The sequence below is a fragment of the Erinaceus europaeus genome, chromosome 5 (genome assembly GCF_950295315.1).
Source record: "Erinaceus europaeus chromosome 5, mEriEur2.1, whole genome shotgun sequence".
In the NCBI taxonomy this organism is placed as follows: domain Eukaryota; kingdom Metazoa; phylum Chordata; class Mammalia; order Eulipotyphla; family Erinaceidae; genus Erinaceus; species Erinaceus europaeus.
In genome coordinates this window covers 16,166,379-16,236,033 of record NC_080166.1, presented here as the reverse complement: position 1 = coordinate 16,236,033, position 69,655 = coordinate 16,166,379, and the positions used below count along the sequence as shown (strand labels likewise).

Below are 69,655 nucleotides of genomic sequence, written 5' to 3'. Positions count from 1 at the left end.
GTCTCTCCATCTGCCGGGCAGCTGCAGGAGCTCTGGAAACTTCTCTGCGGCCCCCTCTGCCCCCGGCCTCCTGTCCACCCCCCAGACCCCCCACTTTCCAGGGGGGCCAGGCAGGCAGTCCGGTCAGGGACTCTGCGTTATTCTCCTCCAGGACTGCACCCTCTCTCTCTCTCTCTCTCTCTCTTTCTGTCTCGGCGTGAGGGGGGCCTTGTCCTCTGTGCTCTCTGAGGCCTTAAGTGACCCTGCCTGCAACGTTTCTTGATTTTATTTTTTTTTTAAACTCCCCTGCTGGAAAAATACAAAAAGACAAACAGAAGATTCCACATGAGGAAACTTCCACCGGGCAACTCAGAGCAAAGCCAAACTGACCGGCTGTGGGGTGTGGGGTGTGGGGCCGCGGGAATGTTTCTCCCCAGTGGAAATATCCACTCCTCTGTCCCCACCCCCAAGCTTCACTCTGGAAGAGACTGCTTCCCGGCCATTTTGGGGGGTTCTGGGGCATCTCGCTTTCCTGTCCTCTTCCCAATGTGGAGTGGGGGGCCCTCCCACCCCTCTGTGCCCCCCCACCCTGTCCCCCAGTGTCCCCCAAAGGCATGCGAGAAAGAGCAGGGCTGCCGCCCACCCGGTGTACGTGCGAGCGGTCACTTTATAAATTTTTCACTACGTTTCCCTACAAGGGTCTGTGTCTCTCTTTATAAAAGATAATAATAATAACAACAACAATGATAATCCTCTAATCTGGCTTTTGCATGTCTCTCTGTCTCTCCTCTGGAATCCTGGGCAGCTCTGATCCGACCCCCGCCTCTCATCTCCCTGCTCTGTATTCTGTCGCCCTGAATGTTGCCCATTGTTGGGGGGGGGCTGTGGGGGAGGGGGGCTGAAGAAGTGGGCGCACGTGCTGACCAAGTCCTGTTCTTAGCACCTGGCAGAGGAGGGGACGTGGCTGTCCTCTGCAGTGGCCTCACCCAGGGCTGAGGTGTTGTTGGGGTTCAGGTGAGCGCCAGCCAGAGAACAGGGTTTGGGGGACAGGTGGCACTCAGAGGTATCCTCAGGACTCCACCGAGGCCTTGGGCCCAGGTTCCAGAATGGATCCAGCTGCCACCGCCACCAGACCCACCCGGGTCCCTGGAATCTCCTGGTGGCAGAGGGCGCCTCTTGTGTCTGCCTCTCGCCCTGGCCCTGGCATGGTGGGTGCCCCAGGAAGGGAGACTTCCCGTGTGTCAGTGAGATCAGCGCCCCGGCCAGACCCCAGAAGCTTCCTCCCGAACGGGGGCCGACCGCGTTCTTCCGTCCAAGGAGCCGTCCTGCCCCCGAGGCCCCATCCCCACAGGGTCAGCGGAGCCTGCTCCCCTCCGGCCATGTCCTCAGACCATCGGCCATGCCCAGCCTGTAGCCACGGTCCCCTCACCGCCTTCACTGTGCACCTTCTAGAACGGCCGTGGATCTGTCTCCCCAGCCGGTGGACAGCTGCCCATTCGGGCAGCAGTGACAGTGCCACCCGGCCACAGACCTTGACTGCCCGCTCCCGCCAGGGGAGGTGACACCACCCCTCACCAACACACCCTGGTCACAGAGCTGTGGACGGGGCCAACGCGGCTTAGACAAGAGGACACCCACCAGGCACTGTGACCCGCAGCAGGATGTGTCCTTCACCCCTGTCTCCCAGTGGTGTTACCTCAAAACTCTGGACAGGTGCTAACTCCTGATCCCAAAGTGCTTGTGCAAAGAGTGAGCATGAGCTCCAGCCAAGCTCCTGTGGACACTGGGCCCTGGGCCATCCACCCCCCCCCCTCCACGTGGGCCCCATGACACCAGCTCAGCAGGCAGGACCTACAGGAGGGGGCAAGACGGAGTGGCAGTCCCTTCTGCGTTGACCTGGGGCCTGGCCTGACGGACGGAGCCCGGCAGAGCACAGCAAGCAAGTGGACACCATGAAGGTGGGGCAGTAGCCTCAGTTTCTCCTCCACCCCTGGAGCAGCTGGCTCCCTGGCCAAAGGACAGCTGGAGACCCACCCTCCACGTGTACTGCTCCTCCTTTGTGGGGGCCCTCGGGGTGAGCCAGGGACAGCCTAGTGCTGACCAAAATCCTGGACACCACGGCCTGGCTGCTGCCAGCCGCAGGGGACACAGGACACCGTCCCCCCCTTTGGAACACGATCGCTGGACCAACACTTTCTGGGCAGAGTTGTGTCGGGTTGCGGGGGGGTGGTGGCGGCACACAGGACAGATCAGAGGCCAAAGCACCCCACTCTGCCACCTGAAGACGCTTACGGGCAAGCACGACGCCCCAGAGCTTCCGTCTGTCCCACTGCTGTAACATCATGGAGTCCCTCTGTCACATGTCTGAGATGGTCCCTAGCCTTCACCCCCCCAAAAAAAAATGGGGGACCCTGCTCTTCCTTGACGGACAGAGAGAGGCAGGAGGGACGCTGAATGGACTTGGGGAGGAAGAGGGCACAGGGCAGGGAGCCCTGTGTGTCCCAAGGGGCCACTCAGGAGGCCCCCTCTGCTCCCCACAGCACACACACCCCGCCCCACCCGGAGCCCAGGCTCACCCCCCGCCTCTCCGTGTCCCCGCAGAGTGAAGGCAGCAGCAGCAGCAGCATGTCCACCATGCTGGTGACACACGATTACACCGCAGTGAAGGAGGATGAGATAAACGTCTATCAGGGAGAGGTCGTGCAGATCCTGGCCAGCAATCAGCAGAACATGTTCCTGGTGTTCCGAGCCGCCACCGACCAGTGCCCCGCCGCCGAGGGCTGGATCCCCGGCTTCGTCCTGGGCCACACCAGCGCGGTCGTCCTGGACACCCCCGACGGCTCCCTCAAGTGAGTGTCCGGCGGATCCCGGCTCGGGCCGAGCCCCAGCCCCCCACTGCATGCCTGAGTGGCTGCACACTGAGTAGCCTGGAGACTCAGCCTTTCACTGAAACGGCCGGCTGGGACGCACGCTCGTCCCAGGACACGGGTTAAAGGCCCTGCTGGTCCCCACCTGCAGGGAGAAAACGTCACAAGCAGTGAAGCAGGTCTGCAGGTGTCTCTCTGTCTCCCCATCCTCTCTCAGTTTCTCTCCATTCTACCTAAAGCAAAAAAAGAAGAAGAAATTAAGAAAAGGCTGCTGGGAGTGGCGGATTCTCAAGTGGGCACTGACATGTAGTGATAGCCCCTGGTTGTGAGAAAGAAAATGGGGTGGAGGCAAGTGGTGACACACATGGTTGGGCACACATGTTACAGTGCAATAGAATCAGGGTTCAAGCCCCGGATCCCCACCTTCGGGAGAAGGGGGGAAGCTTCACAAGTGGTGAAACAGGTCTGCAGGTGTCTCTCTGTCTCTGTCTCTCTCTCTCTCTCTCTAACTCCTCCTTCCCTCTCAATTTCTCTGTCTTCTCAAATAAAAATAAGAAGAGAAGAAGGATGGAGGAGAGTCGGGCGGTGGCGCAGCGGGTTAAGCGCAGGTGGCGCAAAGCGCAAGGACCGGCATAAGGATCCCGGTTCGAACCCCGGCTCCCAACCTGCAGGGGAGTCGCTTCACAGGTGGTAAAACAGGTCTGCAGGTGTCTGTCTTTCTCTACCCCTCTCTGTCCTCCCCTCCTCTCTCCATCTCTCTCTGTCCTATCTTAAGATAATTAGTGTTTTCTTCCAGAGTCTCATTTGTTGTTTCCGCATTTCTGGTGACAGTTCTTTCAAACTCTTCACTCACTCCTGTGATTATTTCCTTAGCTAGTGTTTGGATGTTGACCTCATCATTTTGTGCTTCAACCTTTGGGGGGCTTTTAGCTGGACTCTTGTCCTGGTTCATTTCTCCAATATTTCTTCTTACTGTTTTAAGCATTCTATGTAGTATGTTATGAGTTCCCTCTCTCAGTACTTTTCAAATTACTGGTCATGCTTGCCTGGATTGACCTGTGTCTAAGTAAGGTACTTAAAGGGTTCACAGTTGTGGAAACTGACAGTTGTTTCAGTATTATTTTAATCCCTGAGTTGGAGCATAGTGGCTTAAAAACCTCTTTTGTTCTTTTTCTTCCCTGTAGGCTTCTTAGCTTAATCACTGACTCCTGACCAAGAGATAAAGCAGGGTGGGGCAGAGATAATCCAGTGGTTATGCAAACAGACTCTCACAGCCCAAGGATCCAAAACTCCAGGCTCAATTCAGCTTCTCTGCCAAGCCGGGCAGCACTGCTGGGCCCTGTGAGTTTCTTGACAAGTCCCGTTTATAGTCTGCAGGTTCTGAGGCAACTATTCACCATGTTCTCATCAGGAGAACAATATGGAAAGGCTCCCACTATACAGCCTCACCGATAGGCCACCGAGGTGTAGATCTTCTCCTGAGTTTCCTGGTTAGTTCTGTCCCCTGGTGTCAGCACAGGGCCTCCCCCCTGCTGCTCCAGATTCTGAGGGCAGGAGCAATGGAGACTCACAGTTGCATTTGGTGAATCTTAGGGGAGTCCTCTCCTCCCTTCAACCGTCTTTTTGTTGGTAAAACAGACTGGAGGTGGTGTCTCAACTGGTAAACTGCCGGATTGTTACCAGCCACTTACTCTCTCCCTAGGCTCCTCTCCACACGTGTTTGCGCTCACCGGTGATTTGGTAGGTTCCTGAAGTTGCTCTAGTCCTGTCTTGTGGTCCCAGGTGGCCTGTCTTAGTATTCCTAGTTGACCCGGGAGGGGAGAGGAGAGAAACACAGCTGCTGCTGCTCCGTAGCCCCGCCTCCCTCTCTCTGTCCTATCTAACAACAACGAGGACATCAATAACAATACCAACTACAACAATAAGACAACAAGGGCAACAAAAGAGAATAAATATTTTAAAAGTCTTTAAAAAAAAAAAAGAAAAAAAAGGGGGGTGGGGGGGAATGGCCACCAGGAGCAGTGTGGCTTTGTATTTCCTACATCAGTCCCCAGAGACTGGTGGCAATTGAAAAAAGGAAAGAGGAGGAGGAAAGAAAAAAAGAGAAAAGGGGGTTGGGAGTTGACGCACCTGGTTGAGCGCACATGTTACAGTGCCCAAGAACCAGGTTTGAGCCCCTGGTCCCCAACTGCAGGGGGGAAGCTTTACAAGTGGTGAAGCAGGTCTGCAGGTGTCTCTGTCTTTTCTCCTCCCCACTCAAGTTCCTTCTGTCCTATCAAATAAAATAAAATTAGAGAGAAAAGAGAAAGAATAGAGAAAAAGGAGAGGGACTAATGACCAACCTCCCACCACCCATGGAGCTGTCCTGGGTGCTGCCCTGTGGAGCTGGGGGCTGGACACAGCTTGGAACATGCAAGGTCCAGTCTACATATTCATTTCATATTGCATGTTGTTGTAAATGTTCTGTTTCCTTAGTGACACTTCACATTCTCTTGTCATTGTTGCTACAATACAGGCTGACTGTTTCAGACAGAGACAGCAGAGGCCTGGGGAGACAGCGTGATGGTTCTGCGAAAGACTTTCCTGCCTGAGGCTTTGAAGTCCCAGGTTCAATCCCCGGCACCACCTCATCCAGAGCTGAGCAGGGCTCTGGTCTGTCTGTCTGTCTCTCTCTCCCTCATTAATAATAAAATAATAAAATATTTTAAGTGAGCAAAATCACTGACATGAAAAACTGAGGTAAAAAGTGAGTGAATGAATGAATGGATGAACGAATGAACAAACAGGATCACTGAGACAGCATAACGGTTCTGCAAGTGGCTTTCCTGCCTGAGGCTACGAGGTCCCAGGTTCAGTCCTCGGCACCACCATCAGCCAGAGCTGAGCAGGGTTCTGGCTGTCTCCTTTTCTCTCTCCCTCTTTCTCTCATTAACACAAAACATTTAAGAATATAGAGTGAGGGGGTCGGGCGGTGGCGCAGTGGGTTAAACGCACGTGGCGCAAAGCGCAGGGACCTGCGTAAGGATCCTGGTTCGAGCCCCCGGCTCCCCACCTGCAGGGGAGTCGCTTCACGGGCGGTGAAGCAGGTCTGCAGGTGTCTATCTTTCTCTCCCCCTCTCTCTGTCTTCCCCTCCTCTCTCCATTTCTCTCTGTCCTGTCCAACAACAAAACAACGTCAACAATGGCAATAATAACCGCAACGAGGCTGCAACAACTAGGGCAACAAAAAGGGGGAAAAATGGCCTCCAGGAGCGGTGGATTCATGGTACAGGCACCAAGCCCAGCAATAACCCTGGAGGAAGAAAAAAAAATATAGAGTGAGCAGGAGAGGCACTAGAACGCCACATTTCCCCTCCCAGGAGCCCTGAGGGGGCAGCGCAGGCTTGAACCTGGGTCTCCCGGAGCCTGGCTGGTGCCTTCAATCTGCCTGTGGGCAGTGTGTGAGCAGGAAGCCAGGGGGTCCTGTGTTGGGTCCCAGCCCTGCCCACCCCCGGGGTCCTGACTGTGTCCCCCACCCCCAGGAAATCATCATCTTGGCACACAGCACTCCGGTTAAGGAAGAAGTCTGAGAAGAAGGAGAAGGACAGCAGACGGGAAGGCAAGCTGGAGAACGGGTGCCGGGAAGGGTTCAGCAACAAGGTGTCCGTGAAGGTGAGCCCCCGACCCCCGAGCCCATCCACCGGGGACCCACGGGCACAGGAGGACCCCACCAGGGCCCCCGGGCAGCCGCAGCCCCGACTCCTGCCTCCCACCCCGGCTTCCTGCTTCCAGAACACCTCCTGGGCTGTGGTGTCCATCACTGGGTCACCTGAAGTCTGGGGGGCTGGGGGAGCACCAGCCTCTCAGCTCGCTTGGCCCAGAGGCTGGGGTACGACCGTTCTCTCTGGGTTGATGTGGCGGTCTCGTTCGTGGGTAGGAAGAAGATCCCAGCTGGGAATGGTGCAGCTTTTGTGGCATTTTATTTTATTTGTTTTGTTTTGTTTTCCACTACTCCTGGGTTATATTTTCCTTCAGAGAGAGAGAGGGAGAGATGCCCCAGCACCAGAGCTTCCCCCCAGGAGCTGTGGCACACCCATGTGGTGCTGGGTCTCAGAACAGGCTTTGTGCATAACAAGACAGGCACCGTACCCAGTGAGTTATGACCTCGGCCCCTTGGGGTGTGTTTAAAGGCAGTGTGTGTGTGTGTGTGTGTGTGGGGGGTCTGTTTGACTTGATACCCACTTGTGCCTAGTCTCATTTCTGATCTTCCTTCCTTCCAGTAAATTCTCTCTGTGTCTGTCTGTCTACCTGCGTTGTTGCTAGGACTCAGTGTCTGTGCCTCAAATCCACTGCTCCTAGTGGCCTTTTTACTCATTTATTTACTTAAATTTTTCTTTCTTTAGTTGAAAGAAGGGAATTGAGAGGGGAGGGAGAGATAGGGAGAAAGACAGAGACAGCCGCAGTCCTGCTTCACCCCTTGTGGAGCTCTCCCCCTGCATGTGGGGCCCAGGGGTTTGAACCCTGATCTTCACACATGGTAACATGTACGCCAGCACCTGGGCTCTCAAGATAGGGCTTTAATTTTTTTTAATATTTGTTTATTCCCTTTTTGTTTCTTATTGTTGTAGTTATTGATGTCGTCGTTGAATAGGACAGAGAGAAATGGAGAGAGGAGGGGAAGGGGGGGGAGAGAAAGATAGACACCTGCAGACCTGCTTCACCGCCTGTGAAGCAACTCCCCTGCAGGTAGGGAGCCGGGGGCTCGAACCGGGATCCCTAAGTCGGTCCTTGCGCTTCGCGCCACCTGCATTTAACCCGCTGCATTACTGCCCGACTCCCAATTTTTTTATTTTTTATTTTACTTAATGTATCTTGGCTAAAGCTAAAAACTGAGAGGGGTGAGGAAGATAGACAGAGACAGAGAGGCACCTGCAGCCCTGTTTCACCGCTTGTGAAGCTCCCCACCGATGGGGGCCTAGGGGCTTGAACCCGGGTTCTTGCACGCTGGCCGCCATAGCAAAGGCAGAGGCCCAAGCCCTCTCCGTCTCCTCATCTGACCCCCCTCTTTCCTTTCTTTCAGCTTCTCAACCCCAATTACATATACGACGGTGAGTTCCAGAGCCTTCCTCTGGGAAGATGGGGTGGGGGAGGGACTGTCACGCGTCCCCCAGGGCAGACTGGTCTGGGCCTGGGACACCCTCACTCAGCCGTCGCTCCCCCTCCCCCCATCAGTCCCCCCAGAGTTCGTCATTCCCTTGAGCGAGGTCACGTGTGAGCCCGGGGAGACGGTTGTTCTGCGATGTCGCGTGTGTGGCCGCCCCAAGGCCTCCATCACCTGGAAAGGCCCTGAGCACAACACCCTGGACAACGACGGCCACTACAGCATCTCCTACAGGTGAGGTCACACAGCCCCAACCTGCTGAGCCCCAGCACCACATGGGAGGGTTCGTGGCACCAGGGGGAGCTTTGGGGGGGATATGAATTCTCTGTCTCAGGCAGAATGAAAAAGTGACCCAGCCCGGGCCCAACTCCACCTGAAAATAATGACAATGATAATAATGATAATAAATTTCCCCTGCCAAGCCTCTTCAGTGCTGGGTTTCTAGGGAGAGAGGTATGGGATGAGGGAGCCCCCTGCTAATGCCCTGTGTGTGTCCCCACCATCCACCCCGGCAGCGACTTGGGAGAGGCTGTTCTGAGGATTGTGGGTGTGACCACCAAGGACGATGGCGTCTACACGTGCACCGCGGTCAACGACATGGGCTCCGCCTCGTCCTCTGCCAGCCTGAGGGTTCTAGGTGAGCGAGAAGGTGGGCACACAGACAGACAGACAGGGACACAGACACAGATAGACAGAGACATAGATAGACAGGGACACAGGCAGAGAGACAGACAGAGACACAGATAGATAGACAGACATAGATAGAGACACAGACAGACAGGGACACAGACACAGACAGACATGCACACACCCATATAGAGAGACACACAGACAGACACGGAGACCCATAGACAGACACACACTTACACAAAGGCTCATACACACATGTCCCCCGGGAGTGACGGGGTCAGGCGGGCTCAGATCCCAGCAGTGAACTTGGAGGCAAATAATTAGCACTTGTGAAGCTTGTCCCCTGCAGGTGGGGACCAGGGGCTTGAACCCGGGTCCTTGTGCACTGTAACGTCAGGAGCACCACTGCCTGGTCCGTTTGTTGTTGTTTTTAGAAGATGCACTTTATTTATTACATCTGAGAGAGAGAAGCCAGGGTATCCCTGTGCTACGTGCAGAGCTGAGACTTGAACTGGAAACCTCGGGCTCACAGGTCCTGTGCTCAAGCTGTTGAGCTGTCTCTCCAGCCACAGTGCTCTAAGCTTTAGAAAACAGCGCACATGCTGCCATGTGCCAGGACCTGGGTTAAGTCCCCGGTCCCCACCTCCAGGGGAGAAGTTTCCTGAGGGCCGAGGACACAGACCAGAGGTTGATAGCCAGGGTCACCCTCACCAGGGACACGGAGCTCCCCAGACCCTACCCCACCCCAAGCCCCAGGCTCAGGGCAGATGCCATGTCTCTGCAGGTCCAGGGACGGACGGGCTTGTGGTGACCTGGAAGGACAACTTTGACTCCCTGTACAGCGAAGTGGCTGAGCTCGGCAGGTAGACGGGGCCCTCAGGCCACCAGACTACAGGGCAGGGGCACCCCGAGCGGCCTGCCCCCCTGTGAGGAGTCCCTTTCAGCCCAACTCACTGAGGATGGGGATGTGGGGACAGTGGTCCCCAGGCCCTCTGTCACCAAGCTTTCTTACAGCCTTGGGCTCACACCTGGGGATGTGTCTCCCTGCACCCCAGACAGGCCTGACAGCTAAGCCACTATCAGCGGATGACACGGGCCCTTTCCCACCCTCCCCCAACACAAGGGTTAGGAGGGTCGGCCAGCCTCTGCTGTCCAGGGGATGCCTCCCAGCCCATCAGACTGGTCCCCTTTGGGCAACCCTGAGGGGACAGTCAGTGCCAGCAGTGGATGGAACCCAGGGCCTCCCACACTGGTTCTGAGGCCAACAATAAGAGTCTGAGCCAGGGCCCCTTGGGGACCAGACGCAGAAGCAGCTCAGGACGTCCCTCCCCCGTGATCTGTTAAACCAGAGAGAGCAAGGATGCTGGTGTTGGATCTTGGCACAAGGCTGGCAGACAGAAAGGGAAAGGAAAAAAGAGGGGGGAAAAAAACGAAACAACAAAACAGCACCTGAACAGAGAGTGCAGAATGGCTGGGTAGGTTAAGAATCACAAGTGTCGGGGCCAGATAGTGGTGCACCTGCTTAAATGCACACACATTCCAGTGTCCACAAGGACCTGGGTTCAAGGCCCTGGTCCACACCTGCAGGGGGAAAGCTTTATGAGCAGTGAAGCAGGGCTGCAGGAGTCTCTCTCTCTCGCTCTATCTCTGCCTCTCACCCTCGATGAAGCCATTCCCTCTGGCAATAATGAAGCCATGCAGTGGCTGCGGTGACAAAAATCAGAGGTCGGTGCAGCTAAGGCTCCTGGGTACTGTCTGCCCACGGGATGCAGCTCCCAGGGCCATGGGCCTGGGTCACTGACTCCCCCACACCAGCCCTGTGGGGATAAGACAGAGCCAAGTGACAGCTAGACACGTCTACTAAAGGAGGAGCCAGAGAGCGGGGTGACCAGGGCCCCAGGAAGTAGCCCCTCCTAGCAGCTCTGTGTGCCTGAGGCAGGCATGGACACCACCCAGGAAGTCTGTGAGTGTCCCTTCTGTCAAGGTCGGATCCTCTGAGCCCCCCAGGAAGTCTGGGGGTGTCACGGCCAGGCCCCCTGAGCCTACCACCCTCCCCCACCCCCACTTCCCAGGGGCCGATTCTCTGTGGTGAAGCAGTGTGACCAGAAGGGCACCCAGCGAGCTGTGGCCACCAAGTTCGTGAGCAAGAAGCTGATGAGGCGAGAGCAGGTGACCCGCGAGCTGGGCATCCTGCGTTCCCTGCGGCACCCGCTGCTGGTTGGCCTCCTGGACACCTTCGAGACGCCCACCAGCTACGTCCTGGTGCTGGAGATGTACGTGCTTGGAGGGTTGGGGGGGGGTGGCAGAGGGATGAGCTTGGGGGAGGGGCTGCTGCAGGAACATGGGGGGTGGTCAGGGCCCGTCGGTCTGAGCCCACAGGAAGGGTGTTGGAAGCCGGACCGGACGGCCTGGGGTCCCAGGTGGAGGGCTGGCCAGACATCCCCCAGGGCCCCAGGGCTCACTTAGACTGGTAGTGGTCAGCCAGGACCAGCCCCGCCTGCACCTCACCCCCAGAACACCTCCGGCCAGCACAGCCTGGCTTCTCACTGGCCTCGGGTGTGAGGAAGGGGCCGGGGACACCTCACTTGGCTGTGCCTGAGGCCCAGGGGTTCAGCACCAGGGACAGGGCCAGGAGAGCTCCTGAGAGGTGGAGCTGGCTCTGGGGTCTCTCCTGCTCGGCCATTATTGTCTTCTCTCTTTCCCTTTCCCTCTCCCTCTCCCAAAATTCGACACAATGGGGCAGGAGCTGCTTGGAGTGCCTGTGGGGCACCCAGCGCACCCCCTGCCATCTCGTGTCTTAGCGTGTGCACCTCAGAGCAGGCGGCTCTTGTTGGGGGTTCCACCTGGGACCCCCAGGAAACACTTGGTAGAGTCAGAGCTCTGCAGGTGTCAGGACGCAGGCGGCAGGTGCTTCTGCGTGCCAGGCCAGGGATGCCACTCAGCCGCCAGTAGGTCAGGGGACAACCCAAAATGGATGCCTGGCTGGTCCAAAGTGCCATCAGGGCTTGTTGGGACTGGGGTGCTCCCCTGTGGCGTGGGGGATCGAACCCAGGTCCTGGTGCATGCAGTTCACCTGCTGAGCCATCGCCAGGTGGGGAGAGTATCTTGAGGAGCTCTCACTTACAGCTCCTTCCTGAGAGAGGAGAGATTCCACAGCCCAGCCCCACCCTCCATGGGGCTCCCTGGGTGCTGTGCAGGGTGCTGAGAGAGGAGAGACCCCCACAGCCCTGCCCACCCTCCACGGGCTCCCTGGGTGCTGTGCATGGTGCTGAGAGAGGAGAGACCCCACAGCCCTGCCCACCCTCCACGGGCTCCCTGGGTGCTGTGCAGGGTGCTGAGAGAGGAGAGATTCCCCCCTCGTCCCCCACGGTCCTGCTTCACCATCCTTGCTGTTCATGGCACTGCTAGACTCAGATCAGACCTTGCTGCTGGAACGTGCCCTCTGTCCTCCTCAGCCTGTCCTGTTTCTAGTGGACCTGTAGCCCCTAAAGTCCTCTTGAGTGACCTGACGTCCTATCCTTTCTCCCCACCCCCAGGGCCGACCAGGGCCGCCTCTTGGACTGTGTGGTGCGTTGGGGCAACCTCACGGAAGGGAAGATAAGGGCATACCTGGGGGAGGTTCTGGAAGCCGTCCGCTATCTTCACAACTGCAGGATCGCTCACCTGGACCTTAAGGTTGGTGGGGCCCCAGGGGCAGGGTGGTGGTGGTTGGGGGGAGGGTATCTGACTATGGCTGGGACACAGGGGAGCAGATGTGAGGGGTGGGAGAGGGGGGCCCCTGGTTTCTGTCCTCTCATCCCAAGAATTTGCCATCAGTGGTAAAGATGATCAGTAAGAGCAGCTCAGGAGGTGGTGCAGTGACTAAAGCATTGACTTCTCAAACATGAGGTCCCGAGTTCGATTCCCAGAATCTCATGGGCCAGAGGGGTGCTCTGCTTCTCTCCCTCTTTTCTTGTGGATGAATCTTTTTTCTTTCTTTTTTCTTTTTTCTTTTTTTATTGGGGAATTAATGTTTTACATTCAACAGTAAGTACAATAGTTTGTACATGCATAACATTCCCCAATTTCCCATATAATAATACAACCCCCACTAGGTCCTCTGAATCCTTCTTGGACCTGTATTCTCCCCACCCACCCACCCCAGAGTCTTTTACTTTGGTGCAATACGCCAATTCCATTTCAGGTTCTACTTGTGTTTTCTTTTCTGATCTTGTTTTACAACTTCTGCCTGAGAGTGAGATCATCCCATAGTCATCCTTCTGTTTCTGACTTATTTCACTCAACATGATTTTTTCAAGGTCCATGCAAGATCGGCTGAAAACGGTGAAGTCACCATTTTTTACAGCTGAGTAGTATTCCATTGTGTATATATATTGTGGATAAATCTTATAGAAAACTAGTAAGAGACCAGTTAAGCATCTGAGAAGCCAGAGAGATAGCTTGCCAGATAGGGAGTGGGCCTTGCCACACATGCAGCCTGGTTTGAGCCCTGGTACCCCGTGATGCTGTGGCGCCAGGGGAAGCTCCAGCCCTGAAAAGTAGCCCAGAGCAGTGCATGCATGTGCGAGGCCCCAGCTCCACTGAAGAGAGGAGTCCAGACTAGCCAGAAAAGACAGAGCAATGTAGAAGTTGGAGGGGGGGGGCATTAAGAAGCCGATTGAACACTGGAGTCCAGGAGTAGGCTCTGTTCAGAGACCCCCAACAGCCTGCGCCCCCCCCCCCCCGACACACACACTCTCACTCACAAGAGGCCCCAAGGCAGAGAGTTTGCACACTGTGAGTGGTGGTGGTGGACTCTCCAGGGAATGGGGTGTTCTTCCGCTCAGAAGTGGCCAGAAAGAAGGGCTCGGGAAGTCCTGTGGTCCTGTGTGGAGGTGGGGGAGCTGGCCCTCTAAGGATATCAGGAACCCTAGCTTCCAGCCCCCGAAACCCACTGCCTACTGCCTGCTACCTGGCTGCCCCCCCGCCCCCACAACCTGATGCCTGCTCCCAGGGTCCCCCACACCTAATGCTGTCCCCTCCAGTTCCCAGAGAGGCCTGGCAGCCAGCTCCCTAAACCCCAGAGCTCCCCAACCTTCCTGTTGCCCCCCCACCTTGAGTTCCCCAGAGAGGCCTGGCAGCCAGCACCCCACCCCTGCCCCAGACCTGACACCCCCTCCCGCGCAGCCCGAGAACATCCTGGTGGACCAGGGCGCCACCAAGCCCACCGTGAAGCTGACAGACTTCGGGGACGCCGTCCAGCTGGGCGCCACCCAGCACGTGCACCCGCTGCTGGGGAGCCCGGAGTTCGCCGCCCCGGAGATCATCCTGGGGGACCCGGTGGCGCTGACTTCGGACACGTGGAGCGTGGGGGTGCTGGCCTACGTGCTGCTCAGCGGGGTGTCCCCGTTCCTGGACGACAGCGCCGAGGAGACGTGCCTCAACATCTGCCGCCTGGACTTCAGCTTCCCCGAGCGCTACTTCTCGGCCGTGAGCCGCCCCGCCCGCGCCTTCGTCAGCCGCCTGCTGCAACGGGAGCCTGGCCGCCGGCCCTCGGCCGCCCTAGCGCTGCGGGAGCGCTGGCTGCAGCCGCCCTCCGCTCCCGGGCCCCCCGGACCCCCGCTCGACACCTCCCGCCTGGCCGCCTTCATCGAGCGGCGCAGACACCAGAACGATGTTCGGCCGATTCGGAGCCTCAAACACTCTCTGCACAGCAGGCTGCTGGTGCCCAGGGCGTGAGTGACCGCGACCCTGACCGCGACCCAACCCGTCCTGAAGCTCCTTCTCTCATTCTCTTTCACCTGCCAGGCCGGCCTGGGAAACACTGACAGACAAGACAGACAGACCCATCTGGATGGACAGCTGCCGGCCTGTGTCCATCACCACTCCTCCCGCCCCCCCCATGGGGTGGGTGGCCTAATCGTGTGACTGCACCGCTGGGGTCTTCTCCTTCCTCTCCTCCTCCTCCTCCTCCTCCTCCTCCTCCTCCTCCTCCTCCTCCTCCTCCTCTTCCTCCTCCTCCTCCTCCGACAGGTGGAACCAGCCTGGCTGGGTCCCAAGTCTTTTTAATTCAGGTTTCTGCAAAATAAATAAATAAAAATTAGGAAAAAAAAGAATTGATCAATTTTGGGAAAAAGCAAAAAAAGAACATGAAGATTAAAAAAAAAAAAGAAAGTTTTTTTTTTTTTTTCCAACAGATGGGAATAGGATTTTGCAAGAATCAAATGTTGGTGTTTTGTTTTGTATTTTTCGCTTTGTTTCTTTTCTTTCAAGATGTCTCAGAGGAAGCAGCAAGGCCTCCTCCGTTCAACCACTGGTGTTAGGGGACAAGGGGACCTTGTTGGAGAGCCACCACACCCCCAGGACTGGCCAGCCCTCTCCCGCCACCTGCTGGCTCAGTTCCCAGTGTCTCTGTAAGCCTTTCCCAGTTGCCTGGGCCAGGGACTCCTGGCTGATACAGGCCCCGGCAACTGGGTGTTCAACTTCAGACTTTTACAGAAGAATAGAAGGAATCAATTTCTTCCTTTTTTCTTGTTTTTTGCTTTGTTTGTGGGGTAACACTCGCGCTCTCTCTTTTTTTGCTCTGATGAAATGTAGGCCTTACTTGTATATAAGATTGGTCCTGCTCTGGTTCTTGCTTCTTCTTGATCCCCATGTCCCTGCACCTGCCTGGAGCTCCTTTCTGGGGGGGTTGGGGGCGGTGATGTACACGGAGGGACCAGTCCATCCCCCCAGCACATGGGGACAGGTCCTGCCCCGCCCGCCATCAGCTGTTCAGATAGCCGTGCACCAGGTGGAAATACTGTCAACAACTCATTTGTTTCTTGTTTTTTTTTTTTTTTGGGGGGGTTCTTTTTTAAAATTTCTTTCCTACCATGTGCAATGTTGTGGCTTTAACATTTTATGCAACTATTTATGAAGGCCTCTGTTGTACCTGTAATAAATATATAGAAAAAGCACATACTTCGTACAGTGAGCTTTATGGCCTTGTGCGTGTGGGAAGTGGGGGTATATGGGGGCGGGAGGGGTGTGGAGAGGGGGCTGCCCCTCGGGCCATCCTCGGCCCCATGCTTCGTGACAGGTGTAAATATTGAAAATTTAAAAAGTCACGAACTCCTACTCTGAATAGAAAGCCGGATGATAGGGTTATGTTATCCTGTGAATCATGCTATTATTCAGAATGCCAAAGTATTATTTTTTCCCCTTCAAATCAAGTCTGGACCTTAATAACTTTTTAGACTTTTTAACGTTCAACTTTCTGTACAAAAAAAAAAAAAATTGGCTAGAGTCTGAACTTTTAGCAAGTGATTTTAAAAAGCCAATTAAGCGCACCAAGCCAACCTTGCAGCTGGCTTCAGATCCCTAGCTGTGACCAGTGTGATATGGAGGTCATGTGGCATTTCTAACCAGCCACACTGGCTTCCTGGGCTCATTCAGAATTTTTTTTTTCTTTCCAGATGTCTTTGCCTCTTTGTGGTGTGAAATCACACCAAAAAAAGAAAAAGGAAAAAAAAAAAAAGGGGGGGCAGGAGGAGAGACTGTCAGCCCAGCCCACTTGACAAGCCAGCCACCAACTGGGCCCATGAGAGCTTTGAAATCCTCCTTGTGCTTTATTTATTCTCTTGTTGGGGGTGGAGGGTGGGTGGGACAAGAGGGTTATTTTGTTTCTTGTAAAATTGTACAGAAACTTTTTAAGGAAAAAAAAAAGGACTCGGATTCAAAACTGGATGTGTATCTGGAGGCCAACAGCTTTCCTTGTGTGTGCTGCTGCGTCACCGTTCTTTGGGGGTTTTGTTTGTTTTGCTTTTGTTTTTTTTTTTTACATCATTTTGCATGTATATTTCTTTGTACAGAGACCTTCCATGTTTACACGGTATGATGTGATGTAAATATTTTATTTTGCCATCAGTTATTTAAGTAAATAAACATATTTGCCTGACTTCTGTGTTAGGCCTTTTGTTTACCTGACTTGCTGCTGTGTGGGGTGACAGAGACTGGAAGGGAGCGGGGAGCTTAGCGTGCAGGCAGGAAGAATGTTCTGGACTGGGGCAGCCTTCTGCAGGCTAGGACACAGACCGCAGACGCCAGCGTAGGAACCAGAATGTCAGCTGACTCTTCCTGGCATCAGGTCCCTGGTCACCACACCACAGAATAAAAATCTCAGAGATGGAAAGTCGGGTGGTAGCGCAGTGGATTAAGCGCACGTGGTGCAAAGCACAGGGACCGTCCCCGGCTCCCCACCTGCAGGGGAGTCGCTTCACAGGCGGTGAAGCAGGTCTGCAGGTGTCTATCCTTCTCTCCCCCTGTGTCTTCCTCTCCTCTCTCCATTTCTCTCGGTTCCCACCACCAGAACTCCATATCCCATCCCCTCCCCTGATAGCTTTCCTATTCTTTATCTCTCTGGGAGTATGGGCCCAGGATCATTATGGGATGCAGAAGATGGAAGGTCTGGCTCCTGTAATTGCTTCCCGGCTGAACATGGGCATTGGCAGGTGGATCCACACCCCAGCCTGTCTTGTCTCTTTGCCTAGTGGGGTGGGGTGCTGGGGAGGTGGGGCTCCAGGACACATTGGTGGGGTCGTCTGTCCAGAGAAGTCAGGCTGGCATCGTGGTAGCATCAGGAACCTGGTGGCTGAAAAAGAGTTAAGATATAAAGCAGAACAAATTGTTGACTTATTTTTTTAAGGGGAGATATCATATCTGACTACATGGCTGGATTGTTAAAATATGGTAACTACCTGATTTCCATATTATTTTTAAATAAATACACCAGTAGAGAAAACATGCAAAGCACCAGCCTCCTCCACCCAAAATGAAAATTACTTCTTGGTTATAAGTATCCAAGCTAGGGAGTGCTGAGGTTGACTGGCTCAAAGTGAGACAAGCCCAGTGTTCCTTTATAGTCTTCATTAAAATAAGACTTAGCCCAGGGGGACGGGCGGTAGCACAGTGGGTTAAGCGCACATGGCTCGAAGCACAAGGACCGGTGTAAGAATCCTGGTTCGAGCCCCTGGCTCCCTACCTGCAGGGGGGTTGCTTCACAAGCAATGAAGCAGGTCTGCAGGTGTCTGTCTTTCTCTCCACCTCTCTGTCTCCCCTCCTCTCTCAATCTCTCTCTGTCCTATCCCAACAACAACAGCAATAAAAAATAACAATAATAACAAGGGCAATAAAATGGGAATAATGGCCTGCAGGAGCAGTGAATTTGTAGTGCAGGCACTGACCTCCAGCGGTAATCCAGGAGGCAAAAAAAAAAAAAAAAAACTTAGCCCAGGGGGCAAAACAGAAAATACACAGGACCGGGAGACAGCAGGTGCATTGCCATACATGAGTACCTGGGTTCAAACCCCAGCACCACATGAGAGCACCAGAGGAGTTCTGTGGGTAGTAGAGCAGTCCTGTAATGTCTCTCTTCTCTCTGTGTCTCCCTCCTTCTAAAAAAGAAAGAAAGAGAGAAAATCTTGGGCTGGAGGCCCTGTGTTAATTGATCCCCTGGGGCTACATTAGTGAAAAATGGCCCCTTTTCCCCCATCCTTCCTCATCACCTCACTGTGGTCCTCAGGTGTTCCTCCCAGACCCCTCCTTAAAAAGAAAAAGAAATGAGAGGGGAGGAGGAGGAGACAGAGAGGGAGAGAAAAGAGAGACACCTGCAGCAGGCCTTGTTGCTTGTGAAGCTTGCCCCTGCAGGTGGGAACCAGGCCTTGAACCTGCTTCCTTAGCTCTACCAGCTGCACCACTGCCCAGCCCCCGCCCCCCAGCCACGCACACAGACAGCCCCGTCACCCACTCTAAGCAAGTCTGGCTGGAGGGTAGGGACAAGCTACAGCATGCACCCGCTGAGAGCCTCTGGGGCACTGAGGGTGACCTCGGGTCTGCTGGCCACTCCCCCCACCAGGGCATTCTGGCCTTTGCTCCTCTGGTCTCTCGTCCTCTCCCCTTCTCTCCCCATCCCACCCTGCAGAGGAGGAGGAGGGACACCAAGTCCCCCTCACAGGAGGGTTTGCAGAGCAGACTTTGCCTCATGTGCCACTCAGGTGTGAGCTTAGCCCTCACTGCACTGGGGGAGGGTTGGGTGTCATACCTTCTCTCTCTCTGTCTCTCTGTATCTTGCTGGCTGAAAAATAATTTCAGGGTAATAAAGCCCCAGTAACACAAGGGGGGGGGAGAGAAGAAAGAAAAGGAAAGAAGAAGACAAAAAAGGTTGAAAGATGAAAGAAAGAGAAAGGAGGAAGAGAAGAAAAAGGGAAGGAAGGAAAAGAAAGGGGAAAAGGAAAGAAAAAAGAAAGGAAGGAAGAAAGACAGACAGAAAGAAACAAAGAAGAGAGTAGAAAGAAGGGGGCAGAAGGGGGCTGGGTGGTAGCACAGAGGGTTAAGCACGCATGGTGTGAAGCACAAGGACCAGCACAAGGAATCTAATTTGAGACCCCAGCTCCCAACTTGCTGGGGGGTCACTTCACAAGCCGTGAAGCAGGTCTGCAGGTTTCTATATCTTTCGCCCTCTCTGTCTCCCTCTGCCCTCTCAATTTCTCTCTGTGCTATCCAAGAAAAATGAAAAATGGCCTCCAGCCTCCAGGAGCAGTGGCTGTATAGTGCAGGCGTCCACGCCCCAGTGATAACCCTGGAGGCAAAGAAAAGAAAAGAAAAATGACAAGGAAGAAAGAAGAAAGGGATGAAAGAAAAAAAGAGAAAAGAAGGGAAAGGAAAGAGGGAGGGGGAAGGGAAGAAAAGAAAAAGGAAGAAAGAAAGGAAAGAAAAAAAAGAAAGGAAGAAAAAGGAGGAAAGGAAAGAAAGAAAAGGAAAGGGGAGAGAGAGAAAGGAAAGAATAAAGAAAAGAGAGTTGTGGGAGTCGGGCGGTAGCGCAGCGGGTTAAGCGCAGGTGGCGCAAAGCACAAGGACTGGCATAAGGATCCCGGTTCGAACCCCGGCTCCCCACCTGCAGGGGAGTTGCTTCACAGGCGGTGAAGCAGGTCTGCAGGTGTCTGTCTTTCTCTCCCCCTCTCTGTCTTCCCCTCCTCTCTCCATTTCTCTCTGTCCTATCCAACAACAACAGCATCCATAACTACAACAACAATAAGAAAACAACAAGGGCAACAAAAGGTAATAATATAAAAAAATTTTTAAAAAGAAAGAAAAGAGAGTTGCTAAGGAGGGAAGGCACACAGTCAGCAGACCCAAGGAATTACAAGGGCAGGGGGCGGGGAGTGAAAGGGGACTGGGGCTGGCTGGCCTCTTAGCGCACGAGGACAGTGCACTGCTGTCATGTGTGAGAGCCAGGTTCACCCAGCCCCACCACAGTGAAGGAAGTTTGGGTGCTGTGTTGTGTCCCCCCCCACCCTCTCCCCCACATAGCAAAATCCAGATGAAAGGCCAGGATGGAAAGCAGCTAGGAGCTCCACCAAGCTGCCTTGGTGGCCTGTTCATACCGAGAACCACAGCTGGGGTGTGGGGACGGGGCAGGGACAGGGCGTGTGGAGCAGCTGTGAGTCATGGGGCTGGAGGCTTCGATTGCTCAGCCCCTCTCTGTGTGGCCACATTGCTTCCAGGGAGGTAAACATGTCAGGCTTTGTGCATCTCTTACCATAAACAAGGATGAAGGATCATCCAGGACTCAGCAAAACAATATCCCACAGATGAGGGTCTGCAATGTGCTGAGTGACAGACATGGCTTGGGTATGAACCAGGCATCTGCCAGGGACAGGCACTCTGGGAGGGAGGAAGGGACTTCCTACTCCAATATCTCTCTCTCTTCTCTCCTCTCCTCTCCTCTCCTCTCCTCTTCTCTTCTCTTCTCTTCTCTTCTCTTCTCTTCTCTTCTCTCTCTCTCTCTCCATATATAGATCCTTTGCCTGTTGCATTCTCAAAAGTTGATAAAGAATTGGCTTGGGCCAGGTGGTGCCTCACCAGGTTAATTGCACATAGTATGAAGTACAAGGACCCACAGAAAGATCCTGGTTCAAGCCCCAGGTCCCCACCTGCAGGGGGTTGCTTCACAAGTGGTGAAGTAGGTCTGCAGGTATCTTTCTCTCTCCTTCTCTATCTCCCCACCCCCTCTCAATTTCTCTCTGTCCTATCCAATAAAAAATGGAAACATGGGGAGTTGGGCGGTAGCGCAGCAGGTTAAGTGCACATGGTGCCAAGCACAAGGACCAGCATAAGGATCCTGGTTCCAGCCCCTGGCTCCCCACCTGCAGGGGAGTCGCTTCACAGGCGGTGAAGCAGGTCTGCAAATGTCTGTCTTTCTCTCCCCCTGTCTTTCCCTCCTCTCTCCATTTCTCTCTGCCCTATCCAACAACAGCGACATCAACAACAATAATAACTACAACAATAAAACAACAATGGCAACAAAAGAGAATAAATAAACATTTTTTTAAAAAATGGAAATATGGCCTCCAGGAGCAGTGGGTTGATAGTGTAGGCACCAAGCCCTAGCAGTAACACTGGAGGCAAAAAGCAAACCTAAACAAACAACAACAAAAACAGAATTGATATCATTGATAAATATGGTGAATTAGGCCACAGTGCCTAACAAATTAAAGCACTTTGTATTCTCTCTTTTTTAAAAATATTTTATTTATTAATGAGAAAGGTAGGAGAGAGAAAGAACCAGACATCACTCTGGTCCATGTGCTGCCGGCGATTGAATTCAGGACCTCCTGCTTGAGAGTCCAGTGCCCTATCCACTGTGCCACCTCCCAGACCACCACTTTATATTTGTGGGTCTAATGTATGTTTGAGCATGGACAGTTGACTCCTGGAAGGCATGCCAGCCATTGTGGTCGAGTGAGATGTGGCTGGAGTACACGGGGGATTCCAACCAGCCTATCAGTCTCGCTGTATCAACCCACCCTCCTCCCTCTGGTGGGCTTCGCCTTCTTTAAATTTCCATCATCCTCCACACCTTCTCACTGCCTTGCTCTCTTTTTTCCTTATACGGAGATATTGGTCTCATTGGCTGACTTGGCTATGTCCGCTGCACAGCTGCCCTTTTATAAACTTGTAACTGAAACAATAAAGTGTTCCGTCCATCACCATGGTGCCCTGGGTGAGAAGTTGTACCGTCCGCTGCCACAGTGCGCTGAAAGACAGCTCAGCGAGCTCTCCCCTGCCGTTGCTGGCCCGAGATTCCCCGCTCTCTGTCTGTCTCTGGTGGCCGACGGACTGGGCAGTGACGTGGGAGCCAGGCTGGCCCATTCCCCCCGAGGAACCCAACAGTATTCTCTTCACTACTTTGAATAGTTTCAAAAAATATTTTTAAGATGACAATGTGTCTTTGGGACAAAATGGATGGAACTGGGGGTACTGACACTTAGCAAAATAGGAGATGAAAGATGACCAGGTGGTTTCACTTACATGTGAAATCTAGAAAATTGAAAGACAAGAGCTTGCAAAATAAATAAATAAATAAACCCCAAACAGAAGCACATGGCTTGCTTCTAAGACCCGTGAGAACAGGAGTGGTTGTCTCTCGGGGGTGGCAGGGTGACACAAGACTTTGGTGATGGATGGGACTCTACCCTGTCAGATTACAGTCTCGTAACTCACTATTAATCACAAGTGAAAAAGTGAAAAAAAAAATTAAATTTTTTTAAAAGAAGCTTTTTAATGCAGGGAAAATAGCTCAGTGCAAAAGCACAGGATTTGCCTACCCAAGGCCCCACAGGACCCAGATTCAAGCCCCAGTTCTGCCACTTTGCAGAACTGAGCAGTGCTTTGCTCCTCTCTCCCACACACTTTCTCTCTCTCAGAAAATAAATAAATACATTCCTTTTTTTCCTCCAGGATTATTGCTGGGGTTCGGTGCCTGCACCACGAATCCACTGTTCCTGGAGGCTAATTTTTTTCCCCTTTTGTTGCCCTTGTGTTTTTATCACTGTTGTGGTTATTATTATTGTTGTTGTTAATGTCATAGTTATTGGATAGGACAGAGAGAAATTGAGAGAGGTGGGGAAGACAGAGAGGGTGAGAGAAAGATAGACACCTGCAGACCTGCTTCACCTCTTGTGAAGTGGGGAGCTGGGGCTCGAACCGGGATCCTTATTCCAGTCCTTGTACTTCACATCACGTGCACTTAAGCCACTGTGCTACCACCCGACTTCCAGTAAATACATTCTTAAAGGAAGAATATTAGAGTTTGAGCCTTCTGGGGTCTTGTTACTTATCTGCAAGTGTGTTTTGGGGTCTGAGGCTGGAACCCAGGGCCTCAGACCCATGAAGCGTCTATATGCTTTAACCTTTGACCCAACCTCCTAGTCTGATGTTTGTTTGCTTACTTAGATATTTATTTGTCACATCTCATTGAAGTGGGTCTTCAAAGTCCTTATCATGGGAGTCAGGTGGTAGCACAGTGGGTTAAGCACAGGTGGCACAAAGCACAAGGACCGGCCTAAAGATCCAGCTTCAATCCCCTGGCTCCCCACCTGCAGGGGAGTCACTTTACAGGTGGTGAAGCAGGTCTGCAGGTGTCTATCTTTCTCTTTCCCTCTCTGTCTTCCCCTCCTCTCTCCATTTCTCCCTGTCCTATCCAACAAAAACGACATCAATAACAACAATAATAACTACTACAACAATAAAACAACAAGGGCAACAAAAGGGAAAATAAATATTGTCGTTAATATTCGGGGGCGCCAGCAGGCCGGGCTAGCTTCGCGGTGGTAGACAGAGACAGAAACTCGGGGACACACAGCTGGGCGGAGAAGCTGCAGTTTAATCTTTATTCACGAGCGGGCAAATCACCACACCATGTGCTTCCCCATCTTTCTCCTTCTGTGGGTGCTGCTGGGACCCTTGACCTCCTTAGCATAGGGGGTGGGGAGAAAGAGGGGCACAAAACTAGCAGGGACCAAACCAAATCTCTCAGAAGTAGGGGGAAGGGGACCAAACCAACACGAAGAATACCACCATATTCCCCCTTCTTTTTTTTTTTTTTTTTAACTAAATGACCACAGTATCAGGGGTGTGGGGTGAACAGAAACCTATTCATACAGGCATTTTCAAAAAAAGAAACTGGCACAAACATGGAGAAACATATAAGCGAGTAACAAGAACCAGTGTGCTGCCAAGGGAAGGCCTGAGGGGGGCATTTTTGCCTCTGTGGGCAAAACTTTATCAGCTAAAAAAAACATTTCCTGCCTCTGGGGGCTTCTTTTGCCTCTGGGGGGCGTTACTTGCTTCGATGGGCATTTTCTAGCATGGGGGGAGGGTGAGGCCTAGAGTCTCAAGGCAGCTGGCTATAGTCAGTCTTTGAGAAACCCAGCTGCATACAGGGAAGCTGCTAGTTTTGTGCAAAGTGTCCAAGAGGTGTACCAGTGAGTCTGATAGAAATGCGAGTCCAAAGCAGATGTCCACTGAAGAATTGCCAGGGGGTGAATTGTTGTACATCTGTCTCGATGGGGAATGTCAGCCATCGGAATTCTGCTTTTCTGTAGAGAACTTGACAGCTGCAATTTACTTACTATGAAACAAAACTTGTCATTAGCATAACCACAGCGCAATCTAACGTTTCTAATTGAGAAGGAATTTGAGAGTTTTACATATCAACAACATCTTTTTAACCTTTTGTCACACCCATTCAAGATGGAGACACACCCTAGGTGTGCACAGGTTTTTTTTTAGACCAACTTAGTTAAAATATATTGATTGTTAACTAATTTTTACCTCAGACTTTAAATGTAAGTTAATTTTATCTTTATGAGAATTACGTTGAAAACCTTTTTCATTTAACTTTGCCTAGTAAGAATTTAGCCTTAAAGTTACATTTTTAACCTTAAAGTTAATGTTACCAAACTTTAAACACACACATACACATGGTCTTCAATACACAAGGAGAGAAACTTTTGTTACGAAGACATGTCATTTTAAACACGAATTTAGATCTGTACTGTCTTAAGAAAAAATATTAAGAAAAAAATTAAGAAAAAAATTAAAACAAAAAGTCCTTATCACAAAGCATCATTATGCTTAGCAAGATAAATAAAGAGATGAAAGACAGGGCAAGCTGGCAGATGGTGTGACCGATTAAGCATGAATAATATCGAGGGCAAAGACCTTGGTTTAAGCCTCTGGCTCCCCAACTGCAGGAGGGACACTTCACAAGTGGTGAAACATGTTTTCAGATAAATCTCTCTCTCGCTCTCTTTATCTCTCTTTCTCTCTCTCCGTCCTGTCAAATGAAATAGAAAAAGAGGGGGTCGGGCGGTAGGTAAAGCAGCAGGTTAAGCACATGTGGTGCAAAGCGCAAGGACCGGCAGAAGGATCCCGGTTGGAGCCTCCCACTCCCCACCTGCAGGGCAGTCGCTTCACTGGTGGTGAAGCAGGTCTGCAGGTGTCTCTCTTTCTCTCTCCCCCTCTCTGTCTTCCCCTCCTCTCTCCATTTCTCTCTGTCCTATCCAACAACGACATCAACAACAACAATGAAACAAGAAGGGCAACAAAAGGGAAAACAAATAATAGAAAGAAGAAAGAAAGAAAGAAAGAAAGAAAGAAAGAAAGAAAGAAAGAAAGAAAGAAAGGAGAAAGAAAGGAAGAAATAAAGAAAGGAAGGAAGAAAGAAAAAAAAAGAAAGAAAAAGAAAGGGAGAAACAGAAAAAGATAGCCTCCAGGAGCAGTGGATTCGTACTGCAGGCACTGAGCCCCAGTGATAACCCTGGAAGCAAAAAAAGAAAGAAAGAAAGAAAGAAAGAAAGAAAGAAAGAAAGAAAGAAAGAGAGAGAGAGAGAAAGAAAGAAAGAAAGAAAGAAAGGAAGACTAGATAGTGTCACTCATGTGAAAGATAAAGGATTAAAACACATGAACTTGCAAAAAAAGAAAGAGAGAGAGACATAAAAGACAGAAGAAGGCCAACCCCAAGACTTGATGAATACCATGCTGGCTCTTGGTGGGAAGGTGGAGACACAGCTTTGGTGGTGGGTGTGCTGGAGAATCTCACCCTGTAATTTTAGAATCTTGTAAACCACAATAAAAAAATAATAACAAAAAATGAGAAAGACTTTCTCATCACAAGAGAAAACATTTGCAATTTGGTAAATTGTCAAATCACTGTACTGTACACCTGGAATGAATGCAATGGTTTATGTCAAGTGTGCATCAATGAAATAAAGAATACAATAACTGGAGAGGGCAGGGGAGATAGCTTGGTGGTACAGCCCGAGACTTGAATACCTGAAATAGGTTCGATCTCTGCTACATATGTCAGAACTGAGTGGTTTTTTTTTTCTTTCTCTCTCTCTCTCTCTCTCTTTCTCTCTCCCTCCCTCCCTCCCTCTCAAATGTAAATAAATAAAGCTTCTATTAAGAAATAACAGTACAGGATCCAGGCAGTGGCTCACTGAGTTAAGCACACAAAGTACAAAGTGCAAGGACCTGAGTGAGGATCCCGGTTCAAGCCCCTGGCTCCCCAGCTGCAGAGGGGTCACATCACAAGTGGTACGACTGGAGTAAGGAAGAAAGAAAGGGGCTGGGGAAACAGTATAATGTTTCTGCAAAAGACTCTAATGCCTGAGCCTCTGGTTCAGTCTCCAGCACCATCATTAGCCAGAGCTGAGCAATGCTTCTCTCTCTCTCTCTCTCCTCTCTCTCTCTCCCTCGCTTTTTTCCTCTGACTCTTTCTTCTCCCTCTGTATCCTTCACTTGGTATGTCTCATTAAAAACAAAATAAATTTTAAAAAATCATAATGAGTAATAACTTAAAAAAGAGAGAGAATCAAGGGCCGTGTGTATGTGTGCGTGTGTGTGTGTGTGTGTGTGTTGGGGGGGCAGTGATTTCCACAAAGTTACCTTGTGACTCAGAGAGACAGACAGACACTAGTGGGGGAAATTCCCCTGCATTTGTTTCAGGGGAATCAGTTAACCCCAGTTTCCTGGGGTTTCCCTTTCATTAGAGGCAAACCAAGATAACTAGTCACCCCACCAACCTGTAAACCGAACACAACTGACTGTGTGCAGTGCAGCCCAGGAGTGGGTGCTGGTCTTGGTCGCACCCAGAGCTGAGCTCTGAGCCTCCTGTAGAGGAGGGGGGAGGGTGTGGCATCACTTCCCAAACTCTCACACTCCTGTGCAATGGAGACTGTCCCCAAGGTCAGTGTGCTTCCAGTCGGGTTTTATTTGGAGAAGGGCCTCTTGTCAAATCCCTGTAAACGCTTCCTGTTTTCAACGAGGGAAATCCCTGGACTGCAGCCAGGAGCTTGTCAGGGTGGCCTCTTTCGATTTCTTTGCCTTCCACCACATTAAAGACTAAATACCCCCCTCCGCCCTCCCTTCAGCTGCTGTGCTGGGGGTCGGGGTGTTGTCAAGGGCTCAAGGTCCCTGTGCACCACAGGAACCACTGAGCTCTGCCCGGGTCCCCAGCTGTAGGCAAAGTGTCAAATGGCTTGATGGCAGAGTCCCTCCTGTCCCCTGTGAAGACACAGCTCACTCAGACTTCCTCAGTCACTTATCACAAAATCATAATTTTTAAAGATTCTTCTTACAAAAATAATATTTTTTTGCCACCAGGGTTATCACTGAGTTTCCATATCGACTTCACTCCATCATTTCCAGTGGCCTTTTTTTTTTTTTTGGTGTTGCTTTTGTTTTGAAAGAGGGAGCGATTTGCAGCACTGCTTCACTGCCCATGAAGTGTCCTCCCTGCTGGTGGGGGCCGGGTCCTTGTATGTGGTAGCCCAGTGATCGGGTGGCTCTGGGGTAGGCACTGGGCTTGTCGGAAAATTCAGATTAGACATCTGCTTGACACGAGTAGAACTGGAGAAGATGTCGTAGATGGCAGGGCTGGTGGTCCCTGTCATTGGAAAAGCCAGTTACTAAGGAAGTTATGAGAGGCTGGAAGGTGGTGGCCCCAGTTAAGCACACACATTTCTATGTGCAGGGATCGGTTTGGAGCCCCCACTTATGGGGGTGGGGAGATGTTTTACGAGAGCTGAAGCAAGTTTGTAGGTGTCTCTCTTTATCTCCCTCTTTATCTCCCCCTTCCCTCTCAATGTCTCTCTGTCCTATCAAAATAGAAAGAAGAAGGGGGGAAAATGCAGTTAGGAGCAGTAAATTTTTAGTGCTGGTGTCGAGCCTCAGTGATAGCCTTGGTGGCAAAAAAAAAAAAAAAAAAAGTTATGGGACATATATACTCCATGGACTACTACCCTGCAATCAAAATAAATAAATAAATAAATAAAAGCTGGTAGTGTGTCTGAAGGTGATGCTTAGCGAGATAAAAGACAACTAGCAGGTAGCTTCACTCATGCATGGCATCTAGAGAACTTGCCAAAAGAAAAGCAAAAAGCATCAAACTGTTTCTAAGACTTTGTGAGAACTTTGGTGGTTATCTCTGGGAGGTGTGAGGGTGATGACATGGAGCTGTGGAGGTGGTGTGACACTAGACCCTGTCACCTTACAATCTTGTAGCCCATTATTAATCACAACTTTTTAAAAAACATATTAAAAAAACTATGAAAAAGAGAAAACCAGTTAAAGCGAGAAATCGGAACAAATGATTCACGCCTGACTGACAAATGTGCAAATGTCGGCTCAGCCACTGTGTTCTTTTCTTTTTTGCACAGTCAGGACCCTCTACAGGCATGATTTCACCACTCTCAGGCTGACTCTTTCAGGAAGAGAAAAACAGCCACTTTGGAGCTTCCCCTGGTGCTGTGGAACTCTCATACAGTGCTGGGCTTGGACCCAGGAGGCTGCACTCACGGCAATACCCTCCCTGCTGGTGTCTCTCTAGCTGGGTTCAAGCCCCTGGGTAGCCACTCACCCTGGGCAAAACTGAGTAAATGTCAGGACCCTTCTTTTAGCCCAAAGATCTTCAGCGAGAACCTCTGAAGACTGGACTCCCTTCCTCCTGGTGAACAGCTGTGGGGGTCCCTCAGGCACTGGCCGCTCCCCCACCCCCGGAGCACCCCAGGCTCCCAGCCCAGGACACAGGAGTCCTCCCCCAAAGCCCCCCCTTCTTCTGAAGCTGACTTTGTAGCAATGAGACTCCTCCATGAAATGACACCGTGGTTACATTCTTGGCAATGCAGCACTGCCTGAGCACTAGGAGACAGATGAGCCCTGTTACCGTGCACCATTCACAGCACCCCATCCTTTCAAAAGTGGCTCTGGCCCTCCCTCCCTCCCTCCCTCCCTTCCTTCCTTCCTTCCTTCCTTCCTTCCTTTCTTTTTTTCTTTCTTTCTTTCTTTCTTCCCTCCCTTTCTTTATTTCTTTCTCCTTCTCTTTTCTTTCTTCCTTCCCTCCCCCTCCCTCCCTTCCTTTCTTCCTCCCTCCCTTTCTTTCTTTTTCCTTCTCTCTCTCTCTTTCTTTCTTTCTTCCTTCCTCTCTCCCTCCCTCCCTTTCTTTCTTTCTTTCTCCCTCCCTTTCTTTTTTTTCTCTTCTTCTTTTTTTTTTTTTTGCCTCCAGGATTATCACTGGAGCTAAGTGACTGCACTAGGAGTCCACTGTTCCTGGTGGCCATTTTTTCCATTTTATTAGATAGGACATAGAGAAATTGAGAGGGCATGGGGATATAGAGAGGGACAGAGCAAAAGAGACACCTGCAGACCTGCTTGTGAAGTGCCCCCCACCCCCTGCAGGTGGGGAGCCGGTGGCTTTAACAGGGATTCTCCTGGGTCCCTGCACTTTGCACTGTGTGTACTTAACCAGGGGTGTCACCGCCCAGGCCCCTGGCGCCTTCTGTCCATGTGCCCTCCCGCCTATCTGCCTTTGGGAGATACTGCAGTTTTGCAAACTTGGCCGTAGGGGGTGTTGAGGGCCAGGGGGGCACCTGCTACCAGGACACCAGACCCCACCCCAGGTCCAGTACTTGGCAGAAGCCTGGGAGACTCACCACACAGGGGGTCAGATCTTCTCAAACTCTCCACAGGAGTGTTGCTAGATGTCTGCAGATCACACACAGGTGGCTGAAGCCACCCATCCCGCTATGGCCTTTCAAGCTGCACAATTGAACTCTTTCCAGAAAGTTCTCAAACTTCACCTGTGCATGGAGGCTGCTTCTCAGCTTGCATCCTCTCAGCTCCTGGGGGTTTGGAGAAGAGAATTTCAAAAGGGAAGAAGGGGGCCTGACAGTGGCACACTTGGTTGAGTACACATGTTACCATGTGCAAGGACCTGGGTTCAAGCCCCCATTCCCCACCTGCAGGGGGAAGACTTCACAAGGGGTGAAACAGTGCTGCAGGTGTCTCTTTCTCTCTCTCTCTTCTTTTGCCATTTTTCCCTTTTGTTGCCCTTGTTGTTTATTGTTGTTGTTATTGTTGTTGTTATTGTTGTCGTTGTTCAATAGGGCAAAGAAAAATTGAGAGAGGAGAGGAAGACGGAGAGGGGAAGAGACACACCTGCAGACCTACTTTCTGGCTATGCCCAGCTGCCTCTGACTTCCAACAAAAGATCCGTGGCCCAGCACAGTGATAGACCTTCTACCATCCCCAGAGTCCCTTCTATACTACTTGAAAGCTAGGACTCTATTACTCAGGAAGCTCACTGAGGTTGCAGACTTTGTGCACAGAAGGCTCCAGTTGAGGCAGAAGAGTAACTCTGGGGAGTGCTTAGAAAAGAAAGCCCAGAGGGGCCAGGTGGTGACACAACCAATTAAATGCACATAGTAGAGTGCACAAGGACCCAGGTTCCAACCCCTGGTCCCCACCTGCAGGGGGAAAGCTTCATGAATGGTGAAGCAGGGCTGCAGGTGTCTCTGTCTCTTTTTCTCTCTATCTCCTCCTCCCCTCTCAATTTCTCTGTCTCTATCTGATAATAAATAAAACTTAAAAAAATACTTCATTAAAGATAAAGAAAGAAAAGCTTGGGGCCAAGTGCTGTACCACCCATTCAAGCACAAACTTTATAATGTGCAAAGGCCCAGGTTCAAGCCCTGAGTCCCCACCTGCAGGGGGATAACTTCACAAGCAATGAAGCACTGTTCCATGTTTCTCCCTTTCTTTCTCTCTATCTCTCCCTCAGATTTCCTCTGTCTTTATATAATAAATAAATAAAATGTATAAAAAGAAAAGCTCAATTTCTATGAAGGAAAGAAAGGAGGAAGGAAATGTAGAAAAACAAAGCAGAAGAGAAGGAGGAGAAAGAAGAAAGGAAAAGGTGAGAAGAAAAAATAAAGAGGAGAAGGAGGAAGAAGAAAAGGGAGAAGAAGAAATAGGAGGAGAGTGAGAGAGAAGAAAGAAAAGAATAAGAATTAAGAACAGGAGGAGAAAGGAGAAAGAGCAGAAGACGGAAGAAGAGAAGAATAAGGAGGAAAAGGAGGAGATGGAGAAGAAAGAAGGAGGGGCCAGGCGGTGGGGCACCTGGTTAAGCACTCACACTACAGTGCATAAGGATCCAGGTTCAAGTCCCTGGTCCCCACCTGCACTGGGAGAAGCGTGACAAGCAGTGAAGCAGGGCTGTCGGTGTCTATCTCTTTCCCCCTCCCCTCTCAATTTCTCTCTGTCTCTATCCAATAAGAAAAATAAATAAAATTGAATTGGAAAAGATTTGTTTAAAAAAGAAGGAGGAGAGGGAGAAGGAGAAAAAGAAAGAAGAGGAAGAAGAGATCTCCATACCAAACGACAGAGACACTCCGCCACGAGCACACTCACACCGACCGCACCTCTCTCTCCTTGTTTGGGTATCTACCAAGATGGCTTCTTTAGGAGACTTTGCCTCAAAGCCAGGCCACCAGGGCAATGACGTGCCCAGAGAGAGGAAGTGAGCCCCTCTCTGGTTTCCTGTGGGGCCCGTGGGACAGCGCTCCTGTCTGGGCTCTCCCGCCCCATTGAAACACCAGTCACCAGCCCGGCCCTCATCTTCATCCAGTGCTATCAGTGGGGCTGAGGAGACCTGGCTTCTGGCCGCCTGCCCCGCGTCTGTTTGTCTAAGCATCGCAGCCCAAGGCTTCTGAGGAGTCAGAGGTCACCCACCAGCCCCCATGGATCCAGAACTCCAAGTCCAGGCTCCCCAGAAGGCAGAAGTCTCTGTTGCCAGTTGAGAGTGAAAACCACATGAAGCCTGGGCTCCCTGCCCTCTTCATTTGGAGTTTGTTCGTTCACAGCCCTTCCAGATCTTTCTGTCTGGGCCGGAAATCCTGGGCAACTTTGCCCCTTGAGCTGGAGGGAGGTGGCAGGCTGATATCCACAGCGCTCGTGAGAACAGCAGCCTGGTTGAAGGGGGCTCTTTTGAAGTTGTAGGGCGGGGAGGGGGTGGTGAAGATGAAGAAGAAATGTGCTCATAAAAAAATAAGGCGAAGGACTCGCTTCTGTGAGCGGGGAGAAGGAGAGGATGGTGGTGTGTTTTCACCACAAAGCAGAAGTGGTAATTCTCTGTGACGTGTGGGAGTGTCAGATAGGGCTGTGGTGGTGACTGTCTTGCAGTGCAGAAAGGGAGCCCATCTGCACACCACATGCCTAGTGCCTGTGCAGTGGCTTTTGGTCTGGTTTTTTATTTTATTTTATTTTATTTTATTTTATTTTATTTTATTTTATTTTTGCCTCCAGGATTATTGCTAGGGCTCAGTGCCTGCACCATGAATCCACTGCTCCTGGTGGCCATTTCTTCCCCCTTTTGTTTTTTGTTGCCTTTGTTGTTGTAGCCTTGTTGTGGTTATTATTGTTGTTATTGATGTCGTTCGTTGTTGGATAGGACAGAGGGAAATGGAGAGAGGAGAGGAAGACAGAGGGAGGAGAGAAAGACAGACACCTGCAGACCTGCTTCACCGCCTGTGACACCCTGCAGGTGGGAACCGGGGGTTCAAACCGGGATCCTTATGCCAGTCTTTGCACTTTGTGCCACCTGCGCTTAACTTGCTGCACTACCACCCAGCCCCATTTGGTTACACTTCTTCCAAATATATCTCACTATCAAAAAAAAATTTTTTTTTTCCTTATGGTGAGAAAAAGGCTGCAGAAGTCCTCATTACACCAATAATCCACACAACAGCCATCCCAACAGAGGAAACGAATAATTCTTTACCTAAAAATAAATAAATGAATAAATAAATAAATAAATAAGCCTTTCCAATGTCAGTGATTACTCTTAACACCATGAGAGCTTTTTCTTTTTCTTTCTTTCTTTTTTTTTTTTTTGTTCTTCTTTTTTTTAATACTGTCTGGTGCATAAGTCAGTCTGCTGGAGAAACTGTTTATCTCCACACCATGACTGTAGGACTAGATGGTATCTGAGAAATCACCCAGTGTTTCCTTTCTTTCTTTCCTTTTTCCTTTCTTTCTTTCCTTCTTTCTTTCTTTCTTTCTTTCTTCCTCCAGGGTTATCACTGGAGCTCAGTGCCTGCACTACAAATTCACTGCTTCTGGTGGCCATTTTTTTTTGCCATTTTGTTGCCCTTGTTGTTATTATTGTTAACTGTTGTTGTTATTGCTGTTGTTCTTGGATAAGAGAGAAATCGAGAGAGGAGAGGAGGACAGAGAGGAGGACAGAGAGATAGACCCACTTCACTGCTTATGAAGTGACCCCCCCCTGCAGGTGGGGAGCTGGGGGCTTGACGGGGATCCTTGCACAGGTCCCTCTGCTTTGTATTATATGCACTTAACCTGGTGTGCCACTGCCTGCCCTCACCCAACCACTCTCTATATCAGTCCACTGCTCTTAGAATTCGAGGATTTTTCTACACTAAGGTGTCAGTGACTGATAGAAATTTGTTTCCACATAGTAGTAGTTAATTGATATTATGTTCACAGGAGTCAAGACCATAGACTAAGGATCCCACTCTGAGTGGTACATCAAGGGCTGAGTGGATAAACATATTCTAGAGTGTATGTTCAAGGGAGGCTTAGTCAGCCTTAGAGGGAAGGGCAGTCACACATGGGTTACAGTTTTGAAGACAATGTTAGTGGTGAGTGAGCACAGGGGCTACCTGGCTCCACTGACATGAGGCGCTGGGAGAGTCATCACAGAAAGTCATTAGACACAAGAAGCCAGGAGATGGCTGGTGACCCGGCTGGGGAGGGAGGAGGGGACTTGAAGAGGACGACTGGGGGTTATGGTTTCACGGGGACAGACTCCAGGTTGTCGACGGTGACAGGATTCTGGGGCTGGATGGGGATGGGAGGTAGCTGAATTATAATATCGCTGCACTCAGTACCACTGAGTGTGCACTTAAAAACCAGATGGGTGGAGAGGGAACAAAGATGGGATGGAGGATTTGCCTGTGTAAGGTCCCTAGTTAGTCTCAGGACTGTATGTATTGGAGTGCTGCTCTAATTCTCTAACTCTCTGAATAAAACAACAACGAACAAGGGAGTTGGGTGGTGGCACATCCGACTGAGCACATATATTTTCCAGGTTTGAGCCCTAATTCCCTACCTGCTTGGGGGACGTCTTATGAGTGATAAAGCAGGTTTGCAGGTTTCTCTCATTCTTTCCCCCTCTCTGTCTTTGCCTCCCTTCTCAATTTTCCACTGTCCTATCAGATTTTTTTTTTTTTAAAAGAAAACAACAAAATGGAGGCTGGGAGCAGTAGATTGACCATGCAGGTACTGAGCCCCACAAATAAACCTGGTGGCAATTAAAAAAAAAATCAAAAGGAATAAATAAAATTTTAAAGTAGGAAAAATAGCTGACTTAATGTATGCAGACTTAATCACCCATACAAAAACCCTGAATGGGATAAGGGCAACCGGAAATGAGTGTGGGCAAAGCACATTTCAGATGCTCAGTGGTAGATCCAAGACTTTACGCACTCATTCCCAGTCTCACTCAATGGACACTGAGTGCCAGCTTCCTGTGTGCCAGGAACCACCACTGACCAGCAGCTCTCTTTGCAGCCTCCCTCTCAGAGGAGGATATTCAACCGGAAGTGAGTCAGTCTAAGCAGCTCTGGAGAGAAGAGAAGGTCACCATTGTTGCCCAAAGGTGAGAAGGGCTGTTCTGTCCTCAGAACTAAGTCAGTGTATTCCAGCCTGATACTGACCAGGGTGAGAATGTGTGCTCTGGAGTCAGAGGAAAGATTTAACACAGTAATCACGGAAAGTGCATTTTGCAATGTCTCCCCTAGTTCGGAGTGGTTCCGTTCTTAGAGTTCAAAAGGTCAAGAACTCTATGAAAATAAAAGCTCCAAGGAAAAACATTTGCCAGGAGCTTTTGACCAGGTTTTATTTTATTTTTATTTTATTTTCTTTCTTGTCATTCTTTCTTCTGAGTTGGATTACATCTGACCCTCCTTGTGACTTCCTGGAGTAGCCAATGACCCTGGGAACTCATTCTCTCTGTGAAGAATTCCCCAGCATCACAATCAAGTGGTTTCCATATCTACTTGTCTTTGTTTTGGGGATATACATGAGTACAGCAATTTGTGTCCACATTTTCGCTAAGGCCATTGCTGCGAGGACCTTCGCAGAGCCTTTAGCTGATTTCAGCTAATCCATTCAAAAAAATATTCAAGATCTGAGTTAGAATAGGCCCACAATTTTAAGTTGGATCTCTCCTGCCTTCAATGAATTCACAGCCACAAAAGAGTTCAGCATCATTTTTTTTTTGTTTAAGTAGCAGCCTTGTAATTGTCAAGATGCAGCAAACTGCATATGGGTTGACCAGAAAATCAGTCAGAACTAGTAGTATTTATATACTTTCCTCATATTTGGGAGCCACTCTCTGCCCTAATCCAGCTTTCTAGTTCAATCCTCAACTCTGACACCATCTTGCCAGACAATACTTTTAGCCACCTGCACGTTAGCTGTCAGGCTCAGGCAAAAATTAATAAAGTTATGGATCCTTGGAACATACCTAAAATAGACTTCCTAGCTTCTTCCCTTAGTTTCATCTGCTCTATTCTTACCTTTAGTTTCCTGTTTATGAAATAATTTGTCCTGCTTTATATCTTACCGCCTTTCAGCCATCAAATTGCAGATGCTACCATGTCACCATCCTGGGGCAGACAACCTCACTAATGTGTACTGCAACCTCACCTCCCACAGCCCTGCCCCACTAGAGAAAGAGAGAAACAGGCTGGGGGTGTGGATCTACCTGCCAACTCCCATGTCCAGCAGAGAAACTATTACAGAAGCCAGCCCTTCCACTTTCTGTACCCTATAAAGAATTTTGGTCCATACTACCAGAGACAGAAAGAATAGGGAAGCTTCCAGTGAGGGGATGGGACACAAAACTCTGGTGGTGGGAATTGTGCCCCTCTGTCCCACAATCTTGTCCGTTATTATTAAATCACAAATAAAAATAAATAAATAAATAACTGAAGACTGCCAGGGGGTAGGGAAGAAAGAAAACCAGTCAGAAATCTCTATGCCTTTGACTTGAGTAATATTTGTACTGCTTACTGTGTGACAAACATTATTCCAGTGTATGGCATATCTTTTATTATTATTATTTTATTATTTTTATTGTTGTTGTTATTAATGTCATCGTTGGATAGGACAGAGAAAAATGGAGAGAGGAGAGGAAGACAGAGAGGAGGAGAGAAAGACAGACACCTGCAGACCTGTGTTACCACTTGTGAAGTGACTTCCCTGCAGGTGGGGAGCCAGGGGCTCAAACCGGGATCCTTCAGCAGGTCCTTGCGCTTCAAGTCACGTGCGCTTAATTAACCCTCTGCACTACCACCCGACTCCCATATAGCATGTCTTTTATTACACAGAAATCCACGAGGAAGGGATTCTTAGGAGTGCCCCTTTACAGATGAGAACACTGTTAAAGGAATAAGGGGGAGCACCATCTGTCCCCCATTCTGAGAGTTCACCACTCCTTTTCTCAGCAAAGAATTGATAAGAAAGCACAATCATTCAGGTAAATTAAACTTTATTGGACACAAAAACATGTTAGGAAAGAGAGATAAAAGGAGAGAGAGAGAGAGAGAGAGAGAGAGAGAGAGAGAGATGGGGACCCGACCCACTCACAAGCTAGATGGTCACATGGTGGTCCCGGGATAGAGAGAGTAAGGGTAGAAAAAGACTTACATGACATGATCTGGGTCAAAGAAAGAGAGAGCGAGCCCAAACGGAATGGCTCCGTTTCTGGATTATAAACTCAAAACCCCGCCTATACCTTCGAAGCCACACCTGTAACCACTCCCATCTCTGAGTGGTCCTTCCTCCAACATTCCAGTCACACCTATAACAACTCATTTCCCTGGGTGGTCTCTCTCTCTCTCTCTTTCTTTCTTTTTTTCTCTTTCTTTCTCTCTCTCTCAACAAAACCAGAGCACAAACAATGTGAGATACACCCAGGACTGTGGCTAACTGGAAACCAGAACAGGCAGCCAACTCTGCAGTCTGGTTTGCAGGCAGCACGTTCCGGTTGGTCTCCCACAAAACCTTTGGAGTCTCAATGGACATTACAGCAAACCTTGACATCCTGAACATGGATTCATTTCAGGGATTCTAGACGGAGTCACAACAGCTGTGCTCATAATTATTATCTTGTGCGAGGAAGGGCAGCCTACCAGCTAATTAGTTTTGTGGTCAAAGGATTTAAGTAAATCTTGTTTCCTTATACCACACCAAGTCAATGCTTGCAGTTTTCAGCCTTTCTAAGAGACACTCCTCACTGCTGGGAGACTTGTTTAAGTTTAGGTAGGCTCAACGACTGGAAGTCATTGACATTGTCTGAGTACCATGGTTCTCTGCACACACAAATTGTGGTTTATGGCTTACAGTTTCCGTAGAAAAACTACCCCTCTAAGTTCAGATCTGATTTGGAGCAATTTTTTTTCTAAACAGTTTGAGAACATTTTTCTTCTCTTTTGTGACTCATGGGTTGCAGGATGGTTTGAAAGATTAGAACTAGTTGCAAAGCCGGCTTTCGTAGGACAGAGACTTAGTTTCCTTATCTGTAAAACTGCAGTCTCTAAAAGTACCTTTCTTGAGGGCCAGGCAAAGGATTCAGTGAACTAGTACATTTACGTGTTGAAGTACCCAGCCTGTTTTGAGCTGTGGATCAATGTGTGGTGTTATCTGCTGCTATTGTTCAGAATTTTACTGGGGTAACCAAAAAGACTGTAGGTCTCTCATTCTTTGCTCTGGGACTCAGACAAGGTGTGTGTGTGTGTTGGACTGGGTTCTCTGTGGACACCTGAGATTCCAGGGTGATCTCCACAGCACTTTTTAAATTGTAGAAGCTATTTCAAAAGGTGCCCAAACTGCTAAAGGCACTTCTGCTTATTTCTGGAACTGTCTAGATTGGAGAAAAGGAAACTGTTAACACGGATTTTGATTTTCTTCCTTTCTCTTCTAAAAAAAAAAGTGGGGGGGAAATCCAGATGAGAAGGAAGTCAGAGAGAAAAAAACTTAGTAAGCGCCTTTTTACTATGGACATGATTATCTAGACTAGGAGCTACTCTCAGCTTGCTTTCTTTTCTGATGGTCCGTATTTATTTATTGACTTATTTTCTGAGAGAAAGAGAAGTGCACTGTTCCGTTGCTATCCACTCCCCACCCCCCACCTCCCGGCCCTGTTTGTTTTTGGTTTTGGACCAGGGGTTCCAGGAGTTCTGGCTGTTGGTGATGGCAGGAACCGGATTTGGGGCCTCTAGTGTGCAAGTCCTGTCTGCGAACACTGAGCACCTTCCCAGACTGCTCAGTCCTTTGATGTGGTGGTGAAGCTCAAACCCAGGGCCTCTCGCCTGCCTCTCTAGCCCTGAACCACTCGTCTGGCACTTTGTCCCTCTTGATACATACACCAGGCATCACAGGACCGCTTGTCAGTGAGGCACCTAGTCTAGCTTTGAAGGTCACTGCATTCTAAGGAAGCGTGACTCATTTGGGGGTGGGGAGGATAAAGATCACAAAATTTGACTCCACGTAGCTTGCCCTTTCTGAGAACCAGGGACTGAACCCATCAGGGAAAGGATCCTTCTGGATCTTTCTGGAAGTGGAGAGGAGCCAGGTACCAGTCCCTCTCCCCCTCACCCCCACCCTCCAGGATCCTGTGTCCCCTCTCACTGAGGGGGTCTAGGAAGCAGACTGCCAGGGAGGTCGTGATGCACGCAGGTGGCATTTCCAGGTTGCTGCCCGGAGCTCCTTGATGCCATGGTCCCCTTCCCTCCCCACCTCGGCCCAGGTGGCCCTCCTGAGCTGAGCAGGTTCCAGAACCAAGAGGAAGTGCAGGGAGCCCCCAAAGCCCAGGCCGAGGTCCCAGACTCCGAGCGGAGGCCCCGCAAGGAGAAGACCACGCCTTCCACGATGCCCCACCCCGACAAGGCTACGCCCTATCCCTTAAGCGGCCTCTCATTGGTGGAACTTCGCGTCCATCACGTATGGGGGCGGGGTCGAGGACATTCTGGCCCCGCCCCGCACCTCCCGCCCTTGGGCCCGCAGCTGGGAAGCAGAGGCGCCCAGCCTGCAGCCCGCGAACTCTGATCGCGCCGGAGCGCAGCGCTGCCCGCATGGCGGCGCGGAGGAGTCCCCCGCCGGCGCGGGAGCCGGGGCGACCTGCAGCCTCAACCGCAGGTGGGCCTCGGCCGGGGTTTGGGTGACTGGGGGTGGGGGAGTAGAGGCGCGATGGCTCAGCCCTGCGATGCGGGGGGTACTTCATCGCGCCCCCAGGGCTGGAAGACTTGGGGCGCCCCAGGAGCCGGGTGTCCCCTGCAGCGGGGCGGGCCACACCCCATGACTCCACCTGCTAGTTTGCGGGCGCGATATCCGCCATTCGAAGGGCGGGAAAGCCGGGGTGTCCCCCTGGAGCAGGGCGGGCCACACCCAGGACTCCTCATGCAAGTTTGGGGGTGCGACATCCGCACCCCGGGGTGAATATACGGGATGCCGGAAGAGTCCACTGATGGTACGACATCACGATTTTAAGGCTAGAAGAGCCTGGGCGCCCCAGCTGTCCCCCCTGCATTAGAGCGGGGACTTTGGCGGGTTGCACCTTCCCCACCCCACCTGCAAGTTCGGGTACGACATCCGCGCCCCTGGGAGGGCGACTGAGACGGGTGCACCCCTGGACTCCACCTGCGGGACGTGAGGGCGGACGGGGGTCTGCCTCGGAGAAGGACGCCGCCTAGCTTGAATTTGCACATCTTAATATCTTGATACCCACAGCCTGTATATGGTGCCTGCAAAGAGAAAGCCCGTCTGGGGGAGCGGATGGTGCCTCCACTCTGCAAATCGAGTATTGTCATGGGGAGGGGCATATGGCTGATCCACAGTGGAGAAACTTTGCCAGGATCCTGAGAAGCGACGCATCTCGAGGTTGGGTTGAGAAATTCCCTTCACTCATAAACCCATGATCTGCAGGAACACACACACACACACACACACACACACACACACACACACACACACACACACGCAGCGTCAAGTGTGAGCCGCCTTCCCAAGCTTCTCCCAGATTACTGAGCAGTTTACGCGTTACATCACAAAGGAGCAAGGAGGGTGTTAAAGATTATTATTATTTTTTTAAGTAAATCACACATCAGGCAGGGGTAGATCTCAAGGCACAAATAACAGGTGGTTACACACCAGTATCAAAAGGTCAGAATGTATTTTCATGATGGCGTAAAAAAATCAGAAATGGGGGCCAGGTGGTGGTGCATCTGTTTAAGCAGTGTGTGAGGACCCGGGTTCAAGCCCCTCTCCCCATCTGTAGGGAGTAAACTACCAGTGGTGAAGTAGCACTTCGGGTGTTTCTCTGTCTCTCACCCACTTTATCTCCCTCACCCCTCTCAATTTCTCTCTGTCTTTATTGAATAATAAATAAATAAAATTTAAAAAAGGAAAAATCAGAAATGTAGAGAGGGGTGTTTAAAAACTGTTGTTATCCAAATGTCATTATGTCAAATACATTCTTTTTTTTTTTTTACATTTTTTATTTATAAAAAGGAAACACTGACGAAAAACAAAAGATAGGAGAGGTACAACTCCACACAGTTCCCACCACCAGAACTTCATATCCCATTCCCTCCCCTGATAGCTTTCCTATTCTTTATCCCTCTGGGAGTCTGGGTCCTCCCAGAAGGATAAGGTATGTGGGATAAAGTATGTGGGATGCAGAAGATGGAAAGTCTGGCTTCTGTAATTGCTTCTCCGCTGAACATGGGCGTTGACTGGTTGATCCATACTCCCAGCCTGTCTCTCTCTTTCCCTAGTGGGAAGAGGCTCTGGAGAAGCGGAGCTCCAGGACATATTGGTGGGGTTGTCTGCCCAGGGAAGTCTAGTTGGCATCACGGTAACATCTGGAACCTGGTGACTGAAAGAAGAGTTAACATATAAAGTCAAACAAATTGTTGACTAATCATGACCCTAAAAGCTGGAATAGTGCAGATGAAGATGTGGGGGTCTCCGTTTTGTAGATAGTTAGTAGGCCTATTTTAGTTATATTCCAAAGGGCTCATGACTATACTAGTGTTTTATTTTTTAGTTTTTCTGAGCCTGACATCTGATATGCAGGTGAAGCCCAGTTATTGAGTGGAGAGATGATGTCATGGCTAGAGAAAGGACCAGAAAGCTGGATCAGGAACTAGAGTAGCTCCCAAATATGGGAAAGGGGTATAAATATTGTTGACCATAAACCCCATTGATTTGATCTGATCTGGGGGTCAGGTACATTCCTTTGATGCCATGAGGTGTTGAGTTTATTCCAGTGATCCCACACACAACCTCCAGCCCCTCAGGCCAGCAGCCAGACACCAGAGTTACAGGTGGTTCGCATGCAGTAATACGGTCTTCTGCCTGTGGGCTAGTAAGATCTCTGACATATCCAGACTTTGCCTTAGAGCAGGATTCTTCTGCTAACAGCATCACAGCCTGGAGAGTAGGCCTCATGGTGTCTTGGTCAAAGGAATATACCTGGCAGACAACATATGTTTTGTGAGCATAAGACAGTAAGATTTCTAATTACAAGTATCAGGAAGTCAGAGATCAGAAAACTTTGTCAGTGAGGTGGGGGTGGGGCATGGGGGAGTGTCTGCGTTTTGTTGGCAGAGAGGATGTGGCCCACACCTTTGCTGATCACAGAAAACCCTGGCGTTGCTGGCAGCTGGACTTCCCTTTCCAGACTCCAGGTGCTCCCTGGAACCCCAGATCCCAGCAAGATGGGTCTCTCAGTGGGGAGTCCTTTCCCATGTCTGTATTCTCCAGTGACCATGCCCCTTCCCTGGCGTGGGCCTCCTGGGTGAATTGGAGGAGCATGGCAGTTCTAGAGTCTGAGTTCTAAGTTCCTGGGAAGTCGGCAGGTGGCTGGGCTGCTTGTCACTTGCTCCGTGGGGCCCTCCAGCGGGAGCCTTGGATTGCTGGAAGTTTCTCTGTGGGCTGTAGAGCAGACAGGGCCATGGAGACAGGAGTTCTCCATATCACTCTGCCCGGAGAGTGTGCAGAAGGTACTGCCTGCTGGCCACCCACGCATCCCATGAGAACGCTGATCTCACTGACTGATCTGGAATTCTGTGATCCACTCCCCCCCACCCCCAAACATTGGGAGAACCAGCTCCCCTCCCTACCCTCTACCCCCAACCTCTCTGCACCTTGGGTTATTCTTGAATTAGCCAAATATTTCCTGTGGGCGTGAGCAGTTGAAGTTTTTATGATGTTATTTTCTTGCCTTCTCCCTGCCTTGTTTTGGCAGAGAAGGGGAAGTGGGAAAGTGTAAGGCACACAGCTGGAAAAAGCTGGTCGGGCAGGCAGGGAGAAAAAAGGTGCCTTCTCAGAGCTCTGCACAAGCGCCAGGAATTTTCTTTTGCCAGCACCACATTCAAGGTGTGCGGACCTGGGAGCCCAGGGCAGGTTCCTAGCCCTGCCTGCACTTGGCCCTGGGGGAATGCAGTTCCAGCACTTGGGGGGTGGGAGGTAGGAGTGGAAAACTTAGTCTTCGAAATATCCCCTAGGGACTTGGCAACCTAGTTCCTCTTCTTTGCTGGTTATATTGGGTGTGTGGTGCGGAGGTTTAAAATCAATTGCCAGAGATTGGGTGGTGGGAATTGTGTGGAGTTGTACCCCTCCTACCTTATGTTTTTGTTCATTAATCCTTTCTTAAATAAAAAATTAAAAAAAATCAATTGCCAGAAAGCCAGGTGAGGATACATCCAGTTAAATGCAGGTTACTAAGCACAGGGGCACAGGTTCAAGCCCTTGCTTCCCCACCTGAAGGGGGCACACTTCGTGAGCAGTGAAGCTAGGCTGCAGGTGTCTCTCTGTCTTTCTCCCTCTCTATCACCCCCTTCCCTCTCTAGTTCTGCTGTCTCTATCCAATAAATAAATAAAGATAATAAAAATTTAAAAAAACATTGGGGGGGAAAAGACAGGCAAAAAATGGTTGCTGGGAGCAGTGGATTCATAATGCCGGCACTGAGCCCCAGTGACACTCCTGGTGGCAATAAAAATAAAATAATAAAATAAAAAGATTAAAATAAAATCAGTTGCCAGGTTGCCACCTTTGCCATGTGCCATGGCCCCAGTTCAAGTTTCTGGTACCCCACATGAGAGCACTGGGGCACTAGGAGAAGCTCAGTGCTGTGGTGTCTTCCTCTCCCAGTCTCTCATTGAAAATCTTGGTCCATGGTCGTGAATCTCCAGTGATGGTGAAAGAAATACATAAACACATAAAATAAGATAAAGGGCAGTGTTAGGAGGACACTTTTAAAATCTACCCCTTGTTCTTTTGATAAGAGAAGTAAGACTTTTTACATGCTAGCAAGAGATGACAAGTAACTCTTGATGATAAAATACAGACAAACTGCCACCCCCAGTGGGGTGGAAGTGGGCAGAGGGCTTGGGCGGCCATTTTGCTGATTTCTTTTCCTTTCTTGTTCCTTCTTTCATGAGGTGCTAGGGCCTCTCTAATGCACAGCAGCTCGGCTCTGCGGCGTCCCCAAGCCAATTTTCTGTCTTTTTTTTTTTGTATTATTTTTTTTTCTATTTTTTTTATTGGGGAATTAATGTTTTACATTCAACAGTAAGTACAATAGTTTGTACATGCATAACATTCCCCAGTTTCCCATATAACAATACAACCCCCACTAGGTCCTCTGAATCCTTCTCGGACCTGTACTTTCCCCACCCACCCACCCCAGAGTCTTTTACTTTGGTGCGATACGCCGATTCTGTCTTCTAATTTAGCCAGAGAGATAGGGACAGAGAGAAGGGAAACACCACAGCACAGAACCACCGTCCCGGGGCCACTCTCCTGTGGTGGTGGGGGCTGGAGCCCAGGGCTTCCTGTATGAGAGGCACTCACCCTGCCCAGTGAGCTGTCTCCTGGCTACCTGAGATGCCTTTCTTTTTTTTTTCCCTCCAGGGTTATTGCTCGGCTCGGTGCCTGCACCATGAGTCCACCGCTCCTGGAGGCCATTTCCCCCCCTTTTTTGTTGCCCTTGTTGTTGTAGCCTCGTTGTGGTTATCATTATTACCATTGTTGTTGATGTTCGTTGTTGGATAGGACAGAGAGAAATGGAGAGAGGAGGGGAAGACAGAGGGGGGAGAGAAAGACAGACACCTGCAGACCTGCTTCACCGCTTGTGAAGCGACTCCCCTGCAGGTGGGGAGCCGGGGGCTCGAACCGGGATCCTTACACCGGTCCTTGCGCTTTGCGCCACGTGTGCTTAACCCACTGCACCACTGCCCGACCCCCGTGAGATGCCTTTCTTAAGTGTTTAGATGTTGAATCAGGAACCAATCGCCTGTGCACATGAGAATACCAGAGAGGCACCAAAGCTGGGGAGACAGCGCAGTGGTTCTGCAAGTGACTGTCATGCCTGAGGCTCTCTGAGGTCTCAGGTTCAACCCCCAGTACTGCCATCAGCCAGAGCTGAGCAGGGCTCTGCTTAAAACAGGAAATGACAGGTGTTGGTGAGGTTACAGAGAAAAAGGGACTCTGCTATACTGCTGGTGAGAATGTGAACTGGTGCAGCTCCTTTGGAAGACTGTATAGAGTCCTTAAACAGGACTGGAAGTACCTTATGATCCAGCAATACCACTCAGTATCCAATGGACACTGAACCACTAATTTGAAGGGACATATGCATTTCTATGTTCATAGCTGCATCGTTTACAATACCAAAGAGTGGAGGCAGCCTAAATGCTCATTAACAGATGACGGGCTAAAGAAGTTATGGGATATCTCTTCTATGGAATACTAATCTGCAATCAAAAAAATTATATTGTGTCCTTTGGGACAAAATGGATAGTACTGGAGGTGACTATGCTTGTTTAAGTAAAGAGACGGGAGACAACTACCAGAAGGTTTCACTCATATATGGAATCTAGAAAATTGATACACATGAAACTTTTTTTTTTGATCCCTGTTCGAGTCCCCAGTTCCCCACCTGCAGGGGGCAGGGGTTGCTTCATAAGCGGTGAAGCAGGTCTGTGGGTGTCTAGCTTTCTCTCCCCCTCTCTGTCTTCACCTCCTCTCTCAATTTCTCTCTGTCCTGTCCAACAACAACAGTAGCAATAACAATAACAACAAGGGCAACAAAAATGGAAAAAAATGACCTCCAGGAGCAGTGGATTCATAGTGCAGGCACCAACAAACCCCATCGATAACCCTGGAGGCAAAAAATATGTTGGCATTATCATGACTGCAGTGGACCCTTACCAAGACCTAACCTCCTCCCAGTGTTTGTATCTGAAAATTGGGTATTATGATACTGACCCCCAAGGCTGATTGGTGGTTTAAGAGGGGTTACAATATGTCAATGCAACAAAAAGGTACCTTGACACAGTTACACATGAACTTTCAAAGAAAGAAAGAAGAACAGAAACACAGAGAGAAGCGAGCAAACTGTGTCTAAGACTTGTACAAGCTATGGTGGTTATCTTTAGGAGATGGGAGGATGGGGAAAATTGGTGGTGGGTGTGGTGTGGATATATACATAATCATCTTAAAATATTGTCACCCACTATTAATCACAATTAAAAATGGAAAAAATAAAAGAGAGAGAGAGAAAAGACTTGAGAGTTCTGACTGCTTCCACAGTGGTCGGACCAATTTACATTCCCACCAATTTACATGCCTCACAACTCCTTTTGCAACCTGCAGGGATTCCTGCCTGTGTGATTCCACTCCTTTCCCTTTCCTCTTCAATTTCAGCTACAGACAGAGAGGGAGAGATGAAGGAGAGAAGGTGAGACACCACAGCGTCACAACACCTTCCTTAGAAGAGCTTCCTTAAGTGGTGTTATGTTAGGGGACAGGCCAAGGCAGATATCTCAGCGAGCCAGGCTTGTGTTCTCCATAGACTTATAGTACAACCCATGGCCTAATTAGTCTGCAAAGCTGGTAGAGATCTGTCACTTCTCCAACACAGGTAAGAGTCAGTAGGGCCAAAGCTCCAGATCTCAGCCAGTTTGATATCTGATGTGAGTAAAGGGGCACTTGACCTGCTGACATTGTAGCCATGAGTCTGCTGAGCCTTGCTTAGGGATGCCATTTAAGACAACCTAAAAGAATGTTAGTCTGAGAGGTCAGGCGGTGGCACAGTGGGTTAAGTGCAGGTGGCGCAAAGCGCAAGGACCGGCATGAGGATCCCGGTTCGAGCCCCCGGCTCCCCACCTGTTGTATGCTTTACATTGGTTTGTTCTAGCCCTCCCCCGCCAAGAGAATTGGATCAGTCCAGTTAATTTCGCGGGCCTGCTTGGCCCCGCCCCAAGGAACCCCGGGAGAGGGTTCCTGAGTTCGAGAGTGCGAGAGGTTCAGAGGGTTCCCCAGTAAGAGAGTGACAGAGTTAGAGAGTTCCGGAGTGCCAGAGTTGGAGAGTTCCTGAGTTCAAGAGTAAGAGGGAGTGCTTGCGCCGCCGCAAAGAGACAGCCGAGTTCTGTTTGGTGATTAGTTTGTCTTAGTTTATGAATCGTTGTTCCTGAATAAAGAAATACAGCTTCACCGCCTGTGAAGCTAGCCCGCCCAGCCAGAGCCCGCCGAAATTTTAACAACACCCACCTGTAGGGGAGTCGCTTTACAGGCGGTGAAGCAGGTCTGCAGGTGTCTATCTTTCTCTGCCCCCTCTCTGTCTTCCCCTCCTCTCTCCATTTCTCTCTGTCCTATCCAACGATGAACAACATCAACAATGGCAATAATAATAACCACAACGAGGCTACGGCAACAAGGGCAACAAAAGGGGGAAAAATGGCCTCCAGGAGCGGTGGATTCATGGTGCAGGCACCGAGCCCAGCAATAATCCTGGAGGGAAAAAAAAAAAAATATATATATATATATATATATAAAGAATGTTAGTCTGAAAGAAACACTATGTAGATTTTGCTAGGCCATTTGTTTCTCTTAAACACACCATTGTCCTTCTTGTTCATTTAAGCTGTTTTAGAATTCCTTTGCTGTAGCTTGCACCTAACTAAATAACTAACTAAACTAATAAAAGAAAAGAGGCCTGATGGTGAGCATAGCATCGCTTGCTGTCTTCCTGAAAGATCCTAAGTGTGTATTCCACACTGGTCCTCAAATTACGAGCCATGAGTCTTTCGGCAGTGATTTATTGAATTGGAAATCCTATGTGGAGGCTCTGAACCACAAGTGCCATGTCCTTGTACATGGTAAAGCCTGCACTCTACTGGGTGAGCCCTCTCCTGGGTCCCTAAAGATGCCTTCAAATTCTGTGCAATCCATTGTGCAACTCCTACCCCACCCCATTCTTCCTACACAGGGCTGAGACATACTAGCCTAAAGGGGCCTTTGGAGGAAGTGGGGACTTGTGGGCTGACCTCCTTGTTCATTCACAGAGAAATAGGTGAGGTCCCAAGCCACTGGGTTCTCTAGAACTGGGAGTTCTTGGCTTCAGGGCTCTGCTTGTTCCACTGCCGCCGCCCCATCCCACCAGATGTCCACTTCGTCTTCTCACTTCCTGCTCTTTGGCTCCATGGATGTAGTTGAAGGAATAGAAAACGCCCCAGGGTGTGGCTACTTCTGACATATGTGCTGAAAGCAAGAAGTGGTCACCAAGACAGAGCCTCTCTGCAGAGACGGGGCTGTGGTGGGGTGAGAGAGCAACCCCAGACTGGGTTATTTTGTCTCATGTCAGAGTCACAGCTCTGGAATTGACTCTGTGGGTGCAGAGATCCAGGCTGTTTCCTTTTTGTTTCTCCTCCCTCTCATGACTTTTTGCTTAGGGTTACTTCTTGACCCAAAGTGGCTGCTGGACACCAGCCTCCATACCTTTATTCTGTCCAGTTGGGAAAGGAAAGCTGAAGCATCTATCCCTCTCAGGCATGTTCCACTTCTGGCCAGAATTCATTTACCTGGCTGCACCCAGACCCCAGGGAGGATGGAATGTAACCTTTAGTCCAAGTAGCCATGTGTCCAGTTAAAACTCAGGATTCTCTATCTATGAGAGAAATGAGAAGGGAGTTGAGAGGTAGCTCAATGGGTAGAGAACAGGCTTCCCCTACATGGAGCCCCGGATTGGATCTCTGCAGTACATGAGGACCTGGACTTGGTCCCCAGCACCACACAGGAGCACCATGGACAGTACGAAGGATGCTCCATGCACAGTGGAACGGTGCTGTAGTATAGCTCCCTCTTTCTCAGCACCATGGACAACACCCAGGGAGCCCCATGGATGGTGGAGCAGGGGTATTGGAGAGTCTCTCCTCTCAGCACCATGGACAACACCCAGTGAGCCCCATGGATGGTTGTATAGGTCTATGGGGGGGGGTCTCTCCTCTCTCAGTACTGTGGACAGCACCCAGGGACCCCCATGGAGGGTGGGGCAGGGCTATGGGGTCTTCCTCTCTCAGTTTATACAACACAAACTGTAAGGAAACGCTTTATATAATGTCTAAGTATATACATTATATTTCATTTGTTTATTTTAGATAAGATCTGGAGCATCACTCTGGCATATGTGATGCCAGGGATTGATCTCAGGTCCTCATACTTGAGAGTCTAATGCTTTATCCACTGCACCACCTCCTAGATGGCATTAATTACATTTTTAAGTGCAATATGTACCCCTAAAAAAGTAATTAGAGAAGCAGATAGAGGAAATCGGGCCAGGCAGGATTGCTCACGTGCAAGGCCCTTGGTTAAAAAGAAGGAAGAAGGAGATAAAGGCAGGATGAAGAGAGTTCAGCCTCAGTCCAGCTGTCTCCCCGGCCTCGGAGCACTCGTGCAATCCTACAATTCTGCGACCTCCCCCTCTCCCCCGGGAGGAATGAGAGCTGACTCCTCTGTCCAGGTCTGTCTCACCCGCAGTGCTGGGCTATTTCTGGTTGGGTGGGTTATTAAGCTTCCCACACATCCATGCACCCACCGCAAGATGCTGGAATTCCCCCTTTAACATGTCCCTTACATACCCTTTAAAGAGCTCAGACAGGCTGGGGCATGTATTGACTGGCCAACATCCACGCCCAGCAGAGAAGAAATGACAGAAGCCAGAACTCCCACTTTCTGCACCTCAAAAGAAATTTGGGTCCTGGGAGTCAGGCGGTAGTGCAGCAGGTTAAGCACACGTGGCGCAAAGCGCAAGGACCGTCGTAAGGATCCCGGTTCGAGCTCCCGGCTCCCCACCTGCAGGGGTGTCGCTTCACAGGCAGTGAAGCAGGTCTGTAGGTGTCTGACTTTCTCTCCCTCTCTCTGTCTTCCCCTCCTCTCTCTGTCCTAGCCAACAACGAACGACATCAACATCAACAATAATAACCACAACAAGGCTACAACAACAAGGGCAACAAAAGGGGGGGAAGGCCTCGAGGAGCAGTGGATTCATGGTGCAGGCACTGAGCCCAGCAATAACCCTGGAGGCAAAAAAAAATTGGGGTCCTTACTCCAATAGGAAAGACATGTTAGGAGAAGGTGACCAGAGGGCTCTGAACCCCAGTTTCACCCAGTCCCAGACTTTTGTGACCAGGAACCTTTGTTTTTGCTCCATCACTGAGAGGGAAGAGAATCTAGAGAACACCTGAGGAAGCCAGGCGCTGTTTCTCTTATCTGAGAGGGAAGAGGAAAAAAAGGATGGACAACTATGTGATAATTTCACTCATCAGTGGACTATAGAGATAATTGAAACACATGAGCTTGAGAAAAAAAAAATACATATGAGGAGTCGGGCAGTAGTCAGCAGGTTAAGTGCACATGGCACGAAGCTCAAGAACTGGCATTAAGGATCCTGGTTCGAGCCACTGTCTGCCACTGTCTTACTGGATATGACTTTCTTTTGTTTTTTTTTTTATTTATTTAAAAAGGAAGACATTAACAAAACCATAGGATAAGAGGGGTACAACTCCACACAATTCCCACCACCAGATCTCCGTATCCCAACCACTCCCCTGATAGCTTTCCCATTCTCTATCCCTCTGGGAGCATGGACCCAGGGTCATTGTGGGGTGCAGAAGGTGGAAGGTCTGGCTTCTTGTAATTGCTTCCCCACTGAACATGGGCATTGACTAGTCAATCCATACTCCCAGTCTGTCTCTCTCTTTCCCTAGTGGGGAAGGGTCTCTGGGGAAGTGGGGCTCCAAGACACCTTGGTGGGGTCGTCTGTCCAGGGAAGTCTGGTCGGCATCCTGCTGGCATTCTGGAACCTGGTGGCTGACAAGAGAGTTAACCTACAAAGCCAAACAAACTGTTGAACAATCATGGACCTAAAGGCTGGAATAGTGCAGATGAAGTGTTGGGGGGTCCTAACTGCAGACTATTGTGTATTTTTGCTTTCAGGTATATATTCTGCCCTAGTTTATGGATACGTGTGAACATAGGCTCTATCTCATGGGACCTGGTCTATATCTAGGTTTTGGGACTTTGTTAGGAAGTGAACCGCCTGGAATGGAATTAGAGAATACTATGAAAGGATAGTCTCACCCATGTAATGAGGCTGAAGGGCTGTCGGATATGACTCTCACGCAACCTCTTTTCTTGCTGTTTCTCTTCCTCCTTGATACTGCTCTTACAGTGGCTGACTCTGGGCCTTTACCAGGAGGGAGAATCTCTTTGCTTTCTTTCTTTTTCTTCTTCTTCTTTTTTTTTTTTAAACCAGAGCACTGCTGAGCTCTGGCATATGGTGGTGCATGTGGGGGGGATTAAACCTGGGACCTTGGAGCCTCAGGCATGAGAGTCTTTTTGCATAACCATTCTGTTATGTATCCCCATCCTCTCTTTTCTTTTTTGAATGTAGCTCTGGTGGGGTGGTGAGATAGCTCACTTGAGGAGTGCGCTGCTTTGCCACATGGGAGACTCAGGTTCGAGCCCAGCCTTCACTGTAGTGAGGGGAACTTCAATGCAGGGGTCTCTTTCAATCTCTCTGTGTCTCCCTGCCTCCCTGTTTCTATCTAGAAAAAAAACAAAAAAACACAAACTTGGGTCCTCTTCTTGGCCATCATGCATCAAGACCCCAACAATCCCTCTTCCTTATTACTGAAATGCTATGATAATAAGCCTTTAGAAACTTCAGTAGATTGGGTGCATCTGCTTGAGCGCACATGCCACAGTGCACAAGGACCCAGGCTCGAGCCCCTGGTCCCCACCTGCAGGGGGAAAGCTTTGCGCAAGTGTTGAAGCACTGCTGCAGGTGTCTGTCTCACTCCCTCTTTATTACCTCCTTCCCTTTCAATTTATGGCCATCTCTATTCAATAAATAAATAAAGGGGGCCAGGTGGTGGCGCACCTGATTGAGCGCACATGTTACAGTGCACAAGGACCCGGGTTTGAGCCTCCGGCCCCCACCTACAGGGAGGAAGCTTCACGAGTGGTGAAGCAGGGCTGCAGGTGTCTCTCTGTTTCTCTGTATCACCCCCCCTCTCAATTTCTAGCTTTCTCTATCCAATGAATAAATAAAGATAACAAAAAAACTTTAAAAAATAAGTAAAGTTAATAAAGAACAATGATTTTTTTTTAAAGCAACCTCAGTAGACCAGTGCCAGGCCCTAGCAAGCCCAGCTCACCTGTGCCCCCGCCCCTGTGAGCATATGCTGCTGGTGACCCTGACACTCATCTCTGCTGTTACTCAAACCTCCCTCCCCCCAGGAAACGACCAAGTGCACTCCTGGACACTCATGACCAGTCAGGCCCTGGACACAGCGTGGAGACTGGTGAAGGGGGTGGTGGCGTTGGCCATGTCCCTGCTCGCGTCCATCCTCTGTGGCTTCCGGGGGCTGCATGTGCAGCTGGGTCAGCAGCTCAGATGGTAGGTGGCTGCCTCGCCTGGGGCTCCAGCACACCTGAGGTGTTCTGAGGTGTCCTGAGGTGGGCTGGACCGTGACGTCGTGGCCTTCTCTTCCAGGTGGATCGGCTATCTGCAGAGGAGGTTCAAGAGTAAGGATTTTCTTTTTAATTCTTTTTTTTTTATTTTTACTTTTTATTTTTTTTATTTTTAAATTTTTTATTTAAGAAAGGATTAGTGAACAAAAGCATAAGGTAGGAGGGGTACAACTCCACACAATTCCCACCACCCAATCCCCATAACCCACCCTCTCCCATGATAGCCTTCCCATTCTCTAGCCCTCTGGGAGCATGGACCCAGGGTCGTTGAGGGTTGCAGAAGGTAGAGGGTCTGGCTTTTGTAATTGCTTCCCCGCTGAACATGGGCGTTGACTGGTCGGTCCATACTCCCAGTCTGCCTCTCTCTTTCCCTAGTAAGGTGTGTCTCTGGGGAAGCTGAGCTCCAGGACACATTGGTGGGGTCTTCAATCCAGGGAAGCCTAGCCAGCATCCTGGTGGCATCTGGAACCTGGTGATTGAAAAGAGAGTTAACATACAAAGCCAAACAATTTGTTGAGCAATTCTTTTTAATTCTTTCATTCATTAAAAATTTTTAAATTATTATTGGGTAAAGGAGATAGCATAATGGTTCTGAACACAGACTCTCATTACTGTGGCTCCTAGGTCCAAGTTTCAATTTCCTGCACTGCCATTAGCCAGAGCTGAGCAGTGCACTGGTAAATAAAATTTTTTAAAGAATTTTAATCACGGGAGTCAGGCGGTAGCACAACAGTTAAGCAGACATGGCGCAAAGTGAAAGGACTGGCGTGAGGATCCCGGCTCAAGCCCCCGGCTCCCCACCTGTAGGAGAGTCGCTTCACAGGTGGTGAAGCAGGTCTGCAGGTGTCTGTCTTTCTCTCCCCCCTCTCTGTCTTCCCCTCCCCTCTCCATTTCTCTCTGTCCTAGCCAACAATAATGACATCAACAACGATATAACTACAACAACAATAAAAACAAGGGCAATAAAAAGGAGATAAATATTTTTAAAAGTTTTTAATCACCACCAGGTGCTTGGGGCCTGCACAACAAACCCTCTCTTCCTACAACCATTTATTCCCCACTTTTTCCCTTTTTCTTTTATGTGATAGGTCAGAGAAATTGAAAAGGGATGGGGAGATAAAGAGGGAGGAAGAGAGACACCTGCAGACTTGCTTCACTGCTCATGAAGCTCCCCCCCTGCAGGTAGGGAGTGGGGGCTTGAACATGGGTCCTTGCACATAGTAATGTGTGCCCTTCACCAGGTGCACCACTTTTCAGCCTCCGGAAACAAACCCAGTTGTTTCTTAATTTATTGCCACCAGTGTTATCACTGGGGGCTCAGTGCCAGCGCTGCAAATCCACCACTCCTGGCGGCCATTTTTCCCGTGTTCTTTCTGTCTATTATATTTGATAGATCAGAAAGAATTTGAGAGGAGAGGGGGAGGTCGAGGGGGAAAGAGAAAAGAGACAGGGAGATACCTGCTCACCGCTGGCAAAGCATCCCCCTGCAGATAGGCAGTGGGGGCTTGAACCCGGGTCCTTGTGGGCGGTGCCATGTGTGGTCATCCACCACTGCCTGGCCGCCAAAAGTATTTTCATGGCTGGGTGTCTTGGTATTGGCGGCGCATGCAGGGGCTCCAGGTAGGAGCGGGAAGGGGGCTCTGAGCGCCTTCTCTGTGGGTTTGGGGCAGGGAACCTGAGCGTGGAGGCGGAGGTGGACGTGCTCAGCTACTGCGCCCGGGAGTGGAGAGGCGACGCGCCACGTGCCAAGCTGATGCGCAAGGTGGGGCGGAGCAGAGGCCGTGAGTGTGACCCCGGGACAGACGGGCTGGGAGGCTGCACTGCGGTGATGCAGGTGACCCTCAGGCTGAGTCCCCAGGTTCAGTTCCCGACTGCGTGAACCAACGTCATGCAGAGCTGAGCAGTGCCCTGCATGTGTGCACGCTCTCTCTCTGCCCCATCTCTCAAATAAATAAAGGAATGCATACATTACTTTTTAGTTTAATTTTATTATTATTATTTGAATTTCTTTATTGGGGAATTAGTGTTTTACATTCAACAGTAAATACAATAGTTTGTACATGCATAACATTTCCCAGTTTTCCATATAACAATACAACCCCCACTAGGTCCTCTGTCATCCTTCTTGGACCTGTATTCTCCCCACCCACCCACTCCAGAGTCTTTTACTTTGGTGCAGTACGCCAATTCCAGTTCAGGTTCTACTTGGGTGGTGTTGTTTTTTTTTCTGGTCTTGTTTTTCAACTTCTGCCTGAGAGTGAGATCATCCCATACTCATCCTTCTGTTTCTGACTTATTTCACTTAACATGAATTTTTCAAGGTCCATTCAAGATAGGCTGAAACGGTGAAGTCACCATTTTTTTTTTCTAGCTGAGTAGTATTCCGTTGTGTATATAGACCACAACTTGCTCAGCCACTCATCTGTTGTTGGACACCTGGGTTGCTTCCAGGTTTTGGCTATTACACATTGTGCTGCTAAGAACATATGTATACACAGATGATTTTGGATGGGTGTGTTATTTATTTATTTGGCCTCCAAGGCTATTGCTGGGGCTTGGTGCCTGCACCACGAATCCACTGCTCCTGGAGGCCATTTTTTTCCCTTTAGTTGCCCTTGTTGTTTTATCATTGTTGTGGTCATTATTATTGTTGTTATTGATGTCATTGTTGTTGGATAGGACAGAGAAATGGAGAAGGCAGGAGAAGACAGAGAGGAGGAAAGAGAAAGATAGACATCTGCAGACCTGCTTCACTGTCTGAGATTCGACCCCCCTGCAGGTGGAGAGTCGGGGCCTCGAACTAGGATCCTTAGGCTGGTCCTTGTGCTTTGCGTTTAACCTGCTGTGCTACCGCCTGACTCCCTAGGAACAGATACATTATGCAGAAAAGCAATAAGGAAGCATTTCATTCTGCTCAGTTAAAACCCCAAAGGCCAGAGGATAGCCCTCCTGGTGAAGCATCGTGCCATGTGCAGAGACCTGTGTCTGAGCCCCTGGCACCCTATGGGAGCACCATGCACAGCACCAGGAGAAGCTCTGAATGGTGGGGCACTGTTGTCGTGCCTCTCCTTATTCCCCCTCGCTCTCTTTCCATCTGGAGCTAAAAGGAAAGGAAAAAAATCCTGTTGAACATTCCTTGCCATGCAGTCCAACCTGGGGGAAAAAAAACAAACCCAAAATAGTCAGCCAAAGAGGAGAGCAGACACACTGTTGAAAAAACACTCCTGGGGGTCAGGCAGTGGTGCACAAGGACCCGGGTTCAAGCCTGTAGTCCCCACGTGCAGGGGGAAAGCTTCATGAGCGGTGAAGCAGGGCTGCAGGTGTCTCTCTCTCTCTGTCTCCTCCACCCCTCTCCATTTCTCTCTGTCTCTATCCAATAATACATTTTTTTTTAACTTTGAAAAAGAAAAAATACTCCTTAGCATCATCTTAAAAAGAACATTGGGAGGGGAGAGCAGAGCCTGCTTCAGTGCTCACATCATCATATGCCAGGACCCAGGTTCAAAGCCCCCACTCCCCACCATCAGGGGGAAAGATTCATGAGTGGTGGGGCAGGTCTGCAGGTGTCTATTCTCTCCTTTTCGCCCCTTCCCTCTTGATTTATCTCTGTCTCTGTGCAATAAAATAAATAGCATTTTTCACTGTAGCCAAGTTGTCACCATCATGTCCCCACAGTGACACTCCCTAGCTTTAAGCTTCTAGAGCCTTGTTCACCCAACTAGCATGAGACAGAAGTCACTTTCAGGCCAGAGAGGTAGTGGCTACAGCACAGGACCTGCAATCAAGAGGCTTTATCTCTGGCATAATGCAAGCTGAACTGCTACCTGCTGTCTCTCTTTCTCTCTCATTAAATAAGTGAATAAAGAACTCTTTGAGGTTGGGAGATCTCTGAGGTAGATCCCAGGATGTTATGCATAAGGTCCCAAGTTCAATCAACAGCAATGAATAAGCCAGAGCACCCCCTCATAAAAATGAATAAATCAGGGGAGTCGGGCAGTAGCACAGCGGGTTAAGTGCATGTGGCGCCAAGCACAAGGACCAGCATGAGGATCCCGGTTCGAGCCCCCGGCTCTCCACCTGCAGCGGAGTCGTTCACAGACGGTGAAGCAGGTCTGCAGGTGTCTGTCTTTCTCTCCCCCTCTCTGTCTTCCCCTCCTCTCTCCATTTCTCTCTGTCCTATCCAACAATGACGACATCAATAACAACAACAACAATAACTACAATAATAAACAAGGGCAACAAAAGGGAAAATAAATATAAAAAATCAGTAAATCAGGACCAGACAGTGGTGCACACGCATTATCATGAACCAGAACTCAATCAATCCTCGATCGCAGGGGGGGAGCTTCAAAGCATTGAAGCAAGTGTGCCGTCTCTCTCTCTCTCCCTCCCCCCCTTCTTTCTCAGTTTCTTTTCCCTCTATCCAATTAAATAAATAAATAAATAAATAAATAAAAGTATAATAGATAAGATATTTAAGGAAATAACAAGTCAGTAAACAAATCTTTGTTAAGGACCCCTCATCTCTTCTCAGTGACGTGGGGTGACTCAGCTGTTAGAATGGGGTGTGTTCCTCTCGTCCTCTCCCCAGAAGCAGGGCAAGGCCCCCTTTTCTCCTGCCCTGCCCCTGGGAGTTGAGGCCCCTTCTCTCCTCCCTCGGGGCGCGGACAGGCCTACGAGGAGCTCTTCTGGCGGCGGCATGTCAAGTGTGTGCGTCTCGTGAGGAGGGACAACTACGACGCTCTGCGGTCCGTGCTCTTCCAGATCTTCAGCCACGGCCTGCCCTTCCCGGCCTGGATGAGAGAGAAGGACATCATCAAGGTCGGTGCCCAGCGGGTAGGGAACGGTGGAGGCACATGGGAGACAGCCACACCTGAGAGGGAGGAGGCTTTGAGAGCTAGTCCGAATCTGCTTTCTGGTTTCCACACCACCATCTTCCTTCCTTCCTTCCTTCCTTCCTTCCTTCCTTCCTTTCTTTCTTTCTTTCTTTCTTTCTTTCTTTCTTTTTTCCTCTTTCCTTTCTTCCTTCCTTTCTCCCTTCCTTCCTTCCTTTCTTTCTTTCTCCTTTCCTTTCTTTCTTTTTTATTCTTTCTTTCATTCATTCACTTTTTGCAGGGGGTGGGGTACCAAGGATGGGGCTTAGGGTCTCATATGTTTGAGATATGTGCCCTGTCGCTATGACGCCATCCCTGATGCCACCATTTTAAAAACATATTTTACTTATTTGTTGCATAGTGGTAGAGATAAACTGAGTCGTTTTTTTTTTTTCTGCCTCCAGTTGCTGGGATTTGGTGTTGACACTATGAATCCACTGCTCCTGGTGGACTTATTTTTTCCCTTTTTTAATTTTTCCGTTTTATTGGACAAGAGAGAGAAATTGAGAGAGGAAGAGAGATATTGAGGGAGAGAGAAAGACACCTGCAGAGCTGCTTCACTGCCTGTGAAGTGTCTCTGCTACGGGTGGGAATCGGGGACTCGAACCCGGGTCTTTGCTCAGATCTTTATGCTTATTATGCTTAACCCAGTGCGACACCGCCCTGTCTCCTAAACTGATTATTACTCTGTGGAGTGTATTCCCCATAACTTCTTTTTTTAATATTTATTTATTTTCCCTTTTGTTGCCCTTGTTGTTTTTATTGTTGCTGTTGTTATTGTTGTAGGATAGGACAGAGAGAAATGGAGAGAGGAGGGAAGACAGAGAGGCAGAGAGAAAAAGAGACACCTGCAGACCTGCTTCACTGCCTGTGAAGCGACTCCCCTGCAGGTGGGGAGCCGGGGGCTCGAACCGGGATCCTTACGCCCATCCTTGCACTTTGTGCCACGTGTTCCCCATAACTTCTTTAGCCAGTCTTCTGTTGATGGGTGTTTAAGCTGCTTCCACTCTTTGGCTGTTGTGAATAATGCAGCTATGAACACAGGGGTGCCTGTGTCCCTTTAAATTAGTGTTTGAGTGTCCACTGGATAAATGCCTAAGAGTGATATTGCTGGGTCATAAGATAATTCTATTTTTCTTTGCTCAAGGACTGGTGACCTTTTCCAATCAGTGTTGGGGGTGGGGAGAGGGCAGATGTCAAGATGCGAGCTCTTTGCACTTCCTTCCCCAGCTCCCTGAGAAGCTGCTCTTCTCACAAGGCTGTAACTGGATCCAGCAGTACAGCTTTGGTCCTGAGAAATACACAGGCTCCAACGTGTTTGGGAAATTACGTAAATGTGTGGAACTGCTAAAAACTCAGGTGAGTGGTTGGGGGAGGGGCATAGGCTGAACCTGAAAGCAAGGAGCCCCAAAGCAGACTGCTGTCCAGTTCAGGCACAGGCACACACACACACACACACACACACACACGCGCGCGCATCCTATGGAAGGCCCTTTAGTGACATTCAGACCTAAGGTTAGATGTTTTCCTTCTCTGGTTCTTCCTCCTTCTAAGTAAATGAGGATAATTATGCCCCCAGTGGGCTAAGGAAGCCTTTGAGGAACCATAAGGAAATCTTCACATCCACCTATGTTTGTTTCTGTTGAGTCAAATTCTTTTTTTTTTCTTTCTTCACCTCCAGGGTTATTGCTGGGGCTTGTTGCCTGCACTACAAATCCACTGCTCCTGACAGACATTTTTTCCATTTTATTGGCTAAGACAGAGAGAGATTGAGAGAGGAGGGGGAGATATAGAAGGGGAGAGAAAGACACCTGAAGACCTGCTTTGCCTCTTATAAAGCAACCCCCTTGAAGGTGAAGAGCCAGGGGCTCAAACCAGGATCCTTGAGTAGGTCCTTACACTTCGTATTATGTACTCTTTTTTATTTTTTTAAATTTTTTTATCTGTATTTATTTATTGGATAGAGACAGCTAGAAATCAAGAGGGAAAGGGATGATGGAGAGGGAGAGAGACAGAGAGACACCTGCAACACTGCTTCACCACTTGCAAAGCCTTCCCCCTGCAGGTGGTGACTGAGGGTTCGAACCTGAGTCTTTGTGCATTGTAACATGAGCTCAACCAGATGCGCCACCACCTGGCCCCTCATACTACATGCTCTTAACCCAGTGCACCACTGCCGACCCTCTCAAATTCTAGAGCAAACAAACAACATGCTTTTCTAGAATGTGCCTAACAAGTTGGCCATTAATTTGTCCTGCTTTTGAATAAAGACACAAAATTTGGAATCTTGGAATCAGTCCTCTTTGGGAAATATAGTAGCCAGTGATTCTGTGCTGTGGTTTTATCCTTGGAGCTGACACACGAATGGCACTTACCCTCTGCCATTGCCCTGAGGACTCAGTGAGCCAGTGTGTCACCCCCATCAGATATGTTCAGTGGTGCCAACACAGTCTGTAGCTGGGATCTGCTTTCTGCAACCCAACTGCCTAGTGATTTCTCAGGAAATTAACTTGCTTAGTACTTAACCTAAAAGGTTCTGCTTTTTTGAAGAAGAAAAAAATAAGAGAGAGATGATTTTATTTAAGCTAGTTGATTATTGTAAAAGCAAGATCTAGGTACAGCTTTGAAAAATCAAACAGTGTGGTCTGGGAGGTGGCACAGTGATAAAGCATTGGACTTTCAAGCATGAGGTCCCAAGTTCAATCCCTGGCAGCACATGTGCCAGAGTGATGTCTGGTTCTTTCTCTCTCCTCCTATCTTTCCCAGAAATAAATAAAATCTTTAAAAAAAAAAAAAGAAAGAAAGGAAAATCAAACAGTGTCAGAAGCTCTAAAATGTGGTTCTGGAAGGCTCGCTCGTTGGGTAGGGCAGAGGCCTTGTCATACGTTCATGCCAGGTTCAAGCCCCTTCGACATATGGAAGGGGCTGTGACACTGGGGAAACTCCAGTGCTTTGATGTCTCTCCCCCCCTTCTCCCTCCTCTCCTCCCTCTCTCTTCACTCTGTTTCTCTATCTGAATGAAAGAGTATGGTTTAGTCAATGTTTCCTTTTTATAAATAAAAAAATTTTTTTAAAAAGAAAGAGCAGCTGGACCCAGCCAGTAAAATGCACATGTTACCACATAGGTTTGAGCTCCCTGGTAAGGCAGTATTGCTCATGGCTCTCTTCCTTTCTCTCTTTCTCTCTCTTCTCTGCTCTCACCCCAATTCTCTCTGTTTCTATCATAATCATTTAAAAAGGGGGGAAAAAGGGCTTTGGGAATAGTGGATTTGTTGTGCAGGCACCAAGCCCCACCAATAGTCCTGGTGGCAAAAAAGAAGGAAGAGGAGGAGAAGAAGGAGGAGAAAGAGGTTGGAGTAGAAGGAGAAGAAGAAAATTAAAGAGAGAGAGAGATTGATGAAATTAAACATGCTCTGAGCCCCAGCAATAGCCCTGGTGGCGAGAGAGAGGGAGGGATAGGGAGGGATAGGGAGGGATAGGGAGGGAGGGAGGGAGGGATAGAGGGAGAGAGAGAGAAAGACGAGACCTGAACAGTGAAATCATACATGCTCTAGGCCTTGGTTCTATAAGAAAAAAAAAATGAAGAAGAGGAGAAAGGCAGAAAGAATAAAAGGAAACAAAATATGTATCAAAAGTTGAAAGGTCACTTGTATGCCCTCTTCTTACTCTGTGGTCTATGTTATACTCGCTTTTCATGTTCCCCAAGGGTGCCTCCTTTCTCTTCCTCCTTCTAAATGTCTCTCAACCACTTGTCTTTCCAGTGGACAGAGTTCAGCGGAATCAAAGACCATCACAAGCGAGGCAGCCGGTGTAATAGCCTCTTCTCGGACACCCTCCTGGAGTGCAAGCTGTATGAGGCCCTCAAGTTCCTCATGCTCTACCAGGTCACGGAGGCTTACGAGCTGATGAAGACCCAGAAGGCGGTGCCCAGCCTCTTCCACCTCCTCTTCTCCCAGGAAACCTCCCTGGACCCTCTGAGCTTCATGCTCAATCACCTGAACGCCGTGGGTGACAGCTGCGGGCTGGAGCAGGCAGGTTCCCGGATGATGTGTGGGGGCTGGCTGGCGGTCCTGGAGCCGCCTGCTCGGCTGTGGGTTGGCACTGTCGCACTGGGCGATGCCCCTCACTGCCCCCGTGCTGGGTGCTGTGTCTGAACTGAGGACAGCTGCTAAGGGCCATCCTGACCCCACCCCCTCCCATCGCACTGTCATGGCAGATGGCACAGGATCCCAAAGACCGAGGCAGAGAGACCTAGCTATGTGCTCCAAGAGAGGCCTGAAGGTGACCCCCCTGGACTTGCGCCCCCGTAGGGAGGGGTAATGAACAGTGAGGCAGCCCTTGAGGGCCTCAACCTATTTATTAGCAGGCGTACCAATACATCAGGAATTCCAATTTACGGAGGTGTTGGTTCAGCAGGAAGCAGAATGAACAGTGGGGTCGGGGGTCGGCGGTAGCACAGCGGGTTAAGCGCACGTGGCGTAAAGCAGGGGAGTCGCTTCACAGGCGGTGAAGCAGGTCTGCAGGTGTCTGTCTTTCTCTCCCCCTCTCTGTCTTCCCCTCCTCTCTCCATTTCTCTCTGTCCTATCCAACAATGAGCAACATCAACAATAACCACAACAAGGCTACAACAACAGGGCAACAAAAGGGGAAAAAAACGGCCTCCAGGAGCAGTTGGATTCATGGTGCAGGCACCGAGCCCCAGCAATAACCCTGAAGGCAAAACAAACAAACAAACAAAAAATAAACAGTGGGGTTATGTGAGTAAACAGCATTAAGGTACAGGAAGCGGTAACTGGGGCCAGGCCGTGGTGGCACACCTGGCTAAGTGCACACATTATAGTGCGCAAGGACCCTGGTTCAAGCCCCCAGTCCCCACCTGCAGGGGGAAGGCTTCACAAGTGGTGAAGCGGGGCTGCAGGTGTCTCTCTGTCTCTCTTCCTTTCTATCCTCCCAGCTAAATTTCTGGCTGTCTCTATCTTGTAAATAAAGATAATGAAAACATTTTAAGATATGAAAAAGAAATTACAGGAAGTGATAACTGAGTCTTAGACGTTCTAAATCTAAACTCAACATCTGAATGGCCACTATCTGGGTAAGTTCCTGATTCTCCCTGTCTGTGTCTGGAGTCAGCTTCTCTGGGAGCTTTTCTGTCCTGGTTGCTTTGCACGTGGACTTTCCCGTGTTTGAGGAGTCTGCTGAGCCCTCCAGGCGCTGGGTTACATGTTAAGTACACATCAAATCTGAAGTCATCAGACATTTAGTTAGAATGTGGTGCTACGCCCCCTGGTGTTGGCATGGGGAAAGGACCTCTCCCAACAGAGGGGGCCAGAGGTTTCAAAGTCCCAGGTTCAATCCCTAGCACTACCATAAACCAGAATTGTGCAAGGTTCTGACCTCTCTCTCTCTCTCATTAAAAATATAACAAAATATATTTAAAGGGGGGCAGGTGGTGGCACATCATGTTAAGTGCACATATTATTATGTACAAGGACCTGGGTTCAAGCCCCTAGTCCGCATCTGTAGCGGGGGCACTTCATGAGCAGTGAGACAGTGCTGCAGGTGTCTCTCCAGCTCTCTCCCCCCCTCTATTGCCTCTACCCTCTCAATTTCTCTCTGTCTCTGTCAAGAAGAAAGAGAGAAAGAAGGAAAGAGAGAAAAGAGGGAGCAGGTGGCGGCACACCTGGTTAAGTGCACATATTACCATGCACAAGGACTTGGGTTCAAGCCCCGGCCTGCAAGGAGAAAGCTTCACAAGTGGTAAATCAGTGCTGCAGGATTCTCTCTGTCGCTCCTCCCTCTCAATTTCTCTCTGTTCTAGCAAAGGAAAGTAATGTTAAAAGAATAATTTTTAGGGCAGACGACCCCACCAATGTGTCCTGGAGTCCCGCTTCCCCAGAGCTGCCCCACTAGGGAAAGAGAGAGACAGGCTGGGAATATGGATTGAGCTGTCAACGCCCATGTTCAGCGGGGAAGCAATGACAGAAACCAGACCTTCCACCTGCTGCAACCTACAATGACCCTGGGTCCATGCTCCCAGAGGGATAGAGAATGGGAAAGCTGTCAGGGGAGGGGAGGGGATATGGAATTCTGGGGGTGGGCATTGTACTCCTCTTATCCTATGGTCTTGTCAGTATTTTTTTATATATATAAATAAAAATTTAAAAAGGAAAAAAAATTAAATTTCTGTTAGGAGGAATGAAAAAGAAATAAAAGAAAAATGAAAAGGAGGAGACAGAGGGGAAAATGGCCACTGGGAGTGGTGAATTTACCAGGTAAGCACTGAGTCCCAATAGTAATACTGGTGGCAATAAAACAAGTCAACAACAACAACAAGGAAACAGAAGAAGAAGCTTTACAACTCTGAAGCAGCTTAGGGATCTATCCTCCTTGTCTCTCTCCCCTTCTGTTTTTCTTTTTTTTTTTTAATTTGCATTGACCTTTATTTTATTTTTTTATTTTTTATTTATAAAAAGGAAACATTAACAAAACAATAGGATAAGAGGGGTACAACGCCACTCAATTCCCACCACAGAACTTCGTATTCCATTCCCTCCCCTGATAACTTTCCTATTCTCTATTCCTTTGGGAGTATGGACCCAAGGTCATTGTGGGATGCAGAAGGTGGAAGGTCTGGCTTTTGTAATTGCTTCTCCACTGAACATGGGGTTGGCAGGTGGATCCATACTCCCAGCCTGTCTCTCTCTTTCCCTAGTGGGGAGGGGTTCTGGGGAATCGGAGCTCCAGGACACATTGGTGGGGTCATCTGTGCAGGGAAGTCCAGTTGGCATCATGCTAGCATCTGGAACCTGGTGGCTGAAAAGAGAGTTAACATATAAAGCCAAACAAATTTTTGACCAATCATGGACCTAAGGGCTGGAATCGTGCAGATGAAGAGTTGGGGGCGGGGGTCGTCCATTCTGTAGATAGCTAGTAGGCATATTTTAGTTAAATTCCAAAGGGCCTGTTGCTATACTAGTTTTGTTGTTGTTTTTTTCTTTTTTCCCCTGAGCCTGACATCTGATATGCAGTTGGATCCAAGTTATTGTCTGGGGAGATGGTGTCATAGCTGGAAAAAGGATCAGAAAGCTGGATCAGGGAAGAGAGTAGCTCCCTAATATGGGAAAAGGGTATAAATATTGTTGACTGTAAACCCCATCGATCTGATGTGACCTGGGGCCCATATTCAGCTTAGGAGCCTGTGTGGCCTCTGCATCCCTGTAGACCCGAGCTCACCCTCTCTGTTTTTCATCCTCTAACTGAAAACACGCACCACGGGTGATAGAACTGTGCAAGGCACAAGTCCTAAATCAAACCCTGGGAGCAAACAAACAAACAAACAGAGACTGCTGTATTCACCTGCAGCTTCAGGCTGTAAGATTCCACCACTCCCAGGCTGACCTTCCGATTGAGAGGAAGAGAGATAGCACAGGGTACCATGGCTTCACCATCTGAGGAGCTTTCCCTGTCACTGTGGTACTCCCATGTGGTGCTGGGCCTTGAACCCAGAGCCTTGAGTATGGTAAGATATCTGCTCTGTTGGGTGAACTATCTCGTGGCTTATTTATTTACTTAATTGGGGGGCAGAGTCTCCCTCTTGGAATATGTGGTGCTGGGGATAGATCTCAGAACCTCACAAAGCAAGGCCTGTACTCTACCAACCCCATACTTCCCCCTGTTTAAATTATTTTTTAAATATTACTTTTTAAAAACATTTTTTATATTTATTTATTCTCTTTTGTTGTCCTTGTTGTTTTATTGTTGTAGTTATTATTGTTGTTGTTGATGTTGTTGTTGGATAGGACAGAGAGAAATGGAAAGAGGAGGGGAAGACAGAGAGGGGGAGAGAAAGACAGACACCTGCAGATCTGCTTCACCGCCTGTGAAGTGACTCCCCTGCAGGTGGGGAGCCGGGGGCTTAAACCGGAATCCTTGCGCTTTGCACCACATGCGCTTAACCCGCTGCGCTACCACCTGACTCCCTAAATATTACTTTTTATATGATAGAACAGAGAGAGAGAGGGAACTGCAGCACTGCCTCACAGTTTATGAAGCTTCTTTCTAGCACGTGGGGTTGGGGGCTTGAACCCCAGTCTTCGGGCTTTGTAACATGTGCATTCTGCCCAGTGTGCCACCACCTGGCCCCTATTCATTTTTTAATCCCTTTGTTGGAGGGCTTAATGGTTTATATAATACAGTTGTTGACACGGGTAAAATCTCATAACTTGCCATAAGAAGTGTCTGCAAAACACTCTCAACTTAGGACCTTTCTCACCATTGTGCACTAGATCTGTATTCACTGTTTTAAAAATATGTCAGAGCTCTGCTCAGCTCTGGTTGATGGTGGTGCTAGGGCTTAAAACTGGGAGCTTGGAGCCTCAGGCATGAGTGTTTGTAGAACCATTATGCCATCTCCCGGCGCTTCTCCTCTGTTCATTTTGTTGCTATTTCATGTAAATATCGTCTCCCTGCAATTTCTTCTTCTTGTTGTTAATATTATCTTTATATATTGGATAGAGACAGCCAGAAATCGAGAGGAAAGGGGGAGATAGAGTGGGAGAAAGACAGAGAGACATTTGCAACGTGGCTTCACCGCTCACAGACCTTTCCCCCAGATCCTTGGACATTGTGCTCTGGTATGCGTGCCAACATCTGGCCCCTCTCGCTGCAATTTCTTCCCCTGCTTTCCATGCAGTGACCGTTCATCCTTCTCCTCGTGTCCACTCAGTGCTCCGAGTTTGGGTCTGGAAACAAACATCCCCCCACACACACCGGTCCCCGCGGTAGTGGGGGGTGAGCAGGAATGTGGCTCCATTTGTATCCTGCTGAACCCCTGTTTGGCTTCTCTCCCCAGATCGACATGTTCATCCTGGGCTACTCCCTGGAGGTCAAGATCAAGGTCTTCAGACTGTTCAAGTTCCACTCCAGGGACTTTGAGATCTGCTACCCAGAGGAGCCGCTCAGGGACTGGCCGGAAGTAGCCCTGCTGACCGAGAATGACCGCCACTACCACATCCCCGTCTTCTAGGTCTGGGGGCCGAGCTCTGGTGGAATGGGCGTGGAGTCCCTTCCCCAAGGCTTCCTCCAGAGCAGTGGTCACCCTTGGTGGGCAGTGGCCTGAGCTTGCTCAGAAGGGCCCTGGGCACACCCTTCGGACCTTGAAGGACACACAGAAGCTTGATTCACACAAAGAGAAATTCCCCCAGAGAACCAAACTGAACAGGAGCAGAACCCAGACGGAACGACTCGTGTCTCGAACGTTTACCTTCTTCACCAAGAGCCTCCTCTCGGGCTGACTTAGACTCACTGAAAAGATCTTTATTATTATCTTTTATTTTATTTTTTTATAAGCATTACCTTCTCAGGAGTCTTTCTGGGCTCCTGATTGCTATGATGTAGTCTGGAAAGGGCTCATTTGATTCCACAGCTGTGTCTGTATTTATAGACTCACAGACACCCATGTACCATTGTGTATATATGTACATAAACACATATGCACAGGGAAGCAGGACTTTGTAATGTCCCGTTTCTTTTCTTTCTCTCTGCTTTTCTCTGTGGCTATTGCAGCTAGGTGGTTGATTTCCCCTCTGGATTAAAAGAAAGATTCTATACAGGGAAGGCAACTGCGTGGCCATTTATTGGACTATGCCAAATATATCACAGACAATGGGAGGCCAGACGGTGCCTTCTCTATGCTCCACCTCTAGCTTGCATCGCTCTCAACCCCAGAGGTCCTGAATATTCAAGATCAGCTGCCAAGGCTGTAGGTGAAACTCAGGGCATAACTGACTGACCTTGAAGTTGGGTTGACAGTCTAGCGGCTCTATGGGCCTGGCAGAAATCTACAGGGAGAGATCAGAAAGCTGTCAGAATCCCAGGGAAGTGGGCGCGTTGGGTGGTGGCACACACCTGGTTGAGTGCACGTGTTACAATGCACAAGGACCCAGGTTCAAGCCCCCAGCCACCACCTGCAGGGGAGACACTTCACAAGCGGTGAAGAAAATCTGCAGGTGTCTGTCTTTCTCTCTATCTCCTTCCCTCTCAATTTCTCTCTGTCCTATCCAGTAAAATGGAAAAATGGCTGCCAGGAGCAGTGGATTTGTAGTGCTGGCACTGAGCCCCAGCGATAACCCTGGAGGCAAAAAAAAAAAAAAAAAAAAAGAAAGAAAGAAAGAATGGGATGATGGTATGTCATGATGCTAGCTTTGGAGGAAGGGGGCCAGAGAGACAACTCACTGTGGTAGGAGGCATGCCTCGCCATGGGCACAGTCTAGGTTCAAGCCCTGGCACCTCATGAGAGGACCACAGCACTGGGGGAAGCTCTGATGCTGTGATGTCTCTTCCCACCCCTCTCTTTTTCTCTCTGAATGAAAAAGAAATAGTTGAGATATGGTGAAATCAGGACTCACACACACACACCAGCAAAATGTTCTGAAAGGCGCCATAAGATAAGGCATGTGGCAGTCACCAGAAGCTAGAAACAGAATTCCCTGGAATCCCCAAAAAGGAGTGAAGCCTGACTGACACCTTAGCTGGAACCCAGTAGAACCCATCAGACCTCTGGCCTACAGAGCTGGAACGAGCGCACTGTGGCTCTACAGGGGCTGCTTTGTTGCTGAGTGACAGGACAGTAACAAAGAGTGGGTCTTGTTTTTATTCTGGGGACACCTTCCCAGTTCATTCTGCAAGCGCTTTGCCAGTGTGTTTCCAAGTTCAATCAATACACAAGCATTTCCCAAACCTGGCTAAGGGTCATACTTCCACTTCAAAGCTAAGAGCCTTCATACATTTTCACGTTCTTGGTGCTACTACGGATGAGAAAGAGGTTTGTAGGGGCCGGGAGGTGGTGCATCTGTTTGAGCACATGTTACAGTGGGCAAGGATCTGATTCAAGCCTCCCCCCAGTCTTTACCTGAGGAGTGGGGGCAGGGAGCTTCATGAGTGGTGAAGCAGTGCAGCAGGTGTCTCTATGTCTCTCTCTCTCTCCCTTGTCCATTTCTCTGTATCTCTATCCAAAAAATAAATAAAATGCTAAAAAAAAGGTTTGTGGGCCAGGTGGTGGTGCACCTGGTTGAGCGCACACATTATAATATGCAAGGGCCCGGGTTCAAGCCCCTGGTCCCCACCTGCAGAGGAAAAGCTTCACAAGTGGTAAAGCAGGGATGCAGGTGTCTCTCTATCTATGTCCCTCTCTATCTCCCCCTCTCTTTTCAATTTCTCTTTGTCTCTATCCAAAAATAAGTAAATAAATATTAGAAAAAAAAGAAAAAGAAAAAGGTTTGTCCACAGCTGTGTGCAGCTAATACTCAGATTCGTCCGTAAAAGGGAAGATGGCCTGAGTGGCCCACAAGCCAGCTGTCACAGGGTGCTACGTTGCTGCTTGTGGTGGTTCCTTTGCTGGTGGAACAGCAATGCTCTTAGACGTGGAGCTCCTTCAGAGGAGCCGTTCATCCTTCTCTCCTGCTCCTTCCTGCTCAGAGAGGCTGTGGTTTTTGCCAAGCACCTGTCTCTGATGGACTCAGTTGAAATTCTCCCCAGCAGCTTTGCTCTGACCAAGAGATTGTGTGAACACCTCCAATGGACTCTTTGCCCAAGAAAATGCCCCAGGTGGCCAGGAGGCACGTAGGGAAAAAATACCCCTCATCAAAGGCAAATCAAGACAACAATGAGATACCACTTCACTCCTGTGAGAATGTCACGCATCAGAAGAGGTAACAGCAGCAAATGCTGGAGAGGGTGTGGGGTCAAAGGAACCCTCCTGCACTGCTGGTGGGAATGTAAACTGGTCCAGCCTCTGTGGAGAACAGTCTGGAGAACTCTCAGAAGGCTAGAAACGGACCTGCCCTATGATCCTGCAATTCCTCTCCTGGGGATATATCCTAAGGAACCCAACACACCCATCCAAAAACATCTGTGTACACATATGTTCTTAGCAGCACAATGTGTAATAGCCAAAACCTGGAATCAACCCAGGTGTCCAACAACAAATGAGTGGCTGAGCAAGTTGTGGTCTATATACACAATGGAATACTACTCAGCTATAAAAAATGGTGACTTCACCGTTTTCAGCTGATCGTGGATGGACCTTGAAAAATTCATGTTACATGAAATAAGTCAGAAATAGAAGGATGAATATGGGATGATCTCACTCTCAGGCAGGAGTTGAAAAACAAGATCAGAAGAGAAAACACAAGTAGAACCTGAACTGGAATTGGTGTACTGCACCAAAGTAAAAGACTCTGGGGTGGGTGGGTTGGGAGAATACAGATCCAAGGATGACAGAGGACCTAGTGGGGGTTGTTTTGTTATATGGGAAACTGAGAAATGTTATGCATGTACAAACTATTGTATTTACTCTCGAATGTAAAACATTAATTTCCCAATAAAGAAAATTTTAGAAAGGGACACATGTTGTATATTAAAAAAAAAAAGACCCCTCATCACTGATTATCCAGGAAGTGGCCATCAGAACACGGTGAGCCCGCCACCCACCTGGCAAGAATGAACTGTGTCAGAGCCAGCGGCAGTGAGGGCTGGCACAGGTGCCAAGTGAAAGCAGCTTTTGTCCACTGGTGGTGGGAATGTCAACTGGCTTAGCCCTCATGGAAACCAGCTGGGAGGTTCCTTGGAAAATTCCAGATAGAATTGGCAGGTGATCTGAAAGCTCTGCTTTGAGTGTGTATCCAAAGATCACAGACACCCCCATCCAAAAAGGTGATCTGCACACCCATGATTACTAAGCTGCTACTTAGAAGAGCCAACAGGTGTTGGCCAACAACTTGTGTCCAACGACAGGTAAGAGGGTTAAGAACTTGTCTCAATACACTGTGGAGTACCACTCAGTCCTAAAAAGACCAGAGAGGATCCTACGAAGCAAGATAAGCTATGAGAAGAAAGGCGCACAGCAGATGCTCGCACGCAGATGTGGGGCATAATGAAACAAGGGGGCAGATGAAGTTAAGAGCAACTCAGCCCTTTGACTCTGCTGTTGGGAGTGTCAAGTGTCACTGTTCAGAGGGCTGAAGTGAAGCTCAGGGAGGTGAGGCCCTTAGCATGTGGAAGAAAGTACACAGAGCCAGGGAGACAGATGAGAGAGAGGGAGAGGGAGAGGGAAAGGTAGAGA

General features: G+C 49.5%; 2 protein-coding genes and 1 long non-coding RNA gene across 4 annotated transcripts in view; 2 read left to right on the top strand and 1 right to left on the bottom strand.

Moving 5' to 3' along the window:
* The window catches only part of TRIO (trio Rho guanine nucleotide exchange factor), a 232,244-nt gene extending 215,710 nt beyond the window's left edge, over positions 1-16,534 (top strand). The window contains exons 50-58 of the mRNA XM_060191927.1: positions 2,581-2,828; positions 6,368-6,497; positions 7,906-7,933; positions 8,058-8,220; positions 8,502-8,623; positions 9,401-9,479; positions 10,689-10,889; positions 12,153-12,291; positions 13,783-16,534. Coding sequence (XP_060047910.1) covers positions 2,581-2,828; positions 6,368-6,497; positions 7,906-7,933; positions 8,058-8,220; positions 8,502-8,623; positions 9,401-9,479; positions 10,689-10,889; positions 12,153-12,291; positions 13,783-14,334 — 1,662 coding nt within the window. The 3' untranslated portion in view covers positions 14,335-16,534. The remainder of the gene's footprint in view (positions 1-2,580; positions 2,829-6,367; positions 6,498-7,905; positions 7,934-8,057; positions 8,221-8,501; positions 8,624-9,400; positions 9,480-10,688; positions 10,890-12,152; positions 12,292-13,782) is intronic.
* A 6,751-nt stretch (positions 16,535-23,285) lies between these two features.
* LOC132538591 (uncharacterized) lies at positions 23,286-32,261 on the bottom strand. The gene is made up of 3 exons (XR_009549931.1): positions 31,132-32,261; positions 29,412-29,600; positions 23,286-24,046 (listed from the first exon to the last, which is right to left on the bottom strand). It is a non-coding gene; the product is annotated as an uncharacterized LOC132538591 (long non-coding RNA).
* A 6,586-nt stretch (positions 32,262-38,847) lies between these two features.
* On the top strand, positions 38,848-66,150 carry OTULINL (OTU deubiquitinase with linear linkage specificity like). Of its 2 annotated transcripts, XM_060191167.1 has the most exons (9): positions 38,849-38,979; positions 39,571-39,720; positions 51,428-51,587; positions 51,684-51,715; positions 53,332-53,423; positions 56,333-56,482; positions 57,766-57,894; positions 60,297-60,566; positions 65,387-66,150. In XM_060191167.1, the coding sequence occupies exons 1-9, from the start codon at positions 38,916-38,918 to the stop codon at positions 65,558-65,560; spliced, it is 1,221 nt and encodes a 406-aa protein (XP_060047150.1). In that variant the 5' UTR covers positions 38,849-38,915; the 3' UTR covers positions 65,561-66,150. The 2 variants fall into 2 exon arrangements, with proteins under 2 accessions (XP_007524284.2, XP_060047150.1); XM_007524222.3 differs by lacking the exon at positions 39,571-39,720 and having other exon boundaries at positions 38,848-38,979.
* Positions 66,151-69,655: the final 3,505 nt, after the last annotated feature.

Excerpts from the sequence above, each read along its gene's own strand:
- OTULINL (XM_060191167.1), top strand. The coding sequence starts at position 38,916 with ATGGCGGCGCGGAGGAGTCCCCCGCCGGCGCGGGAGCCGGGGCGACCT. Across the intron at positions 51,588-51,683 it reads CTGGGTCAGCAGCTCAGATG|GTGGATCGGCTATCTGCAGA; the intron begins GTAGGTGGCTGC and ends CTTCTCTTCCAG. Across the intron at positions 53,424-56,332 it reads GTGCCAAGCTGATGCGCAAG|GCCTACGAGGAGCTCTTCTG; the intron begins GTGGGGCGGAGC and ends GGGCGCGGACAG.